General features: G+C 55.2%; 2 protein-coding genes, 1 non-coding gene and 1 pseudogene across 4 annotated transcripts; all 4 read right to left on the reverse strand.

Moving 5' to 3' along the window:
• Positions 1–1,916: 1,916 nt before the first annotated feature.
• Positions 1,917–4,292, reverse strand: LOC137754306 (keratin, type I cytoskeletal 16-like). Its single transcript, XM_068529847.1, is given in 7 exon segments — positions 1,917–2,141; positions 2,460–2,585; positions 2,673–2,834; positions 2,942–2,963; positions 2,965–3,093; positions 3,236–3,318; positions 3,795–4,292. Coding segments are annotated over 7 exon segments (1,245 nt in total).
• A 6,921-nt stretch (positions 4,293–11,213) lies between these two features.
• On the reverse strand, positions 11,214–16,292 carry KRT17 (keratin 17). 2 transcript variants are annotated; one of them, XM_068529604.1, is made up of 9 exons: positions 16,070–16,292; positions 15,771–15,979; positions 14,627–14,709; positions 14,076–14,232; positions 13,306–13,467; positions 12,574–12,699; positions 12,250–12,470; positions 12,135–12,160; positions 11,214–11,308 (listed from the first exon to the last, which is right to left on the reverse strand). In XM_068529604.1, the coding sequence occupies exons 1-9, from the start codon at positions 16,290–16,292 to the stop codon at positions 11,214–11,216; spliced, it is 1,302 nt and encodes a 433-aa protein (XP_068385705.1). The 2 variants fall into 2 exon arrangements, with proteins under 2 accessions (XP_068385705.1, XP_068385704.1); XM_068529603.1 differs by having other exon boundaries at positions 15,771–16,292.
• A 2,140-nt stretch (positions 16,293–18,432) lies between these two features.
• On the reverse strand, positions 18,433–25,425 carry LOC137754273 (keratin, type I cytoskeletal 42-like; annotated as a pseudogene).
• Positions 25,426–34,587: 9,162 nt separating this feature from the next.
• On the reverse strand, positions 34,588–34,690 carry LOC137755720 (U6 spliceosomal RNA). The gene has a single exon (XR_011072103.1). It is a non-coding gene; the product is annotated as a U6 spliceosomal RNA (small nuclear RNA).
• Positions 34,691–69,384: the final 34,694 nt, after the last annotated feature.

The following is a 69,384-nucleotide window of genomic DNA, read 5'->3' on the forward strand; positions in this document are numbered from 1 at the left end:
CATTTGTAGAGATGTGGATGAATCTAGAGATTGTCATACAGAGTGAAGTAAGTCAGAAAGAGAAAAAGAAATATCATATATTAACGTGTATATGTGGAACCTAGAAAAATGGTACAGATGAACCGGTTTGCAGGGCAGAAATTGAGACACAGATGTAAAGAACAAACTTATGGACACCAAGGGGGGAAAGCGGCAGGGGTGAGGGATGATGAATTGGGATACTGGGATTGACATACATACACTAATATGTATAAAATGGATAACCAACAAGAACCTGCTGTATAAAAAAATAAATAAAATAAAATTCAAAAATTCAAAAAAAAAAAAAAAGACCGAGGTAAATGACAAAAGTAAGAACTAAGACTTGAAAGTGGGAGGTAGGTATGGAGGTGTGTGACACCTGGGGATGTCAGCCTGGGAATGGCTCTTTTTCTTAAAAATCTAATTATGTTCTACAGACATAACTTTGATTTTTTTTGTTGTTTTGTTACGTTTTGTTTTGTTTTGGCCACACTGCGTGGCTTACGGGATCTTAGTTCCCCAACCAGGAATTGAACCCGGGTCCCGGCAGTGAAAGCGCCGAGTCCTAACCACTGGACTGCCAGGGAATTCCCATAGCTTTGATTTTTTAATCAAGATTTTAAAATATGGAAGGCATCCACAGCAAGTGAGAAGTGTGGTACACCTCAATAGCCAAGTAGGGTGGATTCATGGGGTGCAGGGGGTGGGGAGAGGCACCACGGTGGGTTGAGACGGGAAGGCCAAGCATCCCAGGAGAGAGGGAACAACACAGGTGGTTGAACGGAGGGGACCTGATGGCCTCCTTATTCTTGATCTGTACCACATTCTCGTTAGAAAGGTCATTAGGTAGAAATGAGGGTGGGGGAGATGGACAGCAAGGGATTCCAATTAGTAGGCTGGGCCCAGTTCTAGGGAGTGAGGAAGCAAGTCTGATGGCGGCGGTGGTTGTGGGGATGAAAAGGAAGCAGGGGTGACAGACATTTCTAGGGGACTCGCTGGCACACGATTCACTGGCTGAGGGGAACGAGGAAGAGGAGGGAGTTGATGGGAGTGATGAGGGGGAGCAGGTTGGAGAAGAAAGATTCAGTCCTAACCGTGGACACCACCCCCAAGGCAGAAAGCTCTCCCTCCCCCATCCAACACTAAAATCATTGTGTGCAAAGGTGAGGCTCCAAGGGGTAGAGTTAGGAGCTCAAGCTTGGGAGTCTTGGGTTAAAATACCTAAAAAGATAGAGCCGTATAAAAGAAAGGCATGGACTTTGCAGCTGGACAGACTTGAGGCACAGTTGTGCCACGTCGTGTCTGTGTGACATTAAGCACCAAGATGAGCCTGACCACAGCCCCCTCACAGTCGCCAGGTGAGTCGGAGGAAAGAGCTGCTGTAAAACGCCTCACACAGCATCTGCCAACACGAGCGAGCTCCCTCCCATCCTATGTCCCAACTCCCACTCCCCCGACAGCATGCAGGTCTTCAAGGAAGACCCTACAAGCTCTTCTGAGCTTGGCTCTTTCCTGCATCCCTCAGGCTGTGAGGTCCCAGAAGATTCCTGGGAGGCACCTCCAATTCCCCTCCCACCAGCTCAGGAACGGAGACCACACAGGATTGATGCATCAACCAGAAAGTCAGCTTTATTAGCCCACCACCAGCAGAGAGGGAGGGAAGACAGCTGGGGTGAGCAGGGGCTGGACCCAGGCCTTCAGGTGGTGAGGTCGGCGGGTGGGCAAAGGCGGCTCCGGGACCCTCAGGAGCCTTACCTTTGCAGGAAACATAGTTCTGGCCGGATGGGTGCTGGGAGGAGAGGCTGTAAGGGAGAAAAGGTAGAGCGGTTAGGTGTGTTGGGAGCAGCAGGGGTGGGGCTGAAGGGTCTGCGGGGCAGGACAGGGGGCGTCCCCACTCACTGGGCGTCCTCGCCCTCCAGCAGGCAGCGGTAGGTGGTGATCTCCTGCTCCAGCTGAGTCTTCACGTCCAGCAGGATCTGGTACTCGTGGTTCTGCTGCGCCATCTTGCAGCGCAGCTGGGCCAACTGCTCCTCCACGCTGCAGATCAGCTCCTGGATCTGGGCCAGCTGCAGGCAGTAGCGGTTTTTGGTCTCCTCCAGACTCTTCTCCAGGGATGCTTTCTGTGAATGTGAGAGAGCGAAAGAGAGAGTCAACGGAGGGGGTCACTGCTGTCCCCCCAGGTCTCTGGGCATGTTTCCTGAGAGGTGCATGGATTTTTGACCCCAGCTGGGCTACTGATGGGCTAGACAACGTGGAGAAAAGTTATTCCACTATTTGTTCTGGGCCTTAATTTCTCCATCTATATAATGGGTACAGTGATCCCTCCAACCCACTCCTGGGAAAAGAGAGACGGAACCGTACTGCAGCGGTGTTCCATTACAGGGGGTGGTGCCATTACTGGCGACTTGGAGGCTGGGGCTGGGCCTGATCCTTCTTACCATGCAGAGCTGGGACTGCAGTTTGACCTCCAGGCCCCGGGGCACCCTTCGGAGCTCATTCAACTCATTGCGGCTGTTCTGCATCAGCTCGCTGTTAGAGGTCACTTCTTTGCTCAGCTCCTCTGTCTGAGATAGGAAAGAACAGAAAGTGTGGGGCACTCCAGAGGCACCCCGGCTGGGAGGCCCTGCAGGAGGACTGAGGACCCACATCACCTTGCTCAGGAACCAGGCCTCGGCATCTCTGCGGTTCTTGTCTGCTGTCTGCTCATACTGGTCGCGCATCTCATTTAGGATGTGGCTCAGGTCCACGCTGGGGACAGCATCCACCTCCACGCTGACGTCCCCTCTGGTCTGACTCCGCAGGGTAAGCGTCTCCTAGGAAGGGATGGGGGGAGGTGGTCAGCTCAGCGGCCCCCTTCCCTGGCCCCAGGTGCATCTGCAGACCCATTGGCTCAGCCTCCCACTGCCAGCAGCAATCTTACCTCCTCATGGCTCTTCTTCAGCCAGCTCCTCCTTCAGGCCCTCGATCTGCATCTCCAGGTCAGTGCTTACCAGGGTCAGCTTGTCCAGCACCCTGCGCGGGCCATTGATGTGAGCCTCCACGCCCTGGCGCAGGGCCAGCACATGCTCATACCTGGCAAGACAAAGGTCAGGGCCTCAGGGTCCATCATGAAGTTTCTGAGGCTCCAGACCTGCTGGTCCTCCTGTCTGGACAACCCCACTTCTCACCCCCTGCCCTCTGCTCTCTGCCCTCAGCCCACCACCGTGCTGCTCACTTGGGCCTGAAGTCATCGGCTGCCAGCCTGGTGTTGTCAATCTGCAGAAGGGGCTGTGTATTCTCTATTGTGGCCTCGAAGATCTGCAGAGGGGGTGAAGGACAGGTCTGGTTAGCCAAGGCCCTGCTGCTCAGGGGTGAACAGCAAAGAGGGGAGAAAGGAGCCTCCCCATACTTGGGGTTATCTGGCTGGCAGGTCAGTCTTTACTCTCCCCCAGACAGCCTAGGGTGCCTTCTCCACCCAGCTCAGCATGTGCAGGGGATGCACCCACATATCCACCACCCCATCCTGGGCCCCATCTTACTTTGGAGAGAAGCTGATGCAAAGAATGTTTGCAGGGAGCAAGAGAGTCAGGGTACCAGGTCCAGCTCAGATACCCTGATGCTAAAAAGGGACCCTCCGCCACCAGTTCTGAGTAGTCCGTGGCCACTCCTCAAAAGCGGGCCTCAGTCTCCCTGTTTGTAAAACGAAGATGCTAGCAAGCGTTCTTCTAGGGTCCACTGCAGCCATGACCTCTAGCAACACTCCACCACCAGAGCCGCCCACCTGGCCACCCCACCTTGTTCCTCGGGTCCTCGATGGTCTTGAGGTAGGGGCTGTAGTCACGGGCAGGCCTGGGCCTCTGATTCTGGTACCAGTCGCAGATCTTCACCTCCAGGTCAGCGTTGGCCTCCTCCAGGGCGCGCACCTTCTCCAGGTAGGAGGCCAGGCGCTCGTTGAGGTTCTGCATGGTGATCTTCTCATTGCCAGAGAGGAGGCTGCCATTGCCACCACTGAGGCAGACTCCAAGGCCACCACCATGTCCTCCAACGAAGATGCGACCCAGGGCCCCACCAAAGCTGCTGCTGCTGCTGAAGCTGCCACCATAGCCGCCCCCGAGCCCGCAGACACCCCCGGAGGACTAGCGGGAGGAGGAGACAGACAGGCCCTCGTTGGCGCTGCGGGCCCGGCAGGAGCCTCCGGCCAGGACAGAAGACCCGCGGCTGGAGCCACCGCCGATGCCACAGGAGCCCTTCGTGGAGCTGGAGGAGGTGAATTGGCGCCTGCAGGTGGTCATGGTGAGAAGAGAGAAGAGAAAGGTGCTCGGGGAGGCTGGGAGGATGCTGAGACGTCCTCAAACCCCAGGAACGTTTATATGCACGTGAGGAAGGAGGGGCCCTCCCGGCTGCTGACTCCGGGCCCCCCTCCGGATTTCATCACTCCAGATCCCATCCAACTCCCCTCTCCAGATCACTCAGCCCGGGGTCAACTCACTTCCTGTGTGCCTCTCTGAGTTCCCACCCAGCTTTTGGGGGTGTGGAGCCGAGAGAAAACATACCAACTCAAGTTGGTGGTGACTCATGCTAGGCAACGGGAATCTAGCTGGAGTTAGTTCCTGGAGCCTGAGGGGCCAGCAGTGCCCTGGCACAGGCGAATTTGTGGTGACTGCATCCCTGGGCAGTGAGTCAACCCATAGAAGGACTCCCTGCCCCACGGTGACAGCCTTGGATGAATGGCCTCAGCGACGCTGTCCAGGGGCTGTCTCGGGATGCAGCTGTGGGAACCCTACATGGCTGGCTGTGGACAGGAGAGCTGGGTTCATGGTCCTGCTCTGCTCTGCTCACTGTGTGACCTGTGCCCCCCCACCCGCCATCTACCTTCTCTGGGCCTCTGTTTGCCCTCAGTAAAGTGACAAGGCTGAACTGGGCAATCTCAGAGTCCTTTCCAGTTCTACAAATTCTATGACTCTTATCCCAGCTTCAGAGGCTGCCTTTGAGCCCCCAGGACCTCCAGAAGTGGTATGTACCATGAAACGAGCAGGTAGCAGCTTGAATCCCTGCCCTGCCCCGTACAAGCTGCGTGGCATAGGTAGTCCTTTAGTCTATGAGCCTCTGGACCTCAGTTTTCTCATCTGTAAAAGGGGAGGGCACACCACCAGCCACAAAGGAACATGCATGAGGGACCCTGCTGGCCCCTCCCCAATGGCCAGCCCTGACCCCCAGCCTCCCCTTCCTTCCTTTCCAGCCCAGCTACCCCTCACCCACCCCTCCTCGCCCACCTCTATGCTCTGGCACCTGCCCTCTCCTCTGCTCTCCCACACTCCCACCCTTTGAGCAGCTCCCCCGCCCAGTGCATTGCTTCACCTAATCACAGGCACCCACCGTAAACTGTGGTGGGAGGCACTCCCCATCCTGCTGCCGGTACTACCTGTGACCCCGAACCCCGCCACAAGGCTCCAAGACCCCACACTGTATCCAGGGCTTAGATCCCAACAGTTTTCTCTGGAGAGTCCACAGCTTCCAGGCTGGACTTGGCAACTTTATTCGTTCAGTTGAGGAGACGGGGGAAGGTGGCTCTCTGGTCACCTGCCACGCTCAGGTATCGCATGGAGTTCCCTACACATGCCACACGGTTCTGTGAGGGGCCTTATTCCTGCCACCAGTTCACAGATGAGGAGGCTGGAAGGGTAAGTGGGCTTACCAAGACCCCAGTCAGTGGGGAGCTCAGGCTTGAACCCCTGTCTGTCTGCTCACCCAGCCCGAGTCCTCTCCACCATCCTGAACCACTCTCTTTTTGCCCCTCCAACATACATCCCTGTCTTGAATCAACCCTGTGAGGTGAGGAGGAGAGAGGGAGAACCAGAGAGAGCCAGAGAGAGAGGGTGATTTGCCCAAAGACACTGGGTTTAAGCTGCAGAGCCGGGACTTGATCCCAGAGATGGGCTGTCTTCAACTCTCCCGCAATGCCTGGCAAGCATGTCCGTTATCATCTGCCTCCCCGAGGTGCCTGGAATGAGCTCTGCCCATGGTGGGCATGATATTGGCCTGAGGGCTGAAGGCAGGACTGGGGGGTCTGGACCCCAACAAAGAGGCCTCCTTGGGGTGCCCTGGGGGGTGACCGACAGAGCTGGCCACTGTCCTTGCTCTGCAGTGCCTCTGTGGAGCTGAGAGGAGGCGGAAGAGGGCTTGCCTCAGCCTGAGTCCTGCTGGGCAATACCACCTTGAACCTTGGGGCAGGAAATTCTGTCTCCGCATAACCAGGGCTTTGTTTCTGCCACATCATGTCCCTCATCTGGAGGCACAGGGCCCAGAGGGATGAGCAGAGCTGGTACCCAGCCTACGCCTTCAGGGCCAGGCCTGGGAGAGAGAACCTGCTATTCCCTCCCCTAACCCCCAAAATAGGCAAAAGGGACCCTGGAATCTTAGACAAAACCCCCACCATCCCAGGCTTCAGGATGGGCCTGGAGTTCAGGTCCAATCACAGATTCATCACCTTCGGAACTGGAAATGGCCTTCAAGATCAGCAAAGACCACCAAGCCCCAACCAGAGAGCACCAAAGACGTGTTCCATGTTAAACAGGACAGAAGTAGAGGAGCAGGGACTTCCCTGGAGGTCCAGTGGTTAAGACTCCATGCTTCCAATGCAGGGGGTGCAGGTTCAATCCCTGGTTGGGGAACTAAGATTTCACATGCTGCATGGCGCAGCCAAAACACTTTTTTAAAAAAAAGAAGCAGCAGCAGCAGCAGAGGAGCAGAGACTAGACCCAGGTCCAGCACCCTGACCGAAGTCCACACTGACTCTCCCGGTGGTCTCTGGGAGCTCCTCCTTCTCTGCACCACCCCCCAACCCTCCACCTCCCTTCTCACCAGATCGCCGCCCCTGCCCCCATTCCTGGAGGAATTGGGGGTGGGATTACACACAGGCCCAGCCCTGGAGGTCGGGGATCTTCATGGGCTGAGAAGCTGCCGGAAGTTGCCAACCAACCCGTCAGATCACTCAATCAACACCACAGACCAAGCACCCACCATGTGTCCAGCATTTGGGGTGTGGCAGGGAGGAGAGAGATGCTGACGTGGTCTCTGACCTTGGAACTTATCATTTGACCCTGGAGAGAAAGCTAAAGTCTGGGAAGACAGCACAGTGCAGCAGGAAACCTGGGATGCTTGGCCTGCAGGATGCAGCTGGCATTTCCTACGTGCCAGTGAGGCACACCTGCCCCAAGGTTGCCAAGAGCCAGAATCACCAGACCTGGTCGGCACAGAGCACAGACTCTCACCACCCCTCCAGGCAGTGGGTTCCTTCCTCCACCCAAGCCTCTTTCCTCTCTCCTTGGCCCAGCTCCATCCCAGGTATCATCATCACATACTTGAATTGGCCAGGAAATATTATTGGCCAATGCCGCACCTCAACTTGCAGTGGTTCCCAAATCTGACTGAACACGAGAATCCCCATACAGATTCCTGGGCCCTGCTCTGACCCACTTCATCAGCATGGCCCAGGACAAGGCTGATGGTGGGGAGGGTTTACAAGCTCCCAGGGGATTCTGGTGACCAGCCAGGCTGGGGACCAAGAGGTGGCTGGGGGAGGGAGGGGAGGGGAGGGGAAGGAGACTCCAGGGAGCCTGAGGGGAGAGAGGAGGCCGCTGCAAAGCCCCCAGCCACTGATGACAGCCACAGTCACAGGCTTCAGGGCAGGATGAAGAACGAGAGGAGCCAGATGAGCCAGGACAGAGCAGGCTGGAGTCGGACCAGCAGGGGTCAGATACTAGGCAAGTCGTTCCTCCCCTCTGAGCCTCAGTTTCCTTCTCTGGGAAATGGGAATGGCAGCACTACTTCACAGACACAGAGAGGTGAAATAAATAAAGCAGCTGTCACAGACTGGTGGCTATCACTGCATTTATCTCCAGGTATTTATAAAGCACCTACTATGTGCCACACACTGTGTGGACAGTCAGATGCAAAGAACAAGACAGAGAGGCCCTCAGGGCAGAATGTCTGGAGGAGGTAGAGACACCCCCAACACTGAGTGTTCAGGCCATAACGGGGGGTAGGGGGCCTGCAGGGAGGGGACGGGCTCTCTGGGGGTGAACAAATGGCCCCCAGGCAGGCTCCGGCCCCGCGCCTGGTCCCAGGATCTGGGTGAGCCTGTGAGTGCCTTACCCACCTTAGGCGATCCTCCCCCACAGTGTTGGATCTCCCTCTTCCAAGGCAGGGCCTCTCGCAGCCCCTCACAATGGTCTGCACAACCAGGGGCCCTCAGGGGAGCCTGTGGCTGAGTTAAGCTGGGTGACAGTCTGGACTCTGCCTGGGGACTGAAATGTCCTGGCTCTGGTCCCTCTGTTCCCCTCAGCCCCCCAAAGCCTGGGTGGCACAGGAGACCACACTGCATAAGGGCTGAGGGAGGATTGTCAGGCCTGCCACTGTGCCCGGCTTACCACTCCTAGACTGGGGTCCCTTGGGGTCCCTCAGGGTCCCTCCGAACCAGGGCCTGGGTCTCTGCCTTCCCCCGGGCCCAGTGCAGACCCAGGCACAGAGCGACGCAGTGCCGTGGACATTGTTACTGCCATGTCATTTCTCTGCAGAAAGCACCGTCAGGTCACCCTTGCAGAGTGCGGGCGAGGTGGAGGAAGGGTCACGGGGGCTGACTACCCGTGGCTGGCCCGAGCCTGGGCATCAGGTGTGTGTGTCCATCATACGAGGGTGGGTGAGGCGGCACCCAGGGGAGGCACAGACCGGCTCACTGAAACATCTTGTGCAGCAGGTGAGTGGGCGTGGATGAACTGTAAGTCCCTTGGAGAGTCCCACAGCTGGGTCCCCCGGTCCAGCCGCAGGCAAGTGCCCCAGCAGCCTGGGTCAGCGTGGTGTGCCTGGACAAAGCCATACCATCCCCAAGGGGACCACAGGCCTCCACCCCCAGTCACTCCTCCCTGCGGCCCCCACTTGCCCAGGCCTGGGCTGAGTACTCCTGGAAAGGGCGGGGCTTTCCCTCTCTGGGCCCAGCACTCTGCCCTGTGGACCTCCAGCCCCGGCACCGCAGCCACTGCTCTCCTGGTGCAGCTCCCGGGACACCTGGCTGCTCCCCCATCGTGGCCTCCTGACCACCCACCCACTCACTTTGTGGGCAGGGGCTTCTTCCCCCGCAGAAGGGTGAAGTCCAGGGCTGCCTCCCCCAGCCCCACACTCTGACCCCTCCTCACTCACCCCATCAGTAAAAGTGGACCCCCCAGAGTCTGCGGGGAGAGAGGTCCCTGCCTAAGAGCCTGGGGTTGGGCAGGGGGTGGGGCTCTGGCCGCTTTCCCAGCATAGCTGCCTCCCTTCCCACGCCCTACTCCACCCCTGACATGCCAGGCTCCAAACAGGGGTTGAGTCACCGCTCCTCGGAGCCGAAGTGTCCCCATCCACATAATGCGGCACCTCTTCCCGGACCCTCCCCTCTTCCTGGGACTGTCATTCAGGTAAATGAGATCACCCCCAGACGGACCATCCTCAGCCCAGGGCTGGTTCTCCCGGTTGTGGCTGGATGTACGGCGGGGGCCTGGTGGGTACGGTGCCTCCCTCCCTCCAGCCGTCCATCCCTACCCTAATTGCTGCCCAGGCAGCTGAGAGAGGCCAGCCCCTGCAGGAGCGGAGCCCACGCTCCCAGCCTGCTTTGATTCTGGCATTTGCCTCTGCAGACACGGGCCCTGGACTCCAGCCTGCCGTCCCTGCCACGGAAAGGAACTCACTGTCTTCCCTGCCCCTGGGATCAGGGCCGGAAGGGCCGTTAGCTGCGGCTCATCTCACCCCTCCTTTACTGTGGCTTCTGAGATCCAGAGAGGGCCTGTGACCTGCCCAAAGTCCTCACACCCCGCTGCCCACGTCATAGACAGCGCTCATGCCACTGCCCCACCTCCTCCTCCCGGGCCTCCGCTGGTCCCACGCCTCCACCACGCCAGCCTCTTGGGGCTCTGGCTGCTCCTGCCCCGTCCCTGCCCCGGCCGCGCCCTCGGTCTCCAGGCACCGGGCGAGAGCAGGTGTTTGGAGGGGGCCTGTCAGTGAACCGGGGTGAGGGCATCCCTTCTCCCGTTAACCCCTTCCACCCACCCCCACTTCTTGAAGAAAACCAGGAAATCAGACCCGCCTGGCCCAGTGGTTTCCAGATTTACTCAAAGGAAGACTTCCGGGGCTCCTCTCCTGCTGGCTCAGCCCCCGCCCATGGAGTGACAGGGGCTGGGCTGGAGGGTGCTGGAGCGGCTGGGGCAGGACGGCCCCTCCCCCTTCCCCAGGAGGCAGCTTCCCACCTCCCCGACCTCCAAGCTGCTGGGACCAAGAGGGGACAAACTGCCAGGGAGGGCAGTGCCGCTCCGCAGGCACAACCTCCCCTGAACGCCCCATCCTGAGCTCACCATTTGAAGGCATATCCCTGGGAGAGGCCCCACCCTCTCTCCCACACCTGCCTTCTCAGCTCACATTCTTTGGGTTGAGGCGATGGGAGCATCCGGACCCACAAACCCCTTCTAAGGGTTTCCTGAGACTCACACAGGACCCTGGGCCCTAATCACCCAGCCTGCCTCCCCGCCTTCCGTCCTCCATCCCCCCGTTCAGGAGGATCCTGATTCCTGTCCTGGCCTGCCTCCCTGCCCCCTCCCCACCTTGTCCCCTCTTAGAGGAGGACACAGCCCAGAGGACCGTGAGGAGCAACCGGTCGGATGCCTTATCCCCGCGTCTCTGGCTCCTGAGATCTTGTCCATTTATGGATGAGGAAATGAGGCTCAGGGAGGGGAAGGCGCCGCCCAAGGTCACGGACCCAATTACAGGCCAAGAAGAGGACACCTAAGACCTCCCCCTGACACGCTGACCTCGCCCTGGGTCTGGCGCTGCCTGGACCACCCTCCCCAGGATCACCAGCCCTTGGGAGATAAAAAGCAGCCCCCACCCCTCGAGTTCTGCCCAGACCTAGTCTTCACCCTGTTCTAAGATGACCCCTGACCTCCAAGTCAACAAGAGTGGGTGTCCACGGACTCCTCCCCCTGCCCCCATTCGCCCCCCACACCAGTTCACCCCTTCCGCACTAGGGCCACGTCAGTGGCCACAAACAGGGAGCATTCCATGTCTCAGTCAACAAGCTTTATTGGTCAGGGAGGGGGGATGGGAAAGGGACTGAAGCCAGGGGCTGGGGCTTGGGGTGTCCGCGGAGCCAATGGGGGGCCCCAGAGGGGCCGGCGGGGGGAGCAGAGTTCTCAGTGGGTGGTCTGGTGGACCTGCTCGTGGGAGGAGATGACCCTGCCATCCTTGACTTCTTCCACAATGGTGCGCACCTGGCGGGTGGTCGAAGCTGCGGGAGACAGACACTCAGGGTGGGCGGGGGCCAAGAGGTCCTGGCTCAGCCCCCAGCCCCCTGAGCGGAGCCAGCTTTCTCCTCCCCCATGGCCACTTGGTGTCCACACCTCTGCTGGCCCCTCAACATCACATCCGTACAGGTGTCCCCCTGACCTTGCCACTCCCTCCCTCGCACCCTGTTCCTTGCTGGTACCCCTGGGTGAATCCTGCCTCCTGAAGAGATGGTTTGATTATGACCCACATGTCCTTCTGCAAGAGGAAGACTGCACAGACTGGACGCTACACGAAATGGGGTCTGTGTCCATTTCTCTGCAGTCTCAAGGGCATGGGTCATGCTCCCTTCAGAAGCGGATCTCCGAGACAAGACCCTGGTCCACGCCCTTAGACTAGATGCCCCAGGGCTGGGATTTTTTCTTCCCCATCAGACCAGGATCTGGAGGACAAGGACCAAGTCCCTTTCTGCCATCAGACAAGAGACTCCAGACACAAGACTGCTTTTGCTCATCTGTAGGGTCCCAAGAGCAAAGATCATGAGACCATGTCCCTACCTCCCCATCAGATGAGAGTCTCCAGAGCTGGGACCATGTCTCCCACCTCAGACTAGGATCTCCAAGGTAAGGGCCAGTTCCCTGCCCCTCCCCCATTGGACCAGATAGTGTCTCCCTCATTTGATTAGGACCCTGAGCCCTACCGGGTCCCTTCGCCCACCCCTGCTGAGGATCAGCCATCATTTCCTGGAGCTCCTGGACACCCTCCCCCAGCAGCGTACAGGTGGGTTGCCTGCCCTGTGCAGCCCCACCCTCACCTACCAAGATGCTTACATTCTTTGAGCTTCTGCTGAGTCAGCCTGCAGCAAAAAAGAGAGAGAGATTAGATGTGGGTCTCAGCCTCACCTCTGCCCCAGGCCCCCAGCCCTGGCCCTGGGCCCCCTCTCACTGGCTGTCCTCGCCCTCCAGCAGGCAGCGGTAGGTGGCGATCTCCTGCTCCAGCCGCGTCTTCACGTCCAGCAGGATCTTGTACTCCTGGTTCTGTTGTTCGGTCTCGCAGCGCAGCTGGGCCAGCTGCTCCTCCACGTTGCAGATCAGCCCCTGGATCTGGCCCAGCTGCAGGCAGTAGCGGTTCTCTGTCTCCGCCAGGCTGTTCTCCAGGGATGCTTTCTGCAGGAGAGCGGGAGGGGCAGGGGTCAGAAGGGTTCTCAGTGCCCCCTCCAGGGACCTGGGCGCCTCGCCCCCACCCCCGAGGCCTGGCAGCCGCCCCTACCATGCTGAGCTGGGACTGCAGCTCGATCTCCAGGGCCTGCATGGTGCGCCGGAGCTCTGAGACCTCGCACTTGCTGCTCTGCGCCAGCTCGCAGTTTGTGGTCACCTCGCGGTTCAGCTCTTCTGTCTGCAAACAGGACACAGGACAGGGCAGCGTGAGCCCAGCTTCCCTTCTCCAAGTCAGGTGACCCCCATGGCCTCCATATGCTCAGCCCAGGGCCCACTCTGTGCCCAGACAGGCACCTGGGCTCTCCCCACTCCCCCCAGCACCCCCTCACCATGGCCACCTTCCTGACCTCCCCTGGGCCTCTCAGGCCTCCTCCCAAACCTGACTGTGGGAGCAGTGCCTTCTCACCAGCTTCCCACTTCCCAAAACCCAGAAGCCTTTGAAAGGATGTTAAGTTTTATCTTTAATCCCTGCAAGTGTAAAGCACAAGAATAGGAAACTTGAGAACCCCTGGTGCTAGTTTCTGACTTCTTGAGCGACAGATGCAAGCTCCTGGGGTCTTGACCCTCTGGTTTTATTCCTGAGGGGCGCTCCCTACCCACCCACCAGATCCCAGCTTGAGCCAAGCTCCAGGCCTGTGGATGCAACAGGCGACCCTGACCCCTGGTGTCCGTGTGGCTCACCGGGGATAAGGCACCCAAGATGCCAGGCGCTGGGCTTACTGTGGGGACTCAAGCCTTGCACCCCATCCCCTGGGGGAGGCCTCTGGCCTGCGGCAGCCCCCACCTTTCTGAGGAACCAGTCCTCGGCGTCCTTGCGGTTCTTCTCCGCCATCTTCTCGTACTGCTCGCGCATCTCATTCAGGATGCGGCTCAGGTCCACGCCAGGGGCGGCGTCCATCTCCACATTGATGTCACCACCCACCTGGCCTCGCAGGGAGTTCATCTCCTGTGGAGGAGGGGATGGTGGGTGGGGGCATGCATCCTGACCTCTCACTCCCAACCCTTCCCACGCAAGTTCTCCAGACCCCTCCCAAGGACACCTCCTTTGTTCTGCCTGCCCTCTACCCTCCGACCCTCTGAATGATTTTTATTCACCTGCTCTATGTGGGCTTTGCCTCCACCATCAGGCTAGAGGTTCCCTGAGGACAGATTCTGTGTTTCCCCCATTAGACTGAGGGCTTTCTGAAGATAAAATCTAATTCTTAGGCCTGAGCCCCCAAAACATCCCATCTAATTTCCAAACTTCTACCTAGGGGCCAGATTCGAGGGTTTGAGCTGGGACAAGGGGGCAACCTCCTCGATTCTCTCCTGTCCTGGTAAGGGAAGCCAGGAGGGGCAGAAGAGGCCTCTGCGGGCCCCTGGGAGGCTCCCCAGATGCAGGGAAGCGAGGTAGTACGTGGAGGAGGCTGTCCTGCGTGGGGACCAGGGCTCTGCAGACAGGGCAGCGCTGCAAGGCGAACAGCCTGGACACCTGTGCCCTTGCCACGGTCTCAACCTGGCATGGCCCCAGAGCCCTGCCACCCACTCAGCATCCTCTTTGACCTACTGCCTCACCTCCTCATGATTATTCTGCAGGTAGGCCAGCTCCTCCTTGTAGTTCTCGATCTGCATCTCCAGGTCGGCTCTGGCCAGGGTCAGCTCGTCCAGCACCCTGCGCAGGCCATTGATGTCGGCCTCCACGCTCGTGCACAGGGCGTGCTCCGTCTCGAACCTGCGAAGGGAACCAGAGACTTCCGTCAAGATGCTTGGACTGGCAGGTGCAGGTTCTGGCCAGGACCCTGCCTCTCAACAATGAGGGGGTGCAGTAGAAGCCCATCGCAGCCCTGGGGGCCTGGGACCACGCAGGGCAAGGCCCCACCCCCACCCGGCTTCCTGGCTCCTCTCCTCTCTGCCTCCCGCCTCCCCTCCCGCTCTTCCATCACCTGACTAAGCCCAGCAACCTTCAGCATCTGCTGCGTTTGCTGCATCCTGGGCTAAGAGGTGCAGGACTCTTAGCAGGGACTCCCCCACCCCCAGCTCCTGGACCTTGCCACCAGCAACTGAGGAGTCCTGGGGTAGGGAGGGGTGCCCCCAGTTCCTCCCCAGCCCCCCTGGCCAGGGCTCACTTGGTCCAGAAGTCATCAGCAGCCAGACGGGCATTGTCGATCTGCAGCAGGATGCTGGCATTGTCTGTGGTGGCCTTGAGGATCTGGGAAGATGGGAGAGTAATCAGGTCACTGGGTGGGAGTAGCTCAGCAGAGACCAGGGTTCTGAGATGGATCTCTCTGTCTGGGGGCCAGGATGTGGCTGCCTCCTCCAGGAAGGCTCCCTTCCCACCCAGCCATTCCCCTTTACTGCATTACAGTTGGTAAGAGAGGCGGGGCCAGCCCGAGTCTGATGGCTGAAACCTTGCCCCGCACCCTCATGCCAGGCTCTGCCTTAAACCAGAGTGGACAGCCATCTGGGAGTGCCAGTCTGGGAATGCAGGAGAACAAGAAAAGAATGGGAGGATGCCCCAGGGCAGAAGTTGTTCACGAATCCTGGAAAGAGGACGGATGTGGGAAACCTCATTTTACGGTTGGGGATATAGTATCCCTGAGAGGCTCCCCCAGAAAGGAAGACTAAAGGAACCCTCACCAAAGAGTAGTTCCAAATCAGAAGTCATGACCCCTGCTAAGCCCTGATCCCGGGCTCCAGCAGGCAGCCCAGGCCCCGCCCCAGGTTTGCTGAGCCCCAGTCTTGAGGGCGCAGCAGGAGAGATGGGGAAGCCAGAAAAATCCCCAAATAAGGCACACAAGAGGCCTCCTGAGGCCCCGCCCCCTCTCTCTCGCCTCCTCCTCCTAGCAGGTGCCAGCAGGAGCTCACTCAGACCCCTGACCTCACTGTAGCCCTAAATCCCCCTCTTGTTCCGAGGGAAGAGGTGCCTGAGTATCCGGCGACCCCAGGGGCCCAGCCCTCCACATGGCATCCATTCACCTTATCCTACAATCACACAAGGTGGCAAAAAGCTCCGTGATGGGAAACTGAGGCTCAAAGGAGCTCCACAAGGCCTGCTTGTCCCTAGTCCAGGCTGCTGCCCCAAAAACAGAGACCATAGGCCACGAGGTGGCCCCAGGATGGGCTCCCAGAGGCCAAGCCGGATCCAAGCTGTCCTTAGTTCCCCAAGACCCTGTGGCAGCCCCCAGGCTGGACTCCAGGCCTTGGTCAAGGTCAGGAGGTAGGGGAGGAAAAGCTGTGCCCCGCCAGGTCCCCTCCCACCACAGCCCCTACCTGGTTCCTCAGGTCCTCGATGGTCTTGAAGTAGTGGCTGTAGTCGGGAGCCGGCCCTGGGATCTGCTTCTGGTACCAGTTGTGTATCTTCACCTCCAGCTCCGTGTTGGCCTCCTCCAAGGCATGCACCTTGTCCAGGTAGGAGGCCAGGCGGTCGTTGAGGTTCTGCATGGTGGCCTTCTCACTGCCCACCAGGAGCCCATCACCACCTCCCAAGCCACTGCCATAGCCACCAGTGCCAAAGCTGCCGCTGCCGTAGCCGCCGCTGCCGTAGCCGCCGCTGCCGTAGCCGCCGCTGCCGTAGCCGCCACTGCCATAGCCGCCGCCAGAGCCGAAGCTGTAGCAGCTGGAGTAGCTGCATTCCCCAAGGGCATTGCCCAGGCTGCCGGCAGACCCCAGCCTGCAGGAGCCGGCACCCAGGCTGCCAGACTGCTGGTGGGAGGTGAGGGTCAAGCCGCCCCCCAGGCCAGAGGAGCCCTTGATGGAGTTGGAGGAGAAGAACTGGCGGTTGGTGGTGGTCATGGTGGCGGCAGCGGGTGGCAGGCAGACACGGAGAGAAAGGGCTCGAGAGGAGAGAGACCCAAGGTGTGTGTTGCTGCCAGGGCTCGCCCGCCTCCTTTATAAGCCCCGACAAATGGGCGTAACGATCACAACAGGCTCGCTCCTCTGTTTCCATTCCCCTGGGCTTTCATCACCGCTGGCTGCTCGCCAGCTCCCAGGTGGCTGTGGGTCCCCTTCCCTCCCACCGTCGGGGCTTTGCATCATTCTTCCGAACCCCCGTGCTGGGCGTCTGCTTGTGTGTATGTGTGTGTTCCTGGTCTCAGGCCTGTCACCTGTGATTCAGGCAGGCCCTTCAGCTACACTTTCCCATGACCTAGTACGGACAAGAGGAATAGCAGGACGTCACCGTCACTGAGCCCTGCCAGGCAGCTGCCCCCAGCCACACACCACGCCACACACGACCCTGGCCCTGGGCGAGGTGCAGGGGAGACAGCGAGGACCGGTACCGCATCCTGCCTTGGAAACTAGACCCAAACCCACCAGCCTCACCACACACAGTAGCTCGGTCAGGTCTCAGATTACCACCCCATTTACAGATAAGGAAACTGGGGCTTGTAGAGGGAAAGTGTCCCACCGCCCCACCTAACTCAGAACGGGGCTGGCAGGGCTTCATCCTTCATCCTTCATCGCACCCTGCCACAGCACCTATACGCCTCCCCAGGGGCCTGTGACACACTGGCCCCCTTCTGCAGAGCCCTGACACCAAGGAAGCACTGCAGGGGCCGTGGTTCCCTCTGTCCAGTTTTCTGACCCTGTCCATCCCTGGAACCCCCTGGAGACCCAGTGTCCTTTTCTGACCTTTCCCCATCTTTCTCTCACAAATGGGGAGTCCTGGGCTGGAGTGGGCAAAGGGGAGCTTAGCTGCAGGCTGGGGAAGTGGCAGGCTGAGAGGGGGCATCGTGGTAAAGGCAACAGGAAGAAGGGTGAGGGGCAGGCCCCTTCCACCCTCCTTACCCCTCCTATTCCCCAAGAGGCCTCAGGCAGGGGGCATATGCCTTTGGGTCCCAGCCAGCTGGAAATCTAAAGGACACTGCCCAAGAAGAGGGTCTTCCTGAGACGCCCCCCCCACCGGCCAGTCCCCTCCCCCCCTCCCCTCTCCTCCCCCTCCCCCCCCAGCTCCCCTCCCCTGCAGTCTCCCCCAGGGGCCCCACCCAATCCCCTGACCTGGCCCCTCAGGATGGGCCAGGTGCCCGCCCCACAGCCCCACCCTGCCCTGCCCACCACCCTCAGTTCCAGGGTCCCGGCAGGCCCAGTGGGCGGAACGTGTTCGTGTCTCAGACTGCCGATGGCTTCCACTTCCCAGACAGGCCCAGACAGCCCCTGCCACCAGCTGAGAGAGATTCCCCAAGAGCCCAGCAGCTGCCAAGCCACCAAAGCAAGGAGGACGCCTCCCCCCCCATTGCTCACACTCAGAGGGGCCACCCCACCCCACACACCAGCAAGCCCAAAAGAGCCGGTCTGGTTTCCTGGACTGGCCGTGCCACTGCCATCCCTCGCACGCTTCAGCGCCCAGGACCACTTCTCCAGAAAGCACCCTGCCCAGCCCCTCTCCCTCCGATCTTGACCTTGTACGGCCCCAGGCTGAGACAGGGAGCTGTCTATAACAGGTGTGGCTCCCCGGAAAGTCTGTGGGGCCCTCCCAGGGACCAGCCACAGGCAATAGGGACCCAGGGGCTGATTCTCAGGAACTTTCCCAACCTGATGGGCTGTCCCATCTCTCAGCCCTCAAGCCTCCCGTCTCCCTCCTTTGAGCCCCAGGCCCGAACGGGGTGGGCAGAACAGGTTGGCAGGGGACAAGCAGCCCCAAACCCTCAGCAAACTCTCCTTGTCCCCCCCCGTCCCTCAGCCCACACTGCCCAAGCCAATGACCAGACCAAACCACAGGAGGCATTGAACTTCAAGCAAAGCTTTAATTGCAGTCACTGGGGCAAACTCAGGAGGTCCCCTTGGTGAGGGGCTGTGGGAAGCAGATACAGAAAGGCAACCGCTCTTGGGCGGTGGCCCAGACGGGCACTCGGGGCGCAGCAGTAGCGTGCTGGGAGCTGCAGGCAATGGCTGCCCCTTGACCCTGGAGGCTGGGCTGTCGCAGGTAGACGGGGCCTCAGTGGGGGGAGCGATGGACCTGCTCGCGGGAGGGGACCACCTTGCCGTCCTGGACTTCCTCCATGATGGTACGCACCTGGCGGGTGGTCACCGCGGCTACGGGCGGAGGAGGAGGGAGGCACAGGGAACCTCAGGCTGGAGGCCCTCCCCAAGCCTCCCCCACAGAAGGGTCCTCAGCCTCTCCCCACCCGCCCTGGGCAGGACGGGGCAGGCTCTTACCCTCCCGGGTGGGCTGAGAGACCAGGGACGAGGAGTACTGTGTCGCCAGGCTGCAGGGAAAGGGGGACCTGTCAGCCCAGTGGTGCTGGTTGGGAGCCCAGCCCCCTGGGAGGAGGAGCAGCTGGGGAGGCCCCCGGCCGAGGGGAGAGAGGTCCCAGCAAATCGGACAGAAATCACAGCAGGGAATATACAGGAAAGAATGGCAATCACAGGGTCAAAGGGCACAGGCCCAGTGGGCAGGAGTAAGGAAAGGGGATACCCCAACAGAAGGCCCAGAGGCACTTTGCGGCCAACCAGGGATTTACAAGGAGAAGCTGAGCAAGTGGTTTCTCCAGATCCTGAAGGGCCCAACAAATAAACTTAATTAAAGCAGGAGAGGCTGTGGCTAGACTGTAGATAAACTTAGCCATCGTCATAGAGCAAAAAGCTGGAATGTGTGACTAAGCATGGAGACTCCAGGACATCCTCGGCCCCTTTACACTAGCTCCCCATCACCCATCCAACTCCAAACCAGATCGCCACCCATCCCAGACAATGGGATCACCAACCATGCAATCACTGGAACCAGAAAGCCAGGATCATCATTAACCACTTCACGTGCTAACTCAAACGTTCATCGAGTCCCGCCTGCAAGCCACGCTCGCCCCTGCATGCAGGCATCCAATCCTGCTGTTTTTAGCTATAACACGTCCTGCTGGTGCACCACCTCCCCTTCCCTGCCCTTCGCCCGCCTTATGGCAGGTCTTCTCTGGCCTGACGCCCTTGCTCCAGCCTCCTGACTGGTCTCCCTGACCCCACCCTCGCCCCTCGGATGCATTTCTCCCTCTGCAGCCAGGGCGAACGTTCTAAGATGTCTTGATGATCACACTTCTCTCTGCGCAAAAGCCCCCGCGGCTCCCCACTGCCTACTCCATCGAGTGGGACCCCAGCCAGTGTTCTCAGCTTCACCTCCTGCCTCGGCTGGTGCTGGCCCTCCCTGGGTGAAGCCACCCAGCCCACCGAGCAGGTGCGGGGCGCCCTCCACTCACTGGGCAACACCTCGCCCTCCAGCAGCCGGCAGTAGGTGACGATCTCCTGCTCCAGCCGCGTCTTCACGTCCAGCAGCATCTTGTACTCCTGGCCCTGCAGCCCATGTCACAGCAGAGCTAGCACAGCTGCTGCTCAATGCTGCTGATGAGCCCCTGCAGCTGGGCCAGCTGGACCCCCTAGCGCGCCTCGGTCTCTGCCAGGCTGCCCTCCAGCGACGCTTTCTGTGGGTCAAGGTGGAGGTGGCTGGTGAGACCGAGCCCCCAGCAGGGGGCCCCACGTGTGTGGGTTTATGGGTGGGGTAGTAAGTGGGGCAGAGTGTGCAGTGGCAGGTGGGGCAGGCAGCCTCTGGTTCTCCGAGTGGGGGTCCAGGAGGCAGGGCCCACTTGGAGTGACGGGTACAGGACAGGGAGGGGACAGAGGCCCTACCGTGCTGAGCTGGGACTGCAGCTCGATCTCCAGGTTCTGCACGGTGCGGCACGGCTCCGTGATCTCCGTCCGGCTGCTCGGCAGGGCCTCGGTGTTGGTGGCCACCTCGCGGTTCAGCTCCTCCGTCTGGAAGGCAGGATGGGCCCTAGGGGCTTGCGGAGGCTTGCAGAGGTGGGGCAGGGGGCTGACCTCCCAGGCCTGCCCCTCCCCGGCCTCTGCAGGGCCCCAAGCCCACCTGCATACCCTGGAACTTGTAGAATTCACCTTGCTCCGTGGTCGTTTGTTTCCTCACTGGACTGCAGGTACTGCTCTAGGGCAGGCCGTGGGTTTTACTCTTTTTGTGCCTGTCACTGTCCGGGCACTGCAGCTACTCAGTGCACGCTTACTGGGGGCATGAGAGTCTGCATCCAGACACACACCTACCTACCAATGCCCGGGCTGGGAGAATCCCTAGTGGGATCAGGAGACCTGGATCTGCTCCCCAGGCCACAGTGAAGGGATGTGTGAGCGTAAGGCCTCTCTGAGCCTCACAATGTCCCCCTGAACGTGAGGGGTTGGTCCCCTGGTTTCCAAAGGTCCTTCCAGCTGGGAATCCACAGTCTGTGGATCTGTAAGTTTTCCAACATGTGCTCAGCACACAGCGCATGCACGCACACGTGTGCATACCTGCTCACGCGGGCCACCCACCTTGCTGAAGAACCAGTCCTCGGCGTCCTTGCGGTTCTTCTCCGTGATCTTCTCGTACTGGTCGCGCATCTCATTCAGGATGCGGCCCAGGTCCACACCGGGGGCAGCGTCCATCTCCACGTTGATCTCACCACCCACCTGGCCTCGCAGGGCGTTCATTTCCTGGGCAGAGAGGGGAGAAGGAGCTCACTCAGGGCCATCCTGGGAAGAGTCCCTGGGGCTGCCTTCTACGTCTTGGGGAGATGGGTGCAGAGGACAGACAGACACAGACAGGCCAACAGTTCCTCACCCTGAAGGTGGAGGTGGATGTCATCATGTCTCAAACATGCAGGGCTGTGGATATCAACAATCTCCCCCAACACACGCTCACGGGGTGGACTTTGCCCAGTCCCGGTGTGTGCTGGGCCGGGAGAGATGGCAACTCCCGGTCATGGTGGGGGATGAGCCAGGACAACCTCACTCCAGCCCTGACCACCCGCCTCACCCCCCCATCACCAACCACGCAGCACAGGCATGGGGAAAGCAGCCCCCTGTCGGTATCGGGGGAGTCAGACCTCATTAGGAAATGTGAATCTGCTGGGGGATGCAATCCCTATAACCAGCCTCAAAGCCAAGTAGAGACATTTTCTGGACTCCTGCTACTCGGGCATTAGGCTCCGTCAGCTCAGGCCAGCCCAGAAGTCGGATGGGAAGGAAGCCACAAGGTTCATTAGTCCCCCTGCAGGGTCTTGGATCCCTATCCTTGGGTTGAGCCTTGGGGTCCCTGGGAGGTGGGAGAAGTGGCAGAGTGGTGGAGTCAGAGCTGGGTGTGGATATGGCTCAGGCAGACCTGAGGGAAGACCCACCCCTGTACAGCCTTGGACAAATTCCTTAACCTCTCTGAGCCTCGGTTTCTTCACTGGTAAAGAGAAGAACTTTCTCCTTTCTCCCAGTGAGGCTGTCGGTATCAGCTGAGATAATTGCTGTGAAACACTCATAATGGGCTGGGCAGATTTTTGTGGTTGTTATGACTATCACTATTACAATTAACTATAATAATTAGCCTGCGTGTTCTTAGACTGATTCGCCCATTAGATAGTTAACTGCCACCACACAGGAGGCAGTGCCTCAAGGGACAGAGAAGTATCTCTGGGGGGAAAGGGCCCTCCAGGCCTCAACCAGGGCCCAATGAGAGTCTCCCAGGGTCAGAGCCAGGAACCCAGCAGAGATGGGAACTGGATGGAGAGCGTGGCCCTGGCCCAGAAAGATTTGGGGGCCCCGGCCTTGCTTGTTCTCAGGCAAGTTTCTCCTGCATTCCCGAGCTGCCCTCACCTCCTCATGGTTCTTCCGGAGGTAGGCCAGCTCCTCCTTGAGGTTCTCAATCTGCATCTCCAGGTCGGCTCTGCCCAGGGTCAGCTCGTCCAGCACCCTGTGCAGGCCGTTGATGTCGGCCTCCACGCTCACGCGCAGGTTCAGCTCCATCTCATACCTTGGCAGGGCAGCGGGGGAGGCAGGGAAGCCTGAACCATGGAGTGCCATTAGGACACCCTCGTACACACAGAGAGCCAGACCCCCACCAGCCCCCTGAGCTGTCCCCGAGGCCCAGGCTCACTTGGTGCGGAAGTCATCGGCTGCCAGGCGGGCATTATCGATCTGCAGCACCAAGATGGCACTGTCGATGGTGGCCGCCAGGATCTGGGGGACACAGTGGGCTTGGTGAGCAAGCGCCCTGGGCAGCCACAGGAAGACCTTGCAACACCCCTCCTGCAGCCCTTCGGAGAGTGGGCCAGAGTGAGGGAGATGAGGGTCCCTGTGGTCTCCTCCTCTGAGCGCCCTGCTGGGGGGCTCACAAGGGGTAGGGGCATGATACCCAGGCACAGGTAACCATGGTGCCAGGAAAGAGACCCATATGCACCCCTCTCCCACCATGAGGGTCACTGCCCAAGCTGCCTGGACCTCACTCCATCTTCCCCCAACTAAATTCACCTCTAGGGCTTCCCTGGTGGCTCAGTGGTTAAGAATCCGCCTGCCAATGCCAGGGACACGGGTTCGAGCCCTGGTCCAGGAAGATCCCACGTGCCGCAGAGCAACTAAGCCCGTGCGCCACAACTACTGAGCCTGCGCTCTAGAGCCTGCAAGCCACAACTACTGAGCCCACGTGCCACAATTACTGAAGCCCGTGCGCCTAGAGCCCGTGCTCCACAACAAGAGAAGCCAGCCACCACAATGAGAAGCCCGCGCACCGCAACAGAGTAGCCCCAGCTCGCCGCAACTAGAGAAAGCTGGCGCACAGCAACGAAGACCCAATGCAGCCAAAAAAATAAATAAATAAATAAATAATAAATAAAATAAAATAAAATAAATTCACCTCTAGGCTCAGTTGCCACCTCCTCCAGGAAGCCCTCTTCAACTCCCCGTCTGGGTCCTTCTTCCCCATCATACCTCCCCTCGGCCCATCTCTCTTAAATAGTACTTCTCCCAAGTGCAATTTTTTTCTGTGACTTTTTTGTGTGTCTTTTTCTCTCCTCCACTGGACTCTGAGCTCCAGAGGAACAAGGCCCTGTCTCATGTCTGTCTCCTTCAGTTTGGAATCCCCAGCACTGAGTACAGTGCCTGGTCGAGAGTCAGCCCCCAGGAAACATTAGTTTAATTAAACGATTAATTAAATAATTAATAATGTTATGGCTAGCCCCATGTCAAACCTAGGGCAAGGTTTTCTTTTCCCACAGTGTCATCTGGGAGGTTTAAATGACAACAGGGAAGGGAGAGGCTCTGGAAGGAGCAGAGGGTTGGTTATTATTACTGCTGCCGTCGTTATTGTTGGGAGAAATACCCAAGAGAGGCTCTAGTCAAAGGCCATGGGGCTGGGGGGAGGGGGAGGCCCCTCCACACTGCCCAGAACAAGCAGAGAGGAGGTCGCGGTGGAGGTGGCAGATGAGCTGAGTAGAATCTGGAATTTTTTAAGGCTGAGGGCTGAAGTATAAAGCTGTAAGAGGGGGCAGCCCCAGTAAACTCATCCTGGGCCTCAGAGCCCGCTCGTGGCCCTAAGTTCTGAAAAGGCACCCTGAGTCAGGCTCCGTTTCCAGACTGAACCTAAGAGCCAGTCTGACTGAACCCGCCCAGGGCCTCACTAGACCCATCGGCAACCTGCAGACTGGGCCCCCATCCACCTCCCTGCTTAGGAGGCTGATTGGGTCCAGCGAGGGGGCAGTGGTAAAAAACCGCCGAGGGGCAGTGACTCAGAGGCCTGGGGCGCAGTGCATCGGGGGCTGGCGGTGAGGAGCTGGCTGACCCCGAAGCTCAGGAACACTGACTCACCAGGGCTCCCCTGAGTTCCCTGCTGCCCAGGTCAAGCCCAGTATCTGATCTGGTACTCCCAGTAGCTCTGCTTCCAGTGGGCAATTGCAGGAGTTCCCTTCCGGGCCTGGGTCCCGGGCAGGAGCAGGCTAAGCCCCTCGCAGGGCAGCAGGCCTGGTTCTCCACCAGGAAACTGAGTGGGCTGACCCCGGGCCAGCCAGCCCCCAGCCCGGCTCTCCCCAAGCCCGGCTCTTGCACCTCTTTGACCTCTCTCCTGCCTCTGGAGGCTGCAGCCCTGTAGGTCCCTCCAGGGGCAAGGTTTGCACAGAAGACCCAGGTGCCGTGTTTACAGAATGCCAAGGTCATGTTCACAGAGATCATTGTGTGTGTGTGTGTGTGTGTGTGTGTGTGTGTGTGTTGTCTCTTCCATCAGACTAAGTTAGAGAAGTATCTCCTCCCCTTGGAAGCTTCCAGTCTGAGTGGGAAGACACAGCTCCTTTCCTCAGGGACCATCCCCCGCAATCTGCAAGCAGAGACAGCCTCTGCTCTTAGGGACCCCCAGAGTGACCATCATGGAAGGAGTGAGGAGGACCAACAATGAAAGCAGCTGTTAGAACATGTCAGACTCAGTGAAATCAGCCCAATGAACAGAGCATGGACTGAACCTCAAAGTGCGGAAGGGACCCCCAGATCCAAGGATAAAAGGCAAGTGCCGTCCATCCAGGAGGACTGCCTGGAGGAGGTGAGGCAGGCGGGGGGGGGGCAAACTCAAAGGGGAATGGGATAGTGAGAAGGAGACATTGAGCCTCATCTCCCAGCAGCCACACCAAACACGTTCCCACATCTATGCCTTTGTCCACACTGATCTCTATACCTGGAATGCCATCTGCTGCCCTCAATCAAGGTTCTGAAGCCTTCCCTGCCCACTCCTCTATCACCCACCCCAAATACCCTCCCCCAGAAAGGAGGAACTCCAAACAGCCTCCCAGCGTGGAATGTCCTCCAGGCCTGGGACCAGTGACTGGTACAGGGCTGGGTTCCAGAGCAAGGGAGAGAGTGAGTGAATGAATGAATGGGCGAGGGACGGAGACCTAGGCTGGAGGAGAAATGTTGGCAAAGGTCCAAAGTCCGGATGGTGTGAGTCAGAAGCAGGTACGAAGGACAGAGAGCAGGGAGCGCCCACCTTGCTCCACAGGTCCTCGATGGTCTTGACGTAGTGGCTGTAGTCGAGGGCGGGCCCGGGGCCCTGCTTCTTGTACCAGTCGTGGATCTTCACCTACAGGTCGGCATTAGCCTCCTCCAGGGCGCGCACCTTGTCCAGGTAGGAGGCCAGGCGGTCGTTGAGGCTCTGCATGGTCTCCTTCTCGCTGCCCCCCAGCAGGGCGTCTGCCACCCCAAAGCTGGAGCCAAAGCCCCCACCCAGGCTGCAGGAGCAGCCCCTGCCATAGCTGCCCCCCGTGCCCACAGAGAAGTGGGACGAGGACACAGACATGTTGCCAGAGCTGCTGGCTCCCAGGAGGCTGGGGGGCCGGCAGGCACCCCCAACACGGATGGAAGACATCGAGAGAAACCCCCGCCACTGGGCACACACAGGCCCTTGACGGAGCCGGAGGTGGAAAGCCGGTGGATGCTGGTGGTGGTGGCGGCCATGGTGTCCACAAGTCAGGCGCAGGGTCTGGTTTGCACAGAGACCCAGGTAGCCCTTTATAGCCCTTTATAGCCAGGCTAAAGGGCGGCTGGGCCCCTGGCTCTTGAAGTCAGACCCAAAACCCCAGCTGTGTAATTTGCTTCTGTACCAGCCGCCCAGGGCCCGGGGCTCAGGCTGGACACACCGAGCGCATCCCGAGCCTGGCCTGGGCATGATGGCTTCTTAGCAGCCCACTGTCTGTTAGAAACAAAGGTGGTATTGGAGCCGCAACCCCGGGGTAGGGTGATCCTCCATTCTCGGCCGCAATCAGGTGGTTGAGCTCATTCTTGGGGGGAGTCCGCAGAACCCAGCCCTGGGAGCCAGAAAGGGCCTGGAACAAGGCTCCACAGGCCCAGAGCCTGGGGCTGGTCTGGCCCCCCACCCAGCATTCTTGTGTCCCAGGGAGAGGGTGGAGAGATGCAGGGGACACCCTCCCCTACCCCGTACAATGTGGCCCTGAGGGAGCCCCCCAGGCTGGGGGTGGGGGGCGAATCAGCCTCTGACCCGAGGGAGCCCCCCAGGTCTCTTGGGATTATTCCAAGTCTGTGGGAGGAGGCGTAGCCCCTGGCCTGGGGGCTGCCCTATCTGAGGGGAATAGTCACAGCCACTGACCTGAGGGAGCTTTGGATCCAAACCTTTCAGGAAGTCAGTTCAAGAGCCTCAGTTGCCTCATTTGCAAAACGGGGGTAATTCCTGCCTCCCAGGGGGGTCTTTGAGGGAATCTGGAGAGATGGTTGACATCAGTCAAGCTGGGGCTGAGGGAGAGAAGGAAGCAGAGGGTTAGCAGAAGGAAGCAGAGGGCACTCCTGCTCACACACCCGCCCCCCCCCCTGCAGTACCGGAGGGAAGACACTCCCAAGGGGCCCCCAGAGGAGATGCGGGGCGCAGGAGAAGCAGGAGCTGTGCGGTGGGTACCCCCACGGCGCCGTGCCCTGGGGAAGTGTGGCCTCTGCGAGGACAAAGCACAATCCCACATCCTGGCAGCTGGCAACCGCCCACGCCCAGCCAGGAGATTACCAGCCTTAATCGCTTCCGTGCTAATGATTTATGTGCTGCCAGTACCCCGGCGTCTGCACCGGGCCTGTCTGAATGGGGAGCTTCCAGGGGCAGCGAGGCCTTCGGGCCAGGCAGGGGCGGAGGGAGACACGTGGCTGGCCTGGGCTCTCGGCCCACACACAGGGAAAGAAAGTGAGTGTCCTCGCACGCAAGGATGTCTCCTTGCTTGGAGAGTGGGGACTCCACAAGCTACTGTGAGAGAGGGGACAACCTGATTGACTTCATCCTGCTCCCACCCCGCCTGTAAAGTCTGGGGGTTCTCAGGGTTCCTGGGGCCACGGAGGGGGCTCAAGGTCAAGGCTAGGGAGCAAGGTCAGAACACAGGGGCTCTCCCATGAGGCCAGACACCAGGGAGGACTTCCTCCTACTCCAGGACAATCTTGGGGAAGGGAAGCAATAGAACCTGGGGTCACCTGAATGGGTCAGAGGCCAGCCTTGCACTACCCACTCACCTTCACAGGGAATGACCTTCCCCCTTCCCACTGGAGCCACTCTCCCAGGAAGCCCCCTCCCCCAGAAGCTGACTGACCTCCTCCCTCCAGACAGGCCTCACTCAGTTCAGAGAAGTGAATTTGGAGCAGAGCCAGGGGCCGGGGGAGGGGGCCAGGCCACAGGGCACCACCCACCCTCTGCCTCTCTCAGAGCCTGCATCCCAGCCCGCACCCCACCTCCAAAGCCCTCAGACCTGAGTCTTGAGGCCCAGTTGGAAGGGGCAGAGAGTTTACTAACCTTCCTTTCTCCCTCCAAAATCACCAAGGTCCCACCATCCCCCCATCACTTCCATTTGCCACCCCCCGATGTCAGGCTGTGTGTCAAGGTCTGGGCCTCGGTGTGTCTCCACACCAGTGACCCCAGGCCCTTTGCCTCTGGCCTTTGGAGACTCTGCCACCTCTGAAGCCCCCTCCAGCACCTCGGCCCAGAGAGGCCTCACCTGCTGCTGAAGGACAGGCCCGGCTCAAGCCCTCTCCCCAGGTGAAAGGACAGGGCCAGAGCCAGGAAGGCCTCCCTGGCCCTCTGGAAAGTGTGGCCACCCTTGGCAGGCCTGAGAAGAGCCCGGACACTCCTCCCTCACAGCTCAGGACAGCCCTGGCCAGATCCTGCCAACGACGCCATGAGGAAACCGAGGCCCAGGGTGCCGGAGCGGCAGGGCAGCCGGGCGCTAGCAGCCGAGCCTGGCCTGCAGCGGGGCCCCAGCAGCGCCCACTCCCCCTGCCAGGGGAGGAAGGCCTGGCAGGAGCCGGTCGGAGGGCTATGCCAAGGTCCTCTCAGCTGTGAATTCTCCTGCCCGGGCCTGTCCTCCCCCGCCCAGCAGCCAGAGGGGCAGAGCCAGGCCCACAGCCCTCACGGTTGTCAGCAGCTTGGCCCACGAGGAGGAGGAGGAGAGGAAAAGGACGAGGCGATCCAGCCCCACAGCCTGCCGGGGGTCCAGCACAGGGGGCAGGGGAAAGGAGGAGGAGGCCCCAGGGAGACGGCTGGGACAATTCCCAGCATCCCCCAGTGTCCCCAGCCAGCCCCAGCCTTGCCCAACACCACAGGCCCTGGATCTCCTCGCTAGAGGCTGCTGAACGGCCAGCGTGCTCTCGGGTTGACTAGGACAGACCCTGTCTCAGATTTGAGCAGGACTAGGGTGTGGGGGGAGAGTCCCCAGGACTGTACCCACCCTACGATGTTGATGGAAGGCACAAGGTGTAGGGTGGCCTGGGGGCCCCGTATACACCTGATGCTCGATAGATGCGTATCGATGTTGACAAAGGTCTCGCCACATGGGCCCAGCCGACCTTGGCTCCTACAGGCCCCCCGAGCATTAACTGTCACCTTCCTAGGACAGTGCCCACCCCCACCCAGAACCCAGGGCACGGCAGGTATGCAGCAGGTGCTCTGTAAGTGTTCACTGAGTTGTTAGGAACAGGGAGCCTGGGCCATGACCGGGGCGGAGACAGGGGCCCAGGAAAGGAATACATGGCTACCTCTACCCTCCCCCCAAGGGAAAGGGTCCGTATCAGGTGAGGTCGGGGAAGTGAGAGGCCCAGGATCTGGGGGTGGGCTCCCAGCTTGGACTTTGGCTTGGCTGGTGAGGAGAGGACCCCAAATCCTTCTGGGGTCCCAAAGACTGGACCCCACCCCCAGACCCTGCCACTAGGACCTGTCAGCTCCTTTCCTCACAGACACATAGTCCCTCTCACCTGCAGGCACCTTGCCCAGGATAGGTCACCAAGGAGCCCACAGGTGCCCCTCCCTTTACCTCAGCCCTGAAGCCTCCCCACCCCTTGCCAAAGGCACCCTCACCCGGCCACACCTGCCCTCAGGTGGAATCCTCTTCCTCTGTTCTGTTTCCTCAGCCTCTGTCCTGAGGCCCCAGGGCCGCCCCACCCAGGTCCACCCACTAATGATTTATGTCTGACTCCAAAGAAGGCCCCACCCTCCGCCTCGGGGCAGGGCGGGGTTTACGGAAGGCGGGGAGCGGTCCTGGCTCCCGCCTCCCGGGAGGCACGATTAGGAGAGTCAGAGGCGGGACGTCCTGCGATGCCCCCTGGACTCCAGGGATCCTCAGGTGCTCCCTTCCCCGCCCAAGCACACTCAGCCACCTCCCAGTAACTGGCTTCCAGGAAACATGTGCCTGGGGTGGACCCAAGACCGGATTCAGCCGCCCGGGGAAACCCCGCTCCCCCGAACAGAGCCACATCCGCTGTCCAGGGCCCCACCCCAGAAAGGGCCCGGAGGTCCCAGGGCCCCCACGGGACCCAGGACAGGAGGAGAGGGCAAGGGAGGGCCTAGAAGCAGCAGGAACGGGTGGGGAGGAGGTCTGGGAAGGGGAGTCTCGGCCTTCCAGCGAGGGAGGGAACCCTGGCTTCTTCCCAGGCTAGAAGACTCCAGCCTAACAGGGCCAGCCCCTCCCCTCTGCCCCTCCCTCCCTCCCCCCTTCCTTGGCCTCAGGGAGTTTTGGGGGAGGAAGAGAGGGCAGCAGGTCAGGTGGGCGGGCTTTCGGACCTGGGGCTCACCCCCTCCCCTTTGCCCTGCAGAGTCTGGGGGAGCCAAGCCAGAAACCCCAGCCTCCCAGGCCCCTGGGCCCTGGCCCGCCTGCCCACTCTGCTCTTCGCCCTCCACGCCCTGCGAGGCTGGTTGCTCTCCATTAATTCAGCCTCACTGGTCCCTGTTCTTCGATGCTCTTGAGTGATTTCCTCCAGGGGCAGGTGCGGCCCGGGCTCCCCGAGAGAGAGAGAGAGAGAGAGAGAGAGAGAGAGAGAGAGAGAGAGAGGCTTTGTCTCTCCCCTCAGAGTGGAGGCTTCCTAGGATAGAAGCTGTATCTCCCCGCTCAGCCTGGGAGCTCGCTGTGGGTGGAGGCCGTGTCTCCCCCGTGTGAGCCTGGGGACGCTCTGAGCGTGGCCTGCCTCCTTCCTTCACCTGACACCGCCGGCAGGAAGGGGCGCTCTTGGCTCTTTGACAGCCCAGCCCACCGCAGGAAGATCCACGTGCCTGACCAACAGGGAGAGCACGCCTGTGCAGAGGCCTGGGCTCCATGGAATACTCCGCCCCACCCCAGGCCCCTCACCTGCTCCTCGCCGTTAAACCCGGCCTCGTCCCTGAAGCTGCCCCAACCTGGCAGTTTCACAGCCCCCTTGTCCCTGCCTCTGCCTCAGAACCCGGGCCCTGGGGCTTGTTATTTAACAGTTCAGGTGTGATACACTTTCTCCAGCAAGGTTTTGTGGGGGAGGGACCACAGCCCCTGATCTTCACGACCCCCATCGTGAAGCATGTTATCTGTGATCACGACTCCGCACCTCATGAAAAGAGCTCAGAAGGCCTGGGTCAATGTGGACTCTGCCGTGGACAAGTCATATCCCTTCTCTTAGCCTCATCTGCAAAATGAGGCTACTCGGCTTCCATGAAAAACTCTTTGTGAGGCCTACATGAGATAGCTTGTCACAGCAGCTGGCCCCAGTCCTCGTGTACACTAGGGATTCGGGGGAAGGATCTATGACTCCAAAGCTGGCTAGGTGAAGGCCCCCGGGGTGAGATGTAACCCTTCCCTCCCCGTGCTAGGCAGACGTCCACGGCCTTATCCCCTTATATGGCAAAAGGGACTTTGCAGGTGTGATTAAGTCAAGGGATTTGCAATGGGGAGATTATTCTGGATTATCTGGTTGAGCCCAATATAAGCACAAGTGTCCTTAAACGAGGGAGGCAAGAGGGTCAGAGTCAGAGAAGGAGATGTGACAACAGAAGCAGAGGTCAGAGTGATGCAGCCATGAGCCAGGGAAGCAGACTCTAGAAACAGGAAAAGACAAGGGACAGTTCTCCCCTAGAGCCTCCAGAAGGGGCTCAGCCCTGCTGACACCTTGACTTTAGCCCCCTAAGACGCATTTCAGGCCTCGGACTTCCAGAACTGTAACGTAAAAAGTGTGTTTTGCTTTAAGGCCCTAAAGTTGTCATTTGTTCCAAGAGCAATAGGAAATTAATACACTCCCCCAGCCCATTCTAGCACCAATGAGTGCTAGCCACTCTCACTTGTGTTAGAATTATTTGGATCTGCTTCCCTTCTGGAATGATAATCCTTTACAGCCAAAAGATGGCTTTCTGTCTATCTCTGGACCCACTCTAAGGTCTAACTCGGTTCTTTGTGCACAGGAAGTGCCCAATCAATGCTGGCTGGATAAATGCAGGCAGTAAGAGCCCAATGCTGGGCTTCGCTCAGCACCCATTCATCGCATTCATGGTGTGGCCATCACTGGGCTGGGTGCCCAAGAACTCGGCACTGAGTCAGCGAGCCCTGCCCTTAATGAATGCAGGCAGGTGAGCGAGAGACAGACACACACACAGTCCATCCAAGCATCGTGTTACTGTGTGGTGATGAAGGTGTGTGTGTACAAGCACCTGGGAGGAGCGGGAAGGAGCGACTCATTCAGACCAGGCTGCTGAGGGCAGTTTCATAGGGAGGGACCAGAAAGCTGGGTTTCGAAGCCAGGGCAGGGCTTTGCCAGGCAGAGAAGATGAGGTGAGAATTCATCCAGGCAGAAGTGGGGACGCGCCCAGCGTGTTTGGGGGCCATCAGGAGACTTGCAGCTGGATCACAATTTCAGGGGGAGCAAAAGGAAAGCAGATCTCGAAGGAAACACATTTGTTCAGCTACTATTAATTGAGCACCTACTGTGTACCGGGCACTGCCCTAGGCTCTGGGGATATGGTGATGAACACAAAAGAAACCATTTTTGCTTTTATGGAGCAAACATTCCAGGGGGTAAGATGGACAGTAATTAATCCAGAGAATGAGACAGCCTTCACGGAAACATGAAAGGGAATGTGAGCGCTTCCTGGGCAGGGCAGGAAGGCCTCTTCTAAGTGACACTTAAGGGGAAAACTGAAATAAGGAAGGAGCGAGCGGGTGCAGGGAAAGGCACTCCAGGCCAAAGTAAGAGCTAGTGCAAAGGCCTTGGGGCTGAACCAAGACACTCCTTTTCAGGGAACTAGAAGAAGGGCCAGCATGGCTGGGGTGGGGTGAGCAAAGGAGAGAGTGGGGCTACATAAGCTCAGAAAGGGGCAGGGCAACGTTGCAGAGTAGTGGTTCTCAGCCCTGATGCACAGGGCTGGGCCCAGGTGGTGCTAATGAGAGCCAAGGCTGAGAACCACGCTCCAGAGCCTGGGAGACCAGGGTAAGGCCCGTACGTCCATGTCAAGCAGTTTTTGTTTGTTTGACTGCAGAATTCCCAGAGCCCTTAACGAGCTAATGTGCATTGCGACTGTACCAGGAGAAGATAGAGCGCTAAGGGTTTCCCAAACCTAATCACCCATGGACCCACTTTCAGGAGGTGCATGTGGAGCTACGGTTCCTTGGAACCCATTTTGGGAATCTCATGGCCAATTCATAGGGCGTATTAGTGGGAGAAATGGCTAGAATGAAAGTTGGAAAGAGAGATCTCCATGAAGAGTGTGCTGCAGGGTTCGGACTTTATTCTATAGCAATACAGTCATCCAAGCATTGCTGTACTGTTTTGTTTTAATTTATCAGTTTATAGAGATTTTAATTATACAAAGGGATATGACTGATCTCTTCAATGTCTCAATTTCCCAGCTAATAATATCTCTTGGAGAGCCACCTCACTCTCTTTAATCCATCGTGACCGTGAGCTGTGATTCACTCATCCCTGTCCCCCCCAAAACGGTGTCCAGGTTTTTTACAAACAATGACGTAATAAACCTCCCTGAACATAAGCCTGGTGAACTTTTACAAATATACCCTTAGGGGAAATTTTAGCCGTGGGATTGCTGGGTGAAAGGGTAGATCCATTGTCTCTTTTTTTTTTTTTTTTTTTTTTTAAAGAATTATTTATTTATTTATTTTTGGCCGTGTTGGGTCTTCGTCTCTGTGCGAGGGCTCTCTCTAGTTGTGGCAAGCGGGAGCCACTCTTCATCGCGGTGCGCGGACCTCTCACTATCGCAGCCTCTCTTGTTGCGGAGCACAGGCTCCAGACGCGCAGGCTCAGTAGTTGTGGCTCACGGGCCTAGTTGCTCCGCGGCATGTGGGATCTTCCCAGACCAGGGCTCGAACCCGTGTCCCCTGCATTGGCAGGCAGATTCTCAACCGCTGCGCCACCAAGGAAGCCCCATTTTCTCTTTTGATAGCTCTTGCCAAATTTTCATTCAGAGTGAATTGAAATTATATCTTTGCTGTAAAATAATCTCCCCCACAAAAGATGGTGGAGGGGAGAGAAGAAACAAGGATGGCCCCATGTTGACGGACATAGAGAACAGACTGGTGATTGCCAAGAGGGAGGGGGTTGTGGGAGGGGTGGAGTGGGGGTGTGGGGTTAGCAGATGTCAGCTATTACATACAGAATGGATAAAAAACAAGGTCCTACCGTAGAGCACAGGGAACTATATTCAGTATCCTGTGATAAACCATAATGGAAAAGAATATTTAAAAAAGAATATATATATGTATAAATGAATCACTTTGCTGCACAGCAGAAATTAACACATTGTAAATCAACTATACTTTGATTAAAACAATATTGAAAAGAGAAAAAAAAGGAATGGCAGCATGTTGACAATTATTGAAACTGAGTGATGGGCATATGGGAGTTTGTTCTGCCATTCTCTCTACTTCTGTGTCTATTTGAAATTGCCACAGTTTTAAAAAAAGGTCACGGGCAGCCCCAGGGCCCTGTACCAGTCAGGGATCTTCACCTCCAAGTCTTCCTGAAAAGTTCTACAAATTTTCATTCCCACCCACCATGAATGAGAGTAACTCCTCCCTCCACCTACCCACACCCATCAGCACTGAGTCTCATCAAGCTTTGAAGTTTGTTGTTGCTTTCCAAGTTTTGTCTTTTTGATAGTTGAAAAAGGCCTCTCTGTTGCTTCAGTTTCCATTTCTTTAATCATGAGTAAGACTGACTACCCTTCCCTAAATTTTTTGGTCCCTTCTTGTTTGGTTGGTTTTTTTAATTTAATTTTTATTTTATATTGGAATAGAGTTGATTTACAATGTTGTGTTAGTTTCAGGTGTACAGCAAAGTGATTCGGTTATACATAAACATATATCCATTCTTTTTCAGATTCTTCTCCCATATAGGTATTATAGAATATTGAGTAGAGTTCCCTGCGCTATACAGTAGTAAGTCCTTGTTGATTATCTACTTTATATATAGAAGTGTGTATCTGTTAACCCCAAACTCTAGTTTGTCCCACCCCCCTACATTTCCCCTTTGGTAACCATAAGTGTGTTTTCAAAGTCTGTTTCTGTTTTCTAAATAAGTTCATTTGTATCATTTTTTTTTTAATATGGAATGCTTCACGAATTTGGGTGTCATCCTTGCCCAGGGGCCATGCTAATCTTCTATTGTTCCAGTTTTAGTACATGTGCTGCCAAAGCCAGCACCCTTCTTGTTTTTTATGAACCAGCTGTTCCTAGTCTTCACCATTTTTTTTTTTTTTTTTCTGTGGGATCTTGTCCCTCCTGACTTGTGTGAGCTTTTGGTCAACGTGGGAAGGAGGCCTTTCCCACGTGGGTTGCAATGTCTTTTCCCAGCTGACCACTGGTCTTCCAACTTTGTTTACAGTGTTTTTTTCCCCAAACAAAACGACTTCCCTTAGGTCACATTTGCTAATTTTTTCTTTTATGCCTCTGGGCATCAGGTAGTTTGAAGAAGCGCTCACTTTGGTGGCGATGTGAAAGCCGGAAGGGGGCCAAGGGCCAGCTCCGGGGCTAAAGGGATGGCCTGGGAGAGAGATGATGAGGGCAAGGATGGGACACAGTGGCCGACAGGGAGATGGGCCTAAGCAAGGGAGGCATCAGGATGTTTCCGCATTTTCGGGGTTGAGCAGATGGGCAGGTAATATGCCACTGACTGGGTCCGAGAAGCCAGAGAGAAAAGCGGGGTTCAGAGGAAGAAACCAATTCACTGACCTCAAAGCACGTACCACCCTGTGTGGTCACACCTATTTCCTGTCTCCTCCTCTACTCAGGCAGGGACCCTGCCTCCTTTCTGTCCCCAGGAACAGACATAGCAAATGGTGCTTGATAACTGCAGAAATGAATGAATACGTGAATGACCTGAGTTCGAGGTGCCTCTGCCTGGGTGGAAATGCCAGGGTGTGGAAGGAGGCGCTCACAAATGAAGGGACTTTCTCCTCCTTAATCCCCCCCCCACCACCACCACCAAGAGATTGACGGGGCTGCCACCTCGTCTGAGTCAGCTGGACCTGGCTGGGTCCACCAACCGGCCACGTGGAAGCCTGTCACGCTTTGTGGCAGAAGACAAAGGGCTGCATTTGGTCCTGAAAACTCTAGCATCCACGGGCTTGGTGGATGTGGCAGCGGGGGAAGCCTCCTGGGCACCAGGCGAGGAAGTCCTCCACCTAGTGGCCAGCGAGGGAAGCGGGGAGACTCCCGAGGCAGAGTCCGGGGACTAGTTCCCTGGGGAACGTTCCAGAAAAGCTGGCTGGCCTCGAGGAAGACTTCCAGGTCAGGTTAGGAGAGCCAGTCGCGTTTCTGGGTTGATTTCAAGGTCTCCACCTGGAGACAGGGGATGCAAACACTGACCGGACAGCATCTGACCAGGGAGCAGAGGAAAGGGAGAAGGAGGACACTCGTGGGGCTCCCACCTCACGTGGTCGTCTCTTCTCACCCTTCTGCTCCGTAGCCCCCAAGGGGGAAGCCAGAATGCTTCCATCAGGACTGCAGGCCCGGGCGCTTTCCAAGGATGATCTGATCCTAGTTAAACCCCGGGCTCAAGACCGCGCCGACTGGAGCCTCAAATCTGTAGCGGGAGCGCCCTCTGCTGGCCACCCTGGGTCGCGCGCCTCTGCCAAGCAGTCCTGGGAGGTGGCACCTGCGACTAGCGGAGGGACCATGGGACTCAAGACATCCTCCACCTGCGCTTCACACCGGCGCCTTCTCCAGGGGCCTGGCTCCTCCTCACCGTCTTCAGCTCCTCTCCCTGTAGTCCCATGACCCCCGTAGCACCAGGGGCCCCGGCTGGGCCATTGCGTCCATTCCAGGCCCATGGACATGAAATTCCTTGTTGAAGCTGGCCTGTGCACTGCATTATGCCTCTCCCCTCGTTCTCCATCTCCAAAAAACCTTTCCCTGACTCTGGCACAAAGCCCTCCTCCCGCAACCCCGTTCTTAGACCTTTCTATTAAATGGCTCACCCCAAAGGTACTTCTTACCGAGACTCCCCCAGCCCTGAGTGGGAGGGTCCCCGAGGACCCCCTTCGTGAGGACCACCCCCTTCCTGCCTCCAGCTCCCTGGGGCAGCAGCTGCTGTGGGCTGGCTCCTGCTGGAGCGCCCCACACAGAGTATGGCACCTGCTCCCTTCACAATAGATGGATCACGTCTGCGTGCAAAGCTCTGTGAGTGCCTGGTGTGCACATGTGTCCGGGCGTGCCTTGCGCGTGCGTGCACAGCGAGTACGTGCACCTCTGTGGGGTCTGCAGAGTGACCTGGGGGGGCGCCTACCCAGGCGGCGGCGGCGCGGAGAGGGAGGAGGCCGGCGTCCCGCGCCCCCAGGAGGCAGCACTGAGCCGCTCTGGCCCTGCCGGCAGCCTGACAGGCAGAAAGAGGCCTGTGTCTCACCCACGGGGCCTGGAGAGAAGTGCTTCAGATCTGCAAAGAGAGCAAGGGATTAACAGCCCAGAATCCACACTGCCGGTCGGGGTGAGATGGGAGGGGGTGCTGTCAACGTTTCTAAAATCGGGTAGTGGGTTCACAGGTGTTTGTTGCCTTAATTCTTAAATCCTACCCATATTTTGTAGATATTATTTTGAATCCATCTGGTGGTACTTTTTTTCTTTCTAATAAAGATTGACCTCAGCTCTCTCTAGAACAGGGAAAGACCCCTTGCCCCTCTGAGTCAACTTCTGGGGCAAACATGAGCCTGGCAGCTCCTAGGGTCTCCCCAGACTCCTGGAAGGGTTCCCTGGGGTTGACCTCCACCCTGGGGAAGGGGAGACCCGAGCTTCTCCCACGGCCCTGGGTCCCCTGCCACCACCCTCCAGGATTAGCCACACCTTTACACACAGCTTACACGCACATTCACACGCCCATGGTCACATGCTCACAGACTGACATATTCACACACTCATACACTCGCGCATTTACACACTCACATTCACACTCTCCCATTCATACAACTTCATACCACACACTCACATGCATTCGTAGACTCTTACGCTCTCAGGCACATTCACATACACACACTCAGGCTCCCACCTTCACACACTCACCCACAGCTTTCACATAGTCACACTCACACTCCTAGACTCACGCAGTCGTAATCACAGATGCACACGAACTCACACACTCATAGATCCATACACACTCGCACAGAGTATATTACACATTCACAGACACCCACACTCACAATCAGCTCTCACGCACATTCACGCAGACTCACACACATTCACACTCACAGACTTACACACCCTAACACCCACACGCCCATGCACACTCACCCGTATCCACACCCTCACACATGCATACAGACGTGCACAGCCTCACACTGATTCACATTCACAGACTCATGCTCACACTTTTACACACTCATGGGCACTTTCACACACTCGTGGGCACTTTCACACTTGTGCACACTCACACAGCCTCTCACGGCTTGTCCTTTACCCACCCACTCACACAAAGCAGCCATTGCCATGCACACTGGCCCATTAACCTTGAGTCCTCCCCCTGGGAGGGTGGGGAGCTTCTACCCACCTTGCTCTCAGAGAGATTTCTGGAATCTGCCCAGGAGGCCCCAATCCCAAGGTAGAGGGATGTGTTTCCTCAGACTGGAGGGAGCAGAATCAGGGCCAGGATCACGTGACAGCCCTTTACAAGTCTGCAGGCCTCAGAGGAATTCCCCAAGCTGCCTGCACCCATTCACCAGTTCATCCTCTCACTCCCCGACCTCTGTGAGGGAGAGCCTGGGGACGTGGCAGGGGACACACATGACAGTGGGCCCTGGTCTTGGGGAGCTCTGTCCCCGGGGGAGGCACCAGACATCACAAGCTGGTTGAGCAGGCGGGCCGTGGGAGCACCTAAGAGGGACCCCCGATGCAGCCCAAGAGGCAGGACAGCTGGGGCAGGGGTCTGAGCAGGGACCTGTATACATAAGGGTCACAGGTAGACACGAGCCTTCCTGGCAGGTGACTGGCATGTGCAAAAGCCAGGAGGTCCCAGGGCCTGGCACCCTCAGGGAAGTGAGACGCCCCGGATTGGGGGGGTTGGCTGGGGAGGCCGAGATGGGAGCTGGGCCTGGAGAGGCGGGCAGGGGCCCGCAGTGGAAGGCCCTGTATGCTCTGCTAAGGAGCACAGCCTCTCTCTTGATGGCTACAGGGTTCCCTGATCAACCGTGAAGGACAGGCGAGGACAGAGCCTCTCTGCAGAGGCCAACAGTGTGTCCAGAAGCTCTGGGAATGGCAGGTGCCCTCAGCCCCTATCCCAGGAAGAGAGTTGGCCCAGAAACCCCATCCGCTGGTTCAGGGAACACCCCACAGGTGAGCTGCGTGCTTCCCTAACTCATCAGAACACGACCCCCGTGAGTGACAGAGTCTGTCTGTGCAGAGGGTCAGAAACAAACGTGCAAACCAAAAACCTGGGAATCTTCAGGAAAAGTGGCCAGCTTCTCCCAAGCAGCCTGGCCCAGCTGAGCCGCTGGCTCTAGCCCAGCAAGGAGTGAGGGGGTGTGGGGATGCCCCACGGGAGGGAGCGGGGGCTGGGGAGGCCAGCGGAGCAGAGCTGGGGACAGCATGGGGAAGGCACAGGGTCCCAGCTCCCCAGCCAGCGCCCATTCCTGTATGAGGGGGGTGGAGCTGCTCGAGCCTACGCGTTCCAGCTGCTGCCGCACCCTTCCAGCCTGTTCTCACCTGTTCCCACGGTTTCCCAGGCTGCCCCGGGCGCAGTTCGCAGTGCTAACTCCCAGAATCCTTCAGGGTTCAGAATCCAGCTAGAGAGACCCTGGTCTGAATGTCCAGAAATCCACCTCCACTGGGACAACTGCCTCCCCCCAACGCAAACATGTGCGCGCGCACACACACACACACACACACACACACACACACAGACAGACACACACGCACACATACACTGAACCATCCTTAGCCCAAGGACACCAGGACACAGAGCGGGCTTTCAGGGGCTGAGGCACTTCCTTCCACTGCAAACAGCACCACTCCCAGGGCAAAGTGCTGCCCTAGAGGGTCCGCAGGAACAGGGTCACCCAGAACGCCGGCTCTAGGGCTCAGCCGTCGGAAGCCGGGGAGGGGGGAGCCTGAGGGGTGCTCGGTGATGGGCTAGATAGGGTAGGGGCTGTGCCCACCTGCTCCCCCCTCCCCTGGCCCAGGCCCCCTGGTCGCCTGGCACTCAGCCTGCTGCCTCTCCAAGTGACATGCTGAGTTGACATCTCAGCTTGTCCCCTGGCCCTCCTCCGACAGCCCCGGTGTCACCCTTCCCGACCTTCCATGCAGGACAGAACTCCCACGCCCACCCTGGGCGCAGGGCAAGGGCCCGTTGGTTCCCACCAAGGCCTGGGAAGTGGTTTCTGCAGCCCAAGCAGCCCTGGGCCTGCCCAGGAAACAGCCCGGCCCTGCCTGCTGCAGGGACATGACAGAGGCGACCAGCCCAGGCGCCACGGGCTGAACTCAGAACTGCTGAGGCCGCAGAACTGGGTGACTCGGGAAGGCAAGTGGCGCCTGTCAGCCATTCGCTGGAGCGAATGAAATGCTAGCTCTACCAGCAGCCCTCAGAGGAAGTGGGGAACCCTGGACAGGGTCCCCAGATCCCAGATTTGAGGTTACCTCCCCTACCCCCAGGCAGGGGTCTGGCCTGACCCACAGAGGCTGATGGGGAAACTGCGGAGCTGGGGTGGAGGGTCCCCCGGTGGGGAGGGGGAGGTGGCCCAGCACAGCCCATCTCAGGTCTCAGTCTCAAGGTCACAGTCCGCCCACCAAGAGGCCAGGGGCCTCACATTCCCCCCGACCCCAGCCTGCACCCCACCCAGCAGGTATGTAGGGGGGTCTGTCCTCCTTTGACAGGAGAGGAAACTGAGGCCCAGAGAGAGGAGGTGGACTGCGGGCAACGTTTCACAAAGGAGAGGTGGGACTGACCTTGACCAACGCCTACATGGATCCCGAGCAGCCCCCTGCCCTGCAGAGAGCCCGGCGGGCACGCGGAGGAAGCAGGGAGGGGCAAGCTGTAGGCAGCCCCCAGAGCTGGAGCCCCCGTGGGCATGGGGCCCCCCTCAGAGCCTCCACCCCAGCACCGCACCTGGCACCCAGGGTTCCAAGCTGCTGAGGACAAAGGCCTCCCTGAGAGACTGGGGGCTACAAACAGGATGAGCCCCCTGCTGCTTCCTGGCCTTGGAGGGGCCCTCGTCACCCCCCAGCTGTCAGAACACGCTTCACTCTTCCACCAGCGCTTGCTGAGCCATGAGCAAGACCAAGGCCCAAACCGCAGATGGGCGGCATAAGCCTCAGCCTCCAGGTCTCCAAGCGCAGAGGCAAAAGGGGGGCCTGAGGAGGGGGTGAGCAGTGGGCACCCCAATGCCCGGGCCATGGTGGGGGGCTGGGGATCCAGCAGGATCCCGCCCCACACCAGCCTGCACCCCACCCAGCAGGTATGTGCAAGGCAAGCAGTTCCAACACCCAGGTCCAGGTGGGGTCCCAACAAGGCCAAGGCCATGGTGCTGAGCTGGCTCTGGGGCAGGCGGGGGCCTGGGCGGGGCCCAGGACTCCTAGCTTGGCCAAGCCCAGACGCACCCAGCTTGTGCGGAATGTGGATACCGCCCGGGCTGGTCCTGGGAAAGCTGCCACCCCCGTAGCTCCTGCCCGGCCCTGACTCAGCCTGGGTGGGCCGTGGGCAGGGAAGATGCAGCCTCAGCAGGACCCAGTCTCCCCGGCCCCAACCTCCCCTCTGGCCCCCCGGGGATTGAAGCAGGGTACAGGGCCTAACAGATGGGCCGAGAACCGGGACAGCACACGTCGGTTCTCAGGACTTGGGAGACAGCAGGGACACAGATCTGACTTGCCCTTCCCTGCACTGCCCAGGGTCTGCCTGCCTCAGATTCCCCCAAACATCAGAGAGCTGGGCACTCTAAACACAGCGGTCTGGCCCATAGGACCCGAGCCCTCTAGCACGGGCATCTCACGTCCCTGAGTCTCAGTTTCCTCATCCATAAAGGGGGGCCAATGATGGTTCCTCCCCACGGAGCCAGGCAGAGGTGGTGGGAGAAGTTTCTGCTTAACCTGCAAGCATTGGACAAGCAGTTTCAATTGATCACAGCTCTGACCAGGCCTGGTAACTTGGGGAAGGGCCCATCAGCTCTGGGGTGGTACCCCCAACCCAGGGAGGAGAAGCAGAAAGACCCTCAGGTTCCATCACTCCCTAAGCGGCAGAGGCATTCACCAGGGAGGCCCGGTGAGCCCCGTGCCCCAGAGCTGAGTGGCTCCATCTGTCCTCTGTCTCTGTCTCCCATATGGATGTTCCCAAACTCCCCAGGACAGAGGCTGGGCCTCCCCCCTCAGACCCGGAGCTCCCAAGGTCTGGGGCCATGTTCCTCCTTGACGGGGGCTCCCCAGGGACAGAGACCCTGTCTGCCTGTATCGCCCCACAATCCCAAGCCCTGGGCCACAGAAACCAAAGGCCAGTGAAGGTCAGAAAAACTGTCCTTCCCCTCTCCAGCGCCATCCCAGCTTCCCCAGGCCCTGACCCCCTCTGCTCACCCACCCAAGCAGCCCCCAAACATGAGGCTGGAACGGCCTCCCAGTGCCCCTGCCCCAACCTGGGGGCTGGTGGACGGCCCATCCCTCCCCTGCTGGGAAGGAGGCCCTGCTGCCCCCCAGCCAGAACAGAAGGACCCTCTCATACCCTCCCTCCCTGAGCCCTTCCCACAGCCCAGCTGGCCCAGGAGGGCTCTCTTGCTTAGACCCACACTTCTCCCTGTGATCTACCTGGCCCATCTCCGCCTTCCACGCGCTACCAAGTCTGAAGGGCTGAGGTTGGGGTCACAGCATCCAAGGCTGCTGGGACAACAGCCGTGGCTCCCCTGAGCTTGAGAAGGGAGGGAAGGGTCTCTAGGCCCAGGGACCCTGCTGCCCCCTCCTCCCACCCCCCCTGCATCCCCCTTCCCCCAGCCAGACTTCTCCCCGGCCAGGCATGAAGGCCCAGGTTCGGGTGTGACCTTGGCAGGGCAAAGAGTCTGTATTGTTGGGTGTTGTGCCTCCATTACCAAGGAGACAGGCTGGGGCTGGCTCCCTGCCATGTTTGGGCCCCAGGCTGAATGCATGGGTGGGGAGGGAAGGCAGAGGATTTGGGGTGTGAGCTCAGTCCCCGCTCCCAGGGCCTGCGGGCAGGGAGGGCCGGCTGGGACTCGAAGCCACCTGGGCTGATTCAGACTTGCTCCCGCCCTACCTTTCTGCCAGCTCTGGGAGGCACCAGGCCAGGTGGAACCGGGCGAGGGAAGGGCTGGCTCCCCTGCTGCTCAGATGGGGGCAGGGGCCCCCCGCACAGCAGGCACTGCCATGTCCCGACCCCCAGGACTGACTTTGCACCACCCAGGACTCAGGCCACCTGGGAGAGGGTCCCAGGACTCCAGGTCAAGTCACCACCCCTCTTCGACCCCATCTGTAAAGTGTCAGGAGCTGGCATGGGCGGTCCCTGAGAAGCCTCCCTAGTTCTGTTTGCCCACCATGAGCTGAGCCGGCTTGAGCCGGGAGGGGGAGGAGCAGGGCGGTGGGCAGGGGATCGCGGCCGGCTGGATTTCTGCAGGCCGCTGCCCATCCTGGGGCTGGCACACCTGAGTGCCAACAAGTGGCTGAGGGCAGGCGCCCAGGGCTGTGGCCAGGAATGGTGTCAGAGGGGAGGGGGCCTCCCTGTCCCCTCGCCCGACGGCTAGGGCTACCCTTCCTCCCTCTCCCAGCAATGGCCAAGCAACAGCTGAAAGAATCTCGGCCTGACCTCCACTGACTCCTCACCAGCCCCCTGCCCCTCAGACAAAAGGCAGCTTCAATCGTTAGAACATGCGTTAGCACTGATTGTGTGTCTGGCTCTGTGCTCAAGGCTGGGAGGCCGGACCGAGGCCCCATCCCAGCGCCAGGGACACAGCCATGGTGCAGGAGGCCACGGGCATCATGGAGCAGCCCATGGGGACAGAGCAGGGCAGGCTTGGGGGGGAGGGGGAGGGGGAGCTGAGGCAGAGGAAGGAGGGGAAGGGACTTAGGGATGCGGAGAGTCAGCAGCGCCGCCAAGAACACGATGAGTGTGGGCATTTGGGGGTGGGGGTGTGGAGGTGAGGCCAAGAGATCAACAGGCAGATGGGGAGCTGGTCTCCGAGGGCCTTGTGACCAGGCTGAGACACTGAGAATGGGGGTCATCGCAGGGCGAGGGGAAGGACCTGGCCCCAGGAGGTAGGGACCCACCTCCCCACAAGCAGACACCATCTCTGGGCCCTGACCGAGGCTCTAGACACCCCCCGGAAATCCCGAAACCTAGGTCTTTGCTTTGGATAAACACATGAGCTAAGGCCCAACTAATCCAGACCTGCCCTCCAAAGCCTTAAGTTGGCAAAACAGAGAGAAAGGAGGCCCGTTCGTGCAAGTGCGCCAGCTGCTGGACCACGGGGCTGCTGGGGGTGGGGCATCCACGGGGCTGACGTAGCTGGAAGCAGAGGGTCCTGGGCAGGGACGGCCCCAGGCTGGAAGGGGAGCCAGTGGCTCCACTCAAATGCCCGCGGGGCTAGGCCCCCAGGTGTGGACAGTGCAGGGGGCTGGGTCCCCAGGGAATGGAGGCCCCCGGGAGCAGCTGTCCCCGTTTGCTGCTGGCACAGAGAATCCCAAAGAGGCCAGACCTCTGCCTGCCTGCTCAGGAAGCTGGAACGCAGGATGTGATTGGGAGGCCTCTGATCTTTTTTTTTTTTTTTTTTTTAATTTATTTTATTTATTTATTTTTGGCTGCATTGGGTCTTCGCTGCTGCGCGCGGGCTTTCTCTAGTCGTGGCGAGCGGGGGCTACTCTTCCTTGTGGTGCGCAGGCTTCTCACTGCAGTGGCTCCTCTTGTTGTAGAGCACGGGCTCTAGGCGCGCAGGCTTCAGTAGCTGTAGCACGTGGGCTCAGTAGTTGTGGCTCGCGGGCTCTAGAGCGCAGGCTCAGCAGTTGTGGCACACGGGCTTAGCTGCTCCGCAGCATGTGGGATCTTCCCGGACCAGAGCTCGAACCTGTGTCCCCTGCATCGGCAGGCAGATTCTTAACCACTGCGCCACCAGGGAAGCCCCGGGAGGCCTCTGATCTTTTAAATGTAGACACTGATTCCAAAATAACACCCCAGGCAGGTCAAACAGCATGTGCATGAGAGAGCCTCAGAGTTCTGGGGGCCTGAGGGACAGTGGAACAAAATGGCCCCCTTGACAAAGGAGTCAACTGAGGCCCATAGAAGAAGGACCAGGCCTGCAGACAGTTAGGACCAAGTCGGGCCAAAACCAAGGCCCCTGACTCTCCCATGCTCCCCTGGCACCTCCACCCACCTCCCAGAGGAACCCTGGGAAGAGCAGCACAGACCTCTCCACCCCCTCACCTGCCCCCGCCATGCAGACCCACCCAGCTGAGGGGGAAGGGCCGTGTGGCCCCTGACCAGCCATCCCCCCTCCCCAGCAGGCCTTTGACCCCACACTTCCGGCTCCCAAGGTCTCCCACACTCCTCAGACCCCACAGCTGCAGAATTGCCCTCCCACTCTACGGAAAAGGGAAAGCGAGGCCAGAGAGGCCAGACCGTTGCCCAAAGTTCCTCTATGACAAGTTCCAGACCGTGGGGAGGGGGCTCTGTGTCTGTTTGCAGGTCCCTGTAACTCAGGCACCACCGGGAAGCCCCAACTTGCAGGGCAGGGTGAGCAAGGGTGAGTCAGAGGCAGGGCCGGGCAGGTTCAGAGCAGCCTGAGCACAGAGCCAAGGGCAGAGAAGCCAGGCCTCAGCCTCCCCTGCTGGAGACTGAAGTGGGGGCTAAGCAAGGGCCCAGGCACCCTTAGGGTCAGGGGTGAACGCACAAGGCAAGAGGAGGCGCCGACCCCGGCTAGAGGGAGCAGCGATGAGAGGCCAGGGTGCTGAGGTCCCAGAATGTCAGTGGTTCCCCACACCAGGGGCCCCTCTCTCTCCTCTGGCACTTTCTGCTGTCCCATCCCTTAGCCCACTTCTAACCCTGGGCCACAGCCAGGTGTTTCAATGCTGACCTTTGCAGGGCGGTGAGGGGGAGTAAGGAGAAATACCCCCATACACATGTTGTCTGGTGCCCCAGGGCCTCGTGGGCCAGCCCAGGGATGTTGAGGAACCACATTCATGCTGAGATGTTCAGCGCCTGCTCCGTGCCAGGTCCCAGGCCAGGAGACACGGATGAACAGGCTTGGGCCTGATGTCAGGGTGTCCCAACCCAAGGGGAGAAGAGGGCAAGAGAAAACTAAAATGCCACGGAGCAGCCAGGGCCTTGTCAGCTGCGAAGGGCAGGCAGGGGGAGAGAAGCGTTCCTAGCAGCTCATGTGCCCAGGATTCATCTCGGCATTCAATCTGGTTTTTTTTCAACTTTGTATACAGAAAAATGCACGTACGGAGCAGTTGTTCATAAAGTGATCCCTCCATGTGCTATTATTACACATTAAAATTACCTGTTAAGATATGAAAATGCAAATGGATCTTAACGAAAACTTTCCTTTTTTAAGGACATGTGAAAAGCAAAGTTGGAGGATTTAGAATGCTACAATTTAGTTCCTGAAATACAGACATATTTTGAATATAAATGATCTGAGGGACAGACATAGTGTAGGTGCTTGGTCCAGAAAGTGAATTTTTATAATTCATATTATCGCCATACTTCTTACATAGCAAATACAAAATAAATGTTGAGTAAATCAGAAGAAAGAAAGAAAGAAAAAAAGGAAGGAAAGAAGGAAGGAAGGAAGGAAGGAAGGAAGGAAGGAAGGAAGGAAGGAAGGAAGAAAGAAAGAAAGAAAGAAAGAAAGAAAGAAAGAAAGAAAGAAAGAAAGAAAGAAAGAAAGAAAGAAAGAAAGAAAGAAAGAAAGAAAAAGAAAAAGAAAGAAATATGCATGTGTTGTAATCCCTGTGCAGCTCGGTGAATTTTCACAAAGTGAAACCAGCACCCGTATAACCAACACCCAGATCACAAAGTGACTTGAGCATCTCCCAGAGCGCCCCCTCCACCCCGTGCTCCCTTCCAGGTACTAACCATCCCCCAGGGGGACCATTACATCTAACAGCAGAGACTCATAGGACCTGCTTTCGTGCTTTATATAATTGGACTCATAACACAGCTCCTTTTATGTCTTTTTGCTGAACATTACGTCTGCAAGGTTCTCTCACTGCTGGAGAGAATCCTGTTGTGTGAACAGACGTGTAGGATGGTGACAGGGACGTGGGAAAGGACATTCCAGGCGGGGGAACTTGGGGGACGAAGGCAGGGAGGTGAGTAACAGCCCAGCCCCCAACCTTGCTCCCACAGCAAGTATCTGGAGCTTGGAGGACCTCGCAGGTGCCCCTCCTAACCCAAAGAGGGTCACTGCTTAACGCCAGACCAGCTCCCAGGCTGGGCATCAGCCAGGACCCAGGCCTGAGTCTGCAGCCCAAGGCCTCCCCCAAACCCACGGCTCTGTGTCCTGTCCACCGCCTCCCAAATCCAGTCTGCTCCCCTCCCGCACCACCATGTAATCTGCAAGAAGAGGAAAGGCACCACAGAGACTTGCTCATTGTATGCAAATAATATGCAAATGAACTAGACTCCCTGCGTCAACTTGGACAGTGGCCAGAGCAAGGGGACAGCCAGACCTTCAAACTCCAAAGGGACAGACCACCCCCTAGCCCTGTCTCAGTCCTCGCACTAGTTCCTAGCATACATAGCCCCCACCCCCAAACCTTCATCCCGAAGCTCCAGCCTCCTGCTCTTCCCTGCACCTACTGGTTCAACTTTGAGTCACAAGAGGGCTGCAGGATGGAGGCCTTGAGGTGGGCTCAGCCCCTGCCTTCCAGGAGCTCACAGTCTATCTGGGAAGTGGACACAGACCCAGCCACCACTCCCCAGTAAAGAGCCGGGCTCAGGACAGCGCTTCTCAGCCTTGAAATTACCTGGGGACTTGGGAACTCAGTAATTCTGCGTGTGGCCCGAGACTCTGCATTTCTGGCCAGCTCCCAGGGGATACTGATGTTCCCGGTCCCAGGCCACTCTGCAAGCACCCAGGAGTATAGAGGTGTGTGCACAATGCCCCTGGGAACACAAAGGGGGCTGGGAGAAAAGCAGGTAAAAGAGCGGTTAGGAACCAGCAGGCCAGGATCAAATCTCAGCCCTGTCCTGATTTGCAGTGGTCACGTGTCTCCCCAGCCCAGAGCTCGGAGTCCTGAGCTGAAAGATGCCCACGGATAACAATTGCCCCCACCTCACCAGGTTCCCGAGGCTTCAGTGAGACAGGACTTGTCAAGGGCCTCCGTGAAGCCTGGCACATTGCAAGTGCTTGATAATTGGGAGACATTTAAAAAAAAAAAATCCAAGGTTGACTAGGAAAGGGCATGGGGAAGATTTTGGGGTGAAGGAAATGTTCTCTATCTTGATTGGGGTGGTGGTCCTTTGGGTACACGCATTTGTCAAAACTCATGAACTCTGGGACCTCCCTTGTGGTCCAGTGTTTAAGAATCCCTCTTGCAATGCAGGGGACGCCGGTTTGATCCCTGGTCGGGGAACTAAGATCTCACATGCCACAGGGCAATTAAATCCACGCACCACAACTAGGGAGAAGCCCACACACTGCAACAAAGATGCCGCGTGCCGCAACTAAGACCCTACGCAGCCAAAAAATAAATAAATAAATAAACTCATGGACTCTGCACTTAAAATGGGTGAATACTTCAATACCTCAATTAAAGTTGAATTTTTACAAAGAGAGCAATGAGATTGGGACTTGCAAGGTAAAAAGGACAGGGGTTTCATTAGAAAGAGAGAACTGCCCAGATGGAGGCATGGAGGTGGGAAAATGCAGCCACAGGAAGAAGGGGAGGAGACAGGTCTCCCTCACTGAGCACTTCTGTGAGGGGTGGAGGAGAGCCAAGGCCAAAACTGGGAGGAGAGCGTCCTGACCCCCTCCAAGGGCTGCTGGAGACCAGGGTCCATGGAGCCCCTGCTGAGTGTTTCTGAGTGGCTGACATCAGTGACCCCTCATTGAGCACCTACTGTACGACAGGCACTGGTTTGGGACTTCACCTAGATCAGGGCTCACCTGATCCCTTCCCAAGAACTAAAATAGTTTTTACATTTTTAAGCAGTTTTTTTAAAAAGTAAAAGAACAACATTTTGTGACACAAGAAAATTGTACAAAATTCAAATTTCGATGTCCAATAGTAAAGATTCATTGGAACACGGCCACGCCCATTTTTCCATGGGTTGTTTCACACTCCAAGGACAGAGTTGAGTAGTTGTGACAGAGACCAAATGGCCAGCAAAACCTAAAATATTTACCATCTGGCCTTTTACAAAAAAGTTTGCCTCTTAAGCCTATAAAGTAGAGGTTAAGACGGCACTGTACGAATGAGGAAGAATGAGGGTGCTACGCAGCCTTCCTCCGTTGCTGAGGTTCGGACCTGCCCCCAACTCCAGGCAGGGCTGACCCCGCCTCCCTAACCCTGCTGGCAAACCCGACCCACCTCCTCCGAGCACCCGGAAGAGCAGCAGTGCCCCCTGCCGGCGGTCGGAGGTTGGACGGCGCGCGCCGAGCCCCGACTCTTGGCGTCTGCCGCCACCTGGTGGCCTTCTTCGGAAGTGCAGCCAGGGGCCCAGGCGGACGAGGTCCGAGGGAACGCGGGGCCCGTGCAGATAGATGTAGCAATGACCGAGGCCAACCGGCAAACTATTCAGGCAGAGACTGAAGCCTTCAAGCTAGTGTCCAATGAAAACGTTTCACCTCGTTCCTGCTTATTTGATGGGTGAGAGTACATGTGACAGTGCCTAGCGGGATGCCTAGATGCTTAAAAACGTCAGGTGTTGACTGTGGCTCTCAGTCTCCACTTCCTGCGGGGGTGGGGGTGTGGGGGGAACAAGAGCTGCGGCCAGAGGATGATTGGAAGGGACTTGAAAGATCTTGAACTGACCCAAGTCCCCCAACCATGCATTGGGCTTTGCATGCTTCTTTCATTTTTTCTTACCTTCATTCATTATTCATTCATTCTTCCAAGAAAACTTTCTTGAGCACCAAACGAGGCAATGCCCTGATAACAAGACAGTGTCCTTGCCACGTGCATCTGACAGTCCAGTGGGAAAGGCTATTACCCGATAATTTCAGTAAGGCATGAGGAGCCATATTTAGGGGGAGCGGAGAAGCCTAAACCAGCAGAGCAGCACACAAGGCTTTGGGGAAGGCTTGAAGTGGCCCGAAGATGGGTGAGTGCATGTGCGAAGGCCCAGAGGTGAGTGTGCCCAGCAAGTTGCTGAAAGAAGGCCTGAGAGGCAGGAACACAGAGAGCAGCCGGGCAAGGACGCAAGACGAGGGTGGAGGGAGAAGCGGACTGTGCCAGGCAGAGCCTCCAACGCTGGGTGAATGCACCAGGGTCAAGGGGCAGCCCCTGCAAGGTCTGGGAAGAGGCAGGGCACTTCTGCTCCTCAGGCTCAGCCATTCCATGACTGGGCAGTTCTGATCGCTGGCAAGTTATTCATTCTGGGGTGAAGCAGCCAGCTGTAAGCTCTCCCTGCCCACAGACTCCTGTCCTGCTCAGGACATGCACAGGTGGAGTGGCCTCCCTGCCCCCAGGACAGCCTCTCACCCCCTCACAGCCTCACTGGCTGTCCCCTGACAGAGGCAGCCTCACAGGGCAGGTGGGAGGGCGCTCTGGAACCAGGCTCCAGGTGTAAATCCCAGCTCATCCCCTTAATGGCTGTGTAACCCTGGGCCTCTTACCTAACCTCTCTGAACCTCGATTCTCTCCTCTGTGAAAGAGGCATAACACTGCTCACCTCAGAGTGGGTGCACTTGCGAGGGATGGAGGCAGGAAGTGCTCCCCGCCCTCGGTGTGCCCCCAGGGCCCTGGGCTGAACTGTGACGTGGGTCTTAGGTGTCGGTCATCAGTGAGCGCTCCTCGTTTGCCACTTCACTCCCAGTACAGTGCTTGCCACCTGGTGGGTGCTCAATAATTTTAGCTGGATGAGTGAATAAATGAGTGAATGAATGATCACTGTGCTGATTACATGCAAACCCACAATTGCCACTCGGGACGCAAGCCAGCACAATTACAAACGGTGACACAGCTCCCCAGCTTAACGAGCAGTACCCTCGCCCCTATCACATCCCTGGTGAAGGTGCAGAGGCCCAAAGCTCGGAAGACAAACCCACTCAGTTAAGAAGCTGGAGGAAACTCAAGACTGAGCCCTGCGTGCTCGCGGCGCCCTCTGTTGGACAGACCCATAATTGCGCGCCGCGGGAGGGGGTGGGGGGACACGCAGTCCTTACCCCCGCCCCGCACCCTCCTCCCCTCTATGCCCGCGAACCACTGGGGATAGTCCCGCCCTTCCTCACACACCCCGTCGCCCAGGGAAGCCCCAGAGTGTACCTGACCCTCCGCAGACATCTTTGTCTTTCCTCTCGCCTCTCTCCTGCGCCCTCGGCAAGCACATTTCAGGCATTCCTAAATCCCCGCCATCCCACCCCCGCTCTCTCAGTTGGTCTCAATTGTCAAATGTTGGAGCGGAAGAGGACTTTAATAATAATAGTAAATTATTAAAGTCCCTCCCTGCTCCAACATCGCCCCTCTTCTGGGCCACACAGAATCCCAGAAAGGGGGAGAATGTGGTGACCGTCAGGTCATTAGTGCAACCATCATTTCGCCTTCGCGAAAATCGGGGCAGGGGGACTGGGAGAGAACAGGAAGTGGAGACTTCGTGGGCATTTGCCGCGAGCTGGACTCTGTGATCGGCCTTTTCCTGGTACACAGACACTTGCCCGAGGCCGCAGTGCAGAACAAGGACCCAAACCTGCCACTCCCTCCCTGCCTGGTGCTCCTTCCATCCTACCGGGATCTCTGTTGGAAAAGGGACCTTGGAAGAGGGCGGTACAGGAAACACACGCACACACTCACTATAGGCCTCCAACTGGTGTCCCCACCCCAGACCTAACGCCCCCAGCCCTAGCGAGAGGACTCTCCTCCACACACCTCGAGGGAACCGGGTAACCTTTCAGGGCTTTGGATGCTGGGAAGGTGGTAGGAACAAGGGGGGCGGGGGGGGACCGGCGGAAACCTCACCTGTTCTGAAGCCCGGTCTATGCTGCCATCTTGTGGCCTTAGCAGGAAGTGCGCCTGTTCCGCCGCTCTGCGTTCGTCCTGTAAAGTTCCAAGTAAACACTCGGGTTGAGCGAAACTGAGCAGTGTGCTCCGGCTCCCAGGGACAGAGAAAGGGACAAGGCACAGCCCGTTCCTTTACAGTTCATCTAAAGCTTCCAGTCTGGCCGGGTGGCCTCCAAGTGACATGGTCCAAAACTCAACTCAGCGCCAGATACTCGCCAAAATAGAAGGTCTGCAAAAGGTTCCAAAAGATGGAGAGAGGCATCAGGAAAGTGATGTTGAAGCTGGGCCTTAAAGGGCAGGTAGAACTGGGGGCAAGCGAAGATGAAAGAAGACACTCCAGGTGAAGGGACCAGCCTGAGCAAAGGTACAGAGGCAGGAAAACATCGGTTCTAAGGAATCCAGTTTGTCCCAAGCCTAGGTCAGGTGTAAGGCATTGAGGGCAAGATCATTTGGGAGCCTAACGGACAAAGCTGAGTTTGTACTTAAATCCTTATGCAGTAAGGAGCCAGCAAAAGTCTCTGAGCAGGGGCACAGCTCTGTCAGGGATCTCTCCAGGGAAAAAAAGCATAGTAGCTGCAGAGGAGGGGAGTGAACAGGGCAAACAGGAGAGAAGTTTTGGGCAGCTGAGAAGGTGCTGGGCAAAGAGAAGGGATGAAGAACACGCAGCGCTGATGGTGGTACTACTGAGAGTGCCGACAAGCCAGGGCCACCAGGAGAGACGAGGACTTCAGCTTGCGTTGCTCTCCGTGAAGACGTCCTTCACGCAACTAGAAATAATAAATTAATAAAAGTGGCAGCAGTAACACTCGCTCACATGTGTACAGACTACATAGTAAAGAAAGCACTTTAACTCATGCATGCCTTTGACTAGTATTTATTGAGCCCCTACTATGCACCAGGTCCTGTGCTAAATGGTTTGGGATCCATCAGTAAATGGTGGTTGATTCCAGTAGGGGAGACAGACATTAACAGCCCTAATAAATATGTAAAGTACATGGTGTTCTAGAAGGTGCTATGGGAAAAAAGGAGCAGTAATGCAGGGAAAGGAGTATGGGAGGACCGGGTGGAGGGCTGCAATTTAAAACGGGGGGAGGGGGTGTGGGGGGGGGGGAGGTCCAAGAGGGAGGGGATGTGTTTATGCGTATGGCTGATTCCCTTCGTTGTGCGGCAGAAATTAACACAACATTGTAAAGCAATTATACTCCAACTTAAAAAAAATAAAATTTAATTTTAAAAAATATAAATAAATAAAACAGGGTGGTCAAGAAAGGAGACATTTAAGTAAAACCTCGAGAGGAAGGGTAGCAGGGAATCTTTAAAAAAAAACCAAATACAAATGAACTTTTTTCCAAAACAGAAAGAGACTCACAGACATAGAAAACAAATTTATGGTTACCAAAGGGGAAGGGGGTGTGGGGGAGGAATAAATTAGGAGGTTGGGGTTAACATATACACGTCACTATATATAAAATAGATAACCAACAAGGACCTACTGTATAGCACAGGGAACTCTACTCAATATTTTGTAATAGTCTATAAGGGAAGAGAATCTGAAGAAGAATTTATTTATTTATTTACTTACTTACTTACTTACTTTACTTATTTATTTATTTATATTTATATATAACTGAATCACTGTGCTGTACACCTGAAACTAGCACGATATTGTAAATCAGCTATACTTCAATTTTTAAAATTTTTTTAATTTACTTTCCCCTAAGAGGCCTATATTCCCCCCGCCTTCCCTTTTTTCTATTAAGATGGTATTTAAAGCCTGAATTCTAAGCCACCTTGGAATTACTCATTTTTTTTCCTGGGTACCTCTCCCGTATGCATGAGGTATACATGTTAATAAACCTGTTTGTTTTTCTCTTGTTAATCTGTCTTTTATTACAGGAATCTCAGCCAAGAACTTAGAAGGGTGGAGGGAAAATTATGTTTTCTTCCCCTAGGACACTTTGGGAAAGAAAGCCATGTGAATATCTGGGGAGAAGCTTCGAGATCCCAAAGTGGGAGCATTTCTAGCATGTTCTAGGCCCAGCAAGGGAGCTGGTGTGGCTGGAGTTGGGGGTGGAGGGTGGAGTAGTTGAGATGAGCTGGGAGAGGTGACGAGGGTTAATACAGGGGCCCTGTAGAACATGTGAAGACCGGCTTTTTCTTTTGAGCAGATGACAGTCATGACGTGATTTCCATTTTAAGGAGCTTCCTCAGGCTGCCGTGTGGGGACCAGACTCCAGGGAGCTGGGGTGAAAGTTGGGGGGCTATTGCAACAATACAAGGCATAGATGATGGTGGCTCAGTCTGGGGCAGGAACCAAGGAGTGGTGAGCAGTGATCAAGCTTTGATATATTGTGCAGAGAGAGCTCAGGGTTGCCTAACCATTGGATGTGGGGTGGGAGAGAAGGGAAGAGTCACGATACTGTCTCCACGGGGAAGGAGCTGCCATCAGCGGAGATGGGGCGACTGTGAATGGGGCAGCTTGGGCGGGGAGGGGAGATTAGGAGCTCAGACTAGGGCTTGGTAAGTTTGGGGTGTTTATTAAACATCACAAGGCGGATATCAAGTGAATTAACTTCATTCAACCCACTTGGTAACCATGTGTGTGTGCGTTTGTGTGTGTGTGCTTTATTGTGGAAAGCACACGTAACATAAAATTTACCGTTTTAATCATTTTTAAGTATATCATTCAGTGGCATGAAGTAGATTCACATTGTTGTGCAGCCATCATCCATCCTCCTCATCGCAATCCATCTCCAGAAACTTTTCATCATCCCAAACTGAAACTCTGTACCCGTTAAACAATAACTCCTCATTCTCCCCTCCCCCAACCCCTGGCAACCATCATTCTATTTGTATAAATTTGCCTGTTCTGTGCACTTCATCTAGGTGGAATCATCCAATATTTGTCCTTTTGTATCTGGCTTTTTTCATTTAGCATAGTGTTTTCAAGGTTCATCCATGTTGTAGCATGTGTCAAATTTTCATTCCTTATTAAGGCTGAATAATATTCCATTGTATAGGAATTCGTTTTGTTTATCCATTCATCCAACAATGAACATTTGAGGGGTTTTCACCTTTTGGCTATTGTGAATAGTGCTGCTATGAACATGGGTGTACATCTGCTCATGCCTCTCTACTTTCAATTCTTTTGGGTTTATACACAGAAGTGGAATTGTGGATCATATGTCCATTCTATGTTTAGTTTTTTTGAGGCGCTGCTATGCTGTTTCCCAATGCTGTGTGTTTTTTCCCCACTTGTACACAGGAGGGCTTGAGAATCAGACAGGAAAAGGAACTTACAGGAGGTAGCAGAGCCCTGAGCCAAGGATGCTTGCCCCAGAGATGTTTCTGGTTCGCTTGGCCACTGTGATTCGGAAACCTCTGCTAGAGACAGACCTGGAAATAGAGACTTGTGGGAGCTGAATTGAACCGAGGTGCAAACTTAGGAGCCATCTTCATAGCGCTGGTGGGCAACGAGTTTGCCAGTTTGCTGCAGAAGAGAGGAATGTGAGACCCAAGACAGCAGGAAGTAGGAGTTTGGGACCCGGCAGGAGTCCAGAGAAGGAAGGGGAGCTAGCAGAGAAAGCAAAGGGAGAGCTGCCTGTCAGTACAGTCCCAGGACAGGCCATCCAATCACAGCTTGCTAGCAGCTGTGCGACCTTGGGCTGGTTACTTACCCTTCCTTATTTATTTATTTATTTATTTATTTATTTATTTATTTATTTATAAGTAGGTAAGTCCCTACCTACCCTTTCTGAGCCTCTGTCTCCCCATCTATAAAATGGTGATGATAAAAGTTCTTGCCTCGGGACTTCCCTGGTGGCACAGTGGTTAAGAGTCTGCCTGCCAATGCAGAGGACATGGGTTCAAGCTCTGGTCTGGGAAGATCCCACGTGCCGCGGAGCAACTAAGCCTGTGCGCCACAACTACTGAGCCTGTGCTCTAGAGTCCAAGAGCCACAACTACTGAAGCCCGCGAGCCACAACTACTGAGCCCACATGCCACAACTACTGAGCCTGCACTCTAGAGCCCGTGAGCCACAACTACTGAGCCCGCATGCCACAAATACTGAGGCCCGCGTGCCTAGAGCCCATGATCTGAAACAAGAGAAGCCACCGCAATGAGAAGCCCACGCACCACAACGAAGAGTAGCCCCTGCTCGCCGCAACTAGAGAAAGCCCGCACGCAACAACGAAGACCCAACACGGCCAAAAATTAATTAATTAATTATTTTTAAAAAGTCCTTGCCTCATCGGGTTGACGTGACAACTAAATATGATGAACTAGGATTTGTAAAGCCCTTGGCAGAGAGCTGAGAGAGCGTCACAGAGCCCAGGGAGGAAAGAGTCAGAGAAGTGGCTGGGAGAGAGGAGAAAGGCCCTCCTTCACATGGGCTGCTAGAGGGAATGTGAACCAGTTTGTCTCTGGAGGGCAGTTTAGCAAACACCTTAAAGATATGCTTATCTGTTGACCCAGAAAATCCACTTAGAGCAATTATCCTCCGAATTCCTGAAAGGTGTGCAAGTTGAATTACCCACAAGGATGTTCATCCAGTGCTGTTGATGAGAACAGAGGATTGGAGATGATTTAGATGTCCAAGAAAAGGAAACTGGTTACATTATTTATGCTACATTCAGATAAATAAAAACTACATAGCTGTTAAAAATGTGGTTGTAGAATTGTTTTATCAGCACAGAAAGAGGCTCAAATATATATATTTGTTACTCTTTTATTTCAGAAATGTTTAAACATGCACCAAGGCAGAAAAAATAATGTAATAGACCCCCATGCACCCATCTCCCAAAGTCAACAATTACCAACTCACAAACAGCCTTCATCCATAACCCCACCCACCTCCTCCCTCCTCCTACATATTATTTTCAAATAAATCCCAAGAATCATTGCATTTCATCCATAAATATTTCAGTATGTAGCTAGCAAATAAGAACTCTTTTTCTTTAACGTAACCACATACAATTATCACACCTAAAATAATTAATAATTCCTTAATAAAGGAACATGGTTTCTCTACTCATAAGACTTCTGAACAAAATGCGTTGGTTTTCCATACCAAGCAATTCTGACACTAACTACCCAGAGTTAGTACAGACCCCACGGGTTAAAGGTTCAGTCCCTCTCTTCAGAGGACAATCACAAGTGGTGGGTCCTAAGGTACCCATAGTTCTGTCCAACTTGGCTGCAAATTGGGGGTTCCCACAACCCCCTCCTTGGGTTCGATAATTTGCTACGATGGCTCACAGAACTCAGAGAAACACTTTACTTACTATTACCAGTTAATTATAAGGGATGTTATAAACAACAGACTTGTTTGTTTATAATATCAAATGAACAGGAATACAGAAGCAAGGTGCAGAAATGCAAATGAAGAGGAATACAGAGCAAGGTGCAGAAGGGTCCCAAGCTCAGGAGCTTCTATTCCCAGGGAATGAGTACACCACCCTCCCAGCACGTGGATGTGTTCACCAACAGGAACCCTGTTGTTTAAAGTGTTTATGGAGCTTCCATTATGTAGGCCTGATTGATTAAATCCTTGGCCCCTGGTGAGTAACTCAATTTCCAGCCCCTCCCCCTCCCCAGAGGAGGTTGGAGAACAAGACTGAAAGTTCTAACCCTCTAATCACGTGATTGGTTCCTCTGGTAACCAGCCCCCATCCGGAAGCTATCTAGGGGCCCCAGCCACCAGGCATCACTTTAACAGACAAAAAGACACTCTTATCACTCCAGAGATTCTAAGAGTCTTAGAAGCTCTTGTGTCAGGAACCAGGGACTAAGACCAAATATTCTAATAAAAGATACTCCCAGCACCCCTATCATTCAGGAAATCACAATGGTTTTAGGAGCTCTGTGCCAGGAACTGGGGACAGAGACCAAATATTTATTTGTTTTATCACAATAGCACACAACATAATCCAATATCTGGTCAGTGTTTAAATTTCTGTCTTGTAAATGACAATTTTTTCTTTTGAATTTGGGATCCGCATAAAGTCCACACAAAACAACTGGTTGTATATATCTTAAGTCTTTCAAATGATGGGTACCTCCTCCCTGTCTTTTCTTTCCCCTCCCAATGTATCTGTTGTAGAAAAAATGATTTGTCCCGTAGACCCGGACTGCTGGTCAACCCAACGGCCAAAGAGTCTGGACTTCGTTGATTGCATTCCCATGGTGTAATTTAACATGTTTCCCTGTCCTCTGTATTATCTGAAACTTGCTAGTTAGACCTAAAGTCTTGATCAAATTTAAGGTTTCCTCCTCCTTCTCAGCAGGGGCAATTTATAGGTGGTGCGGGAGAAATATGTTGTTTCTCTTTTGGTGACTTTAGCAGCCATAGATGATCAATGCCCACATCCATTCATTCATTAGGGGTTGCAAAATGGCAACACTCTGATTGTACTTCTTCATTTACTACCTGGGAATACTGCTATAAGGAGAATCATGCCCCTCCCCTGCATCTACAATTTGTTTCCACAGTTGTTACGGGAAAGGCAAGCTTTCAAAGTGATGAGATGATTCCCTAGCATGCTCCAACAGTAACTCATAAGGATTTTCTTTCCTCATTACAAACTTATAAATTTAAATATATTTAAAATAAACATATTTGGGGACTTCCCTGGTGGTCCAGTGGTTAAGACTCTGTGCTCCCAATGCAGGGGGCCCAGGTTTGATCCCTGGTCAGGGAACTAGATCCCACATGCATGCCGCAACTAAAGATCCCACATGCCGCAACTAAGACCCTGTGCAGCCAAATAAATAAATATATATGGTATGTTTCAATCTATTGCATGTATTATCCTTATAATTATGTAAAATATTTACATCGTTCCAAAATCAAATCTCTAAAACAAGATAAAGTCAAGGAAATCCAGCTTCTATTCCTGTCCCCTCTACTATATCCCCTCTTTCCCCTTACAAGTAACCTTTTTTTTTTAAGACCTTTTTTTTTACACACACACGTATCCTTTTTCTTACTAAGACTAGGGTACCTCCTTATCTATTACAGACAAAAACAAGTTACAAACAGTTTGTAAAGTTTGATCCCAAACAAAAATATTGTTTTTAAATGTACAATAATAGAAAAAAAAAAACATTTTTGATGTTTCTAACCGCATCTGCTCTCTAGGGATCCTACAATGCTGCACACCTTTTGTTTTGCCAAGTGGAGATGGGTCTTGACTGTACACATGCAGAGGGAGGCATGGCGCAGAGCTGAACTGCAAAATCAAGGGGGCAAGAGTTTAAGGCCTGGAACTGGGAAAGGATCAAAGGGGGAGATGAAGGAGCCAGCACAGGTGGGTCCTGGTTGGAGAAAGAGCCGCATTAGAAAGACCAGGAGGGGTCTGCGCAAGCTAAGACTTTTGAGCTAAGTTAGGGGAGGTGGTGTAAGTGCCCTCTGTTGAGGGTCACTGGGTAAAACTTACATCGTTCACTCATGTTTTAAGTAAGAATGGATTCTTTGGGGAGGATCTGAAGCCATGCCGAAGGCTGTGTACAGGATAGCAAGGCACAAGGCAGAAGGACACTCAAAGCAGTGGGCAGATTCATAAAAATCCACGTAAACAGACGGAAACATGCCAAAATGGGTCCTGGTCATCCCTAGGTGGTAACTGATTTAACAGGTGTTTTTTGGGGGGTCACTTTTCTACTTTTTAAATTTTTATGCAATAAGAATGTATTATTTTACAATTTGGGGAGATATCATCATTATTTTGAAAATAAAGTAAAGCATAGAGATGCTGAAAGAACTGAAGGAAGTGGGTTCACTCAAGGGCCATGCCAGGCCATCCTGCCCTGGGCGGGAGTTCCGTGCCTCCCCTGCCCTGGGAAGAGAAGCCAGCAGTGATTTGGGCATATCTGTTGGGGGGCACGGCCAGGCACAGACAGTCCTCCAGGGCGGGAGTACCCTCACAGTTAAGGGCACAGGCTCAGGGCTTGAATGCAGCCCTGCAACTTACTAGCTATTATATTGAGAAAATAATCCCAGCTCTCTACGTTCAGTGTCCTCGTCTGTAAAAGAAGAGCCATTCCCACTTGGTGGGGCGTTGGGAGGATTGAACAAGACAGTAAATATAAAGTGCTTAACGCCAAGCCCATCACTTGGAAGCAGATAGTAAATAATATTTCTACAACAGGCCATGGCCTCCCTATAAGGTAACCAAAGTGTCACAGTTTCCCCCATGCAGAAGCCCAGGCCAGTCTTGAAGCAAAAGCCCAAACCTCACTCTGTCCCCAAAAGAAAATCCTGTCCTCAGAAGCACCAGTGAGCAATTGGTATTTTACGAAGGATTCAGCAGGATCAGTGAGGATGGGTCAGGTGGGACACCCACGGTGCACAAATCCAGGTTCTCCCAGACCCTCCCTCTCCACCTGTCCCCACAGACTGCATGGCCCCCAGCCTCACTGGCCATGCCTACCCCTCCCTTGGAGTCTCCCGGGGGGTCTCATCCTTCGCCCAGCATCGTAGCTCCACCAGTCTCCTCCACCTGCCAACTAAGGCCCCTCAGGGCACTGGAGCTGCTCTCCTTAGAAGGTGAGCTGCAGGTTGTAGATAAACCAGTGGGTTTTTTTCCTGATACATACAGGAAAGGACACTGAGGCTCAGAGAGGTTATGCAAGTTGTCCTGTGATAGGGAGGAACAAACCTGACTCCATACTGGATCTGTTTCTTTTACTTTAACCTTTGCATCCTACTGCTTTTCTTACAAGAATGTTGTTTATAGCCTGCAATTTACAGGATAGCCCATTCTTAAGGCTCTGACCTTTAAAGGTATAACACTTTTCTATTCATATAGAAATAAAAAGTTGCAGAACAGAGAATAACATTTTTCTTGTTGAAGGTTTACAGGAACATCAAAACCTGACCTACGCAGACAGCTGCAAGGGGAGGGTGGGACGAATTGGGAGATTAGGATTGGCATATATACCCTACCAAGCGCAAAATAGCTAGCTAGTGGGAACATGCTATAAAGCACAGGAAGCTCAGCTCAGTGCTCTGTGACAACCCAGATGGGTGGGATGGGGGGCTGGAAGGGAGATCTAAGAGGGAGGGGATATAGGTATACGTATAGCTGATTCACTTCATTGTACAGCAGAAACTAACACAACATTGTAAAGCAATTATACTCCAATTTTTTAAAAAATTGTTTTAATAAAAAAAAAAAAAAAAGAATAAAGGATTCTGGCACCAAGAAGTTTGCAGCAACCAACCACACGCCCTCCCCTTTTAGTCTAAAAGAAGCCTGAACTCTGACTCGGGGAAGACGGTTCTTTGGGACACTAGTCTCCCATCTTCTCTGTCTGCTGGCTTTCCGAGTAAAGTCGCTATCCTTTGCCCCAACAACTGGTCTCTTGATTTACTGGCCTGTCCTGTGGTGAGAAGTACGAGCTTGGACTCGGTTACAGCCTGAGGACACAGAACAGACGAGTAGCAGGACAGCATCTCAAACGGTCCCTTGACTTAAAACCCCAGTTTTGTTAGCAGGGCCTCCTGTAGGGACTGAGATGATTCCCCTGGGTTTGGGCTGCAACGCAGGAAGCTCTCAGATCCTCGGGCGCATCTGGGAAGAGAGAAAGGAAAACACCCACGAATACACGCTCACACTCACTCAGATATGCATCCACACGCACCCTGACACTCACATGCCTATAGCCTGCACACGCACTCTCACCTGCACGTACTCACACACACCCACACATACACATACACACATACGCATACGTTGTCCCGCTCATCTGTCAAGCACAACTGAACTCTGGCGACCCCTCTGACCCTTCTGTCAAAGTGTGGGTTTCAGCCACTGTTTGTTTAAAGAAAGGAGTTAGGGATCCAAAAAACTGTTTTTTAAATCCTAGTCTATGTGCTGTGATAGCTGCCCTGTCCGCAGCAGAAGTGATCACCCAGACTCAGTCCTCAAGCTTGTAGTAACATCCCCCCCTCACCCCAAGAACTGGGATGCACTCCCAGACACTAGCCCCACCAAGCAAATGACCAACCCCCTTACAAAGGCAGAATCACCCCAAGGCTTCTCCTGGAAACCCAGCCACTCCAGGTGGCCATGCTGGCCAGCAGGAAGAGGGCCACCACCACCCTGGCCAGTGTCCTTGTCCAAGCCCAGGCGCCTTACCTACAGAAGAGCTAATGCCACCTGCTTTGGCAGAATCTCGTGGGACAGGAGTGGGAAACACTCAGCACAGCATGTAGTGGGTAGTGGGTACTCAATAATTGTTCGTTTCACAAAATGAAAAATGCATTGCCCAAGAGTGAACGCTAATGTAAACCATGGGGTTTGGGTGATTGTGATGTGTCGCTGTAGGTTCATCAGTTGTAACAAATGTACCACTCTGGTGGGAATGTTGACAGTGGAAGAGGCAGCTATGCCTGGGTCGGGGCAGAAAGTATATGGGAACTCTCTGTACTTTCCTCTCAATTTTGCTGTAAACCTGAAACTGCTCTAAAGAATAAAGTCTATTTTTTTGAAATTATTTCCTAGAATTCCTCTTAGGAAGAGTCTTATCTAGGGGTAGAGAGGACAGCATCTAAGCTGTTTGGGGCAAAGGACAAGGTCGGTGCCCCAGCCCCTGGGGCATGGTCAGGTGGCCATATCTGGTCACTAGCTGGTGGAGGTGTCAGCTTGGGCTGGGCGAGTGAAACAAAAGGAAAGACCTTCACCTTCTTGGTGGTAGAACTCTCAGCCCTGCCCAGGAAGAGACCCAGTTTGGGTGGGTGAAGATAAGCCACTTGGGAAAGGAAAAGATCATGTAACTCTCTTCACATGACCATCCCTGAGCTGTTTTCTAAACTGGGAGCAGGAAGCAATTTGCAAGCTCATCAGAGATGCCTGAGGCTGGAGTAGGAGACCAGGTAACAAGTCTGATGTTGGTGAGGAGAAGGCTGGGGGGAACAGCCAAGTGTATGAGAGTGGATTTGCCACGTGCTGTGTCAACGAACCCTCTCTTCAGTCTGGAATCATCTAGAGCAGTGCTTTCCAGTAGAAATATAATGCATGCCACCCATGTAACTTTAAATTTCCTGGTAGACACATTTTTTAAAAAGTAAAAAGAAGCAGGTGAAATTAATTTTAATAATCTATTTTATTTAACCCATATATCCAAAATATTATTATTTCAATAAGCAATCATATAAAAGTTATTGAGATATTTTACTTTTTTTTTTGGCTGCATTGGGTCTCCATTGCTGCGCGCAGGCTTTCTCTAGTTGTGGCGAGCAGGGGCTACTCTTCATTGCGGTGCACGGGCTTCTCATTGCGGTGGCTTCTCTTGTTGCAGAGCACGGGCTCTAGGTGCACGGGCTTTAGTAGTTGCAGCACGTAGGCTCAGTAGTTGTGGTGCATGGGCTTAGTTGCTCTGTGGCATGTGGGAATCTTCCCGGACCAGGGCTTGAACCTGTGTCCCCTGCATTGGCAGGCGGATTCTTAACCACTGTGCCACCAGGGAAGCCCCACATTAGCTTTTTAAAAAATAAAATAAAAATAAACCTGAGGAGGTATGGTCTCTGTCCAAGGAAGACTGCCAGACACACCTGTGAGCTTCTGCCGGAGAGGGACCAGGTGTGAACTGACTTCCCCACAACACATCTGATGCTCTTTACTCCATCTGGAATGTCTACCCCAACCCCAACCCCACCCCAGGGGACTCCTACTGCCACGCTCAGAATGCAGCACCCTCTGTGCACCTGCGCCCGGCACTTCCTCCCTTCTGCCTGGGCCCCTGGCTCGTTGGGGGCATCTTCTGAACCCTGCCAAGCTGTGAACTCTCTGAGGGTAGGTGCCAGGTAGGTGTCTTCTAGGCTTCCTCTGCAAGCGCAGGCTACACTTTACCCTCCCCGCAACCAAGTCTGCAGTTTGCCTGCCCAGGGGAGGGGAACCAGGGTCTCTGGCCTGTACCTCCCTTCCTAAGCAAAGCTGTCTCCCCCTCATCCCATCCGCAGAGGGTCCTGCAGGACTCCCAGAAGGAGGAGGAGGAAGAGGAGGGGAAGGAGCAGAAAGCAGGACGGGGAAGGCAGATGCTCTGCCGGCAAAGAGGACCTGAGCAGGAGCCCCTGGCAAGCGGAGGAAAAGTGAGAACAAGAAGAGAGCCTGGCGGTGGGGGGCAGCGGCAGGGGGCGGGGGGATGGCTGGAGGGGAGTAAAGCACACTAGGCTTAAGGGTCCAGCTCCATGAATTCTTACCACCAGGATCAAGATCGAGATCGTTTTCAGCACCCCATAAGGGTCCCTCGCGTCGCTTCCCACTACACACCCTGGGTGGGGGGAGGTTGAAGGGGTGATGTATCATGAGCGGAACCCCAGCAGAGGGCTAAAGCACATCTCGCAACAACCCCGTGCAATCTGGGTCAGTGCTGCAGCAAGCCCAGGTCTGCCTCCTTTTCCAAGTGGTAAGAATAGCAGACTTCATTCATTCACTGAGGAGGGGTGGGGGGGACATGATTCCCATCATGTATGTACATACTGGTAGCTCCCAAATAAGGAATGCAAGAAAGATCGCATTTATTTGACTTTCTTTCAATCAAGTTAAATCCTGTGCCAGTTATCCCACCAGCTGCCCAGAAATCTGACCTTGGATGTGACAGGGCCTCCAGCGATCCCCAGGATTCCCTCTAGGTCACGGGGTTTTCTGTAGCACCAGAGCTACAGAGAGGCCACTTGGACCAGATCAGCCATCTGCCTTGGTTACCATGGAGATGCCTATTTCCCCAGGGGATGTGATCCTTTCCTGGTGGGAGATTCTGCTGCTTCCATGCCAGGTTCAGAGCCCTGGGGAATCTTAATCAAGGCTGAAGGTCCCCAGGAGTCCCACACAGCCATGCCCTTGCCATGTCCCAAGCTCACCCTGGAGAGGTGCCCACATCTGTCCCCCGATTCTCAGGGACTTGCTCCTGTCCCCTGTTGCTCTGAGCTCTCTCTCTTTCCCTTCTCCACTGAGAATCTGGCATAATCTACTTAGTGATTTAATAACATTACATTTTTATCTTGTCACACATATTTTTCTCTTTAAATCTCCTCAAAAGCTTAAGAGAGAAAGTATTCGTATCCCTTTGTACAGATGAAAAATATGGAGGTTGGGAGACTGAGTCACCCAGGCAGGAAGAGGTGGAGGTGATACTCAGATTCAGGTACTCCAGAGCCCGTGCTCTGGGGCCAGGACTCGGAACTAGGAGTGCGGTAACGAACAAGCCAGTATTATCGGCAGGCACAGATGTCACTTTCAGACAGATTTGTCCTGGCTCCATCATTACTCTACAAGCTCCCCAGGCTGGGACAACCTCCGCACTAGGCGGTGGACTCTTTTTTTTTTCAAATAAGATTTTTTTTTTTGATGTGGACCATTTTTAGTCTTTATTGAATTTGTTACAATACTGCTTCTGTTCTATGCTTTGGTTTTTTGGCCCCAAGGCATGTGGGATCTTAGCTCCCCTACCAGGGATCAAACTCGCACCCCCTGCATTGGAAGGCGAAGTCTTAACCACTGGGCCGCCAGGGAAGTCCCTGGATAGTGGACTCTTATAGACCCTCCTTGGAAATGTCCCCAACGGGAACACAGAGCTACAGACTTTAGACCTGGAAAAGGCCTTAGAAATTACTGAGTCCTCCTTCTAGGGGATAAAATGGAAGCCCTGAGAGGTGAACAGGGTCGCCCAGGAAGCTGGTGGTAAGCAAGAACTGGATGTCCCACTTTCCTAGCCACCTGTCCCTGGCCTGGCCTCTGAACAGTAGGCTGGCCAAAGCAAAGCCTGTGTGTGTTTGTGGCAATATCTGTTTACAATGCACTGAGGTCAGGTCTGGCACCGGACACCAGGTCCCTGTAAGAGGAGCTGGGGAACATGCTTATCTAGGGCCACCCCCCCTTCCCTGCACCAGGAAGCCAGGTCCAGGAGCTCCCTTTAGAGCCCAGAGTCGGACCTCTGAAAAGGACTTTTTCTCAGTGCTTCACCCCCCAGGACTCTCTAAGAGGGCAGCAGAGGTTGCAGCCTGGAGCCAGGGGTTGGCCATTCCTAGTAACTGAGCAACTATGAGACAAGTTGGGACCTGGGACTCTTTGCTGCAGTGTTTGCACCTGAACAAACGTCTCCTAGAACAACAAAATGCAAAGAAACTACGAGGGACTAAAAATAACTGCATGCATGCACAGTTGGGGCAAATTATGGATAACAAGATACAAAAAGACCAAAAACCCAACTGCCACTTCTGAAGACCCAGGAGCAAAAGCAGGGTACTGCACATGCCCTCTGAACTCAACACCACCAAAGGGGTGGGCAGATCACCTCAGCCACCCCTCTGGCCCGACCCCTGGATACACTCCTACTCTCACCCCATATAGGGAACCAGCTCGTCCCTCCTCGGGAGCGATCAAGGGAACCGGTTGCTTGTTTTTGCTCCCCTCCTGCTGCAGCAGGGCCCCCAGTGAAGCCTTGCCTGAATTTCTTGTCTGGCCTCTTATCAATGTCTATTGATTAAGGAAGGTCAAGAACCCTAATTGGTAGCACCTACAATGCCTGTTCATTCGACAAGCATTGAGCACCCACTGTGTGCAGGCACCTACCGCACATACACAGCAGAGGAGAGAGGCACGTACCCTATTCTTTTGAGCTCACAGTCTAACAGGGAGATAAATAAGGGAACTGGCAGAGCCAGACCACGGGCATGCCACCTGTGCCATCACACAGGGCCCCCCGCTTAGGAGGGCCCTGTGCTTGGCTTAATGTTCTGCTGTCGCTGTCTTCAAATTCTGAATCGTTTTTGAACAAAGAGCCTCACGCTGTCATCTTGTACCAGGCCCAGCAATTTATGTAGCCAGTTCAAGGAACAGGCAAGCAAAATGCAGTGTGATTAATGCCAAAGAGAGGAAGCGGGGGCACAGAGAAGACTCCCAGCTGAGTCCTGGAGGGTGAGTGGGAGATAATCAAACAGAGAAGAGGAGGGAAGAAAAGGGACAGCACGTACAGACCCTGCAATGAGAAAGATCGGGTGCTTCAAAGAACGTTGTAGAATGTGGGGAGTGGTGATACACCATGAGGTGAAGGGGAACTAGGACCAAGAAAAGCCAAGATAATCCTGAAGAACAAAACAGAGGAGCTCATGCTATTGGGCACAGAGACTTTTTGTAAAACTCCTATAATTGAGAGATTATGGCTCTGGGATAAATAGAGCAGTGGAACAGAACAGAGAGTCTGAAAACGAACCCACGCATAAATGGAAATACGATTATGATAGAGAAGGCAGGACAAATCAGTTACTAGTCAATGAATGGTGCTGGGACAATTGGCTATCCACAGAGGAAAAAAAATTAGACCCCTCTCTCACATCACACACACACACACACACACACACACACATACACACACACACACACACACACACACAATTCCAGGTGGTTTAGACACCTAAATGTGATTGGGAGATTGGGACTGACATATATACACTATTGATACTATGTATAAAACAGATAACTAATAAGAACCTGCTGTATAGCACAGGGAACTCCACTTCGCTGTACAGTAGAAACTAACACAACACTGTAAAACAACTATAGGCCATTTTTTTAAAAAGACCTAAATGTGAAAAAGCAAAGCTTTAAAACTTTCGGGAAAAAAAAAAAAAAAAAAACAGGGTATCTTTATAAACTGGAGGCAGAGAAAAGATTTCTTCAATATGACATAGAAAGGATCTTTTCCTAAAAGGAAAAGATAAGCTGGACCACATTGTTATTTTAAATTTTCTTATAACAAAATATGTGTGCACACTGGGGGAGCCAGCTCTGACTCATTCACTCTCTCTCCCCAAACCCCTTTCAAGCACAGCCACGTCTGTGAGTGTAGAGGTTTCCAGGTGGAGGAAGGTTGTGTCCTTAGCTTCTCACACTGGGATGGGTGTGAGGCTGGGACGCCCATGCCTTCTAGCCATGGTTCCCCAATTCCTGATATCAAGAAAGCCAAATGATTATTGAAAAGACTACTTAGTAAATACGGAATCGAAAACACTATCAAGAAAAATGGTATAGATGATCTTACTTGCAAAACAGAAATAGACACAGATGTAGAGAACAAACGTAGGAAACCAAGGGGGGGGGGGCGGGGGGATGAATTGGGAGACTGGGATTGACATATATGCACTATTGATACTATGTATAAAATAGATAACTAATGGGAACCTACTGTATAGCTCAGGGAACTCTACTCAGTGTTCTGTGGTGACCTAAATGGGAAGGAAATCCAAAAAAGAGGGGATATATGTATACATATAGCTGATTCACTTTGCTGTACAGTAGAAACAAACACAACATTGTAAAGCAACTATGCTCCAATAAAAATTAATTTTTAAAAAAAAAACTATCAAGTACACCCAGCTTTTCCTCCCTTGGGGTTTTCCATGTGATGGGCTCTTTCCATTTAAGCATCAACTGGGACGTCACCTCCTCAGAGGCCTCCTGAAGTCCTTGTTGTGATGTGCTCCAAGGACAAAGAACAAGATAAACTCAAAGGGCCAACATCACCAGAACAGAGAGTTACCAGACCCTTATCACTCTGTCACAATAAGACCATTGCAACATCTCTGAGCTTTCCCAAGCAGCATGCCTTGCTCCTTTCCCATCCCATATAAAGGAAGGTATTCATCCCACTGGAAACATGTGGACCCTACCCAATAGGCAGGTGACTCACAAGTCCCTTTGTTCCCTGGCTATAAAAACAGACAAGCAACCCATGCTCATCGTCGACTTTCCCTGGCTACCAGGAAGTCGGTTCACTGTTCTTGCAGCGACCCTTCTCTTTAATAAACTCTATCTTCCTTACAGTCTGCCTTGCGTCTGGAAATTCTTTTCCAACCCGTGCTCGGACCATGACACTTGTCACTCTATCATGTCACCTTATTTACTTCTTTCTTGGCACCTGTCACAATCTGTCATCTTATTTATTGTCTCTCTCTCCCATTCGACTCCACTGGTGCCAGTGACCCTGACCATCAAGAGACATAAACCCCACAGTCCTTGGGGCCAGCATACATTTTTCTGTTCGCCTTGCACAGTGTTTTTCCAAAATTAAATTTATTGGCAATGTTTAGAAATCAAAAGATTTTATAGAAACATCTGAATTTCAGGGTTCTCTTGAAAAAGAAGATCTAGTACAATGGGCTGGAGCCCCTGCAGCCTCTGATTTTCACCCCGGCGCTCACCACACCCCATTACACCACCCTTGGCTGTCTGCACTCCTTTATCTTACCTCCCTGGCCCCTGGAAGCCTTTGGAGTCTAAAACCACACTAGGTACCCCTGCAACTATGAGCATTTCAATTAATAAATTGAAAGTGCAAGAAAGTTTGACTGTTTTGAAGGAAATAGTTCAACTAAGCTCTGGGAAGGCTCAACCCCACACAATTTGTATGACAGAAAGGACCCCCTTCCAAGTGCGTGAATTCTTGGCCCCCAGAACCGGCGTTACTCTCCCTTGAACTCGTGCTAATGATCTGGGCATTCTTTCCTTAGAAGATCTAAACGATACGTTTAAAGTAGATTAATCCATTTTTAGATTAGATTCATCTAAATGATAAATTAATCTAAATGATAAAGTTAAGGTTTTGGTTAGACTATTGTACGTTGAAAAAGTGCCGCCCTAAATCTGTCACGGAGCAAATCTGTAAAGTAGGGAGTAAGTGGGTAGTTGGGTGGGTATGAGATAGTGGGAATTTGTCGTGTTTGGGAGGGTCAGCATCTAAATCCCCTCTAAGGAGTGCCAATCTAC

This window comes from Eschrichtius robustus, chromosome 20, assembly GCF_028021215.1.
Source record: "Eschrichtius robustus isolate mEscRob2 chromosome 20, mEscRob2.pri, whole genome shotgun sequence".
In the NCBI taxonomy this organism is placed as follows: Eukaryota; Metazoa; Chordata; class Mammalia; order Artiodactyla; family Eschrichtiidae; genus Eschrichtius; species Eschrichtius robustus.

What these genes read in the sequence shown, in the direction of transcription:
- KRT17 (XM_068529603.1), bottom strand. Translation starts at nt 16,292, where the DNA reads ATGACCACCACCAACCGCCAGTTCTTCTCCTCCAACTCCATCAAGGGC. An exon ending in TCGAGGACCTGAGGAACCAG is followed by an intron (nt 14,710 to 15,770) that starts GTAGGGGCTGTG and finishes CCATCTTCCCAG; the next exon opens with ATCCTCAAGGCCACCACAGA. An exon ending in GCTGATGACTTCTGGACCAA is followed by an intron (nt 14,233 to 14,626) that starts GTGAGCCCTGGC and finishes TTCCCTTCGCAG; the next exon opens with GTTCGAGACGGAGCACGCCC.